This window comes from Panicum hallii, chromosome 7, assembly GCF_002211085.1.
Source record: "Panicum hallii strain FIL2 chromosome 7, PHallii_v3.1, whole genome shotgun sequence".
Lineage (NCBI taxonomy): Eukaryota > Viridiplantae > Streptophyta > Magnoliopsida > Poales > Poaceae > Panicum > Panicum hallii.
In genome coordinates, this window is record NC_038048.1 from 29,312,813 (window position 1) to 29,384,572 (window position 71,760).

A 71,760-nucleotide genomic window follows, 5' to 3' on the forward strand; every position below is an offset into this window, starting at 1 on the left:
GTCTCGACCAAGGCATAGAAATGCCTGAAGATGGTGGTGCAGGGGCGCACCCCCACGAACATCTCCATGAAGAGGGCGAAGACCGCCACGAGGAGGATGGAGTGGGGGTTGAGATGATGAAGCTGGAGGCCGAACTCCTCCAGGAGCAGGAGAAAGAAAGAGGAGATCGGAGGAACCAACCCGCACATGGCGTACGAGTTGAAGAGAATGAACTCTCCCGTGGCAAGGTCGTGGAGGGGGATTTTGCTGGCCCTAATCTTCTTAGCGTGTTCCGGTGCAATCCATCCCACAAGGTGGTGCACCAGGTCCAGCTGGGCCTGGCTCTAGAAGCGGCACGGAAAAGGAAGTGAAGACATAGTGATGAACGCAGCAATGGTGGGGGATGGATCGCAAGGGAGTAGGAAGGAGGAGGAAGCCGAGCGCAAGGAAACTGATTGCAAGGAGTGTGCGGAGACGAAGGGGCGCTACAGCATCTGTTGATGCCAAGAGCGAAAAGGTAGCCATTCCCTTCGGTGCCTACCTTTTATGTAAAAGCTGTTGCCCTCTCGAGCTCTGCGGCGACCGAGGAGAAGTCGAACGGTTGCCTGCACCAGGCCCCCTCCTCTTACACCCAATGACTGGTGGGCCTGGGCCCGCCAGTCAAAGGCGTGGCCGCTGGAGGAAAAGGGGAAAGGCGGAATCCGAACCGCCCGAGCCACGGGACGGACTCGAATAAGACAAGAATCTGAACCACCTGACGTGCGCGGCGCGGGCGGAGGACGGGCCCCTCGGGGATCCCGCTATGGGGGAAAGGACATCCATGCCCTCCCCCAGCGGGAACAAGCTATCCACCCGGTGCAATGCAGGGATCTGGCCCCACCTGCGGATTCGTCCCTCACCCGAGGTGGGCCCGGGGGCCTCTGTCGGTACATACGGACAGGGGTACCTCCTGCTAGGGTGTCCTGGCCCTTAGCGTCTCGCTATCCGTAATCTCCCCCTCGTCTTCTGGGTGACGTGGCATACGGCCCGGACCTGACAGCTGGGATCATGGTCTCCGGACCTTCCCCGTGCTCTTATAGGTCCGGGGCCTCCACGTGCCCATGAAGGCAGGGAGACTCTCGGGTGGCCCCCGCGGACCCGGACTCCCCAGGGAGGTCCGGGGCCGCCACGTGTGAAGGCCAGACCATCACAGGCCTGACCGCTCTGACCGGCCTCGGGGGCCCGGACCCCCCTCCCCCCGGGAAGTGGTCCGGTGTCGCCACATGCCACCCCCGCGGTGGGAGCGGAGCTGGCCCTGCCACGTGCCCGTGGCAGGAGGCCCTTCGCGGGTCTCCAGCCCACCTACCAACATTTAATGCGGTAGTTGGGCTACGCGCGCCCAAGTCAAAAAGTATGGCCTGCCACTTACACACGGGGCAGGTAGGCTGACACCACGGTAAGCCCGCCTGTTTCCAAGGCGGCGCGTCGTATCACCATATACTATGCGCGAGCGGCGTACAGTCCCATCACGGCGCCGCGCGCGGGCGTGATGATGGCTTGTAACAGGAGAGCCGAGGCGTGCACTACCACAGTGCACGCGGAGGCAACGGCGCAGCGGGTCAGCGCTGCTCCTTCGCCTGACAGGTTCTCACCCAACAGTGGCAGCACGGCATCACTGTTGGGTAACACTGACAGCGGTCACTGTGCAGACAAGGCTGCACACGGCCATATCCTGGCTGTAGATACGCACATCAACTTCTCGATCGAGAGGACTACGGAGAGGAGCTGGAGATGAAGATCTCCATATCTCTCATAGAACAGGGTCCTATAGGCCGGGCCCACCTGTCGGGGCCCCGCACAGTGTAAGCACCTCCCTTGGACTATAAAAGGGAGCGTGCACTCGTTAGAACACAGGTCCATACAGGCTCAGATAGGTTCATACAAACACAAGCTCAAGCTAAGTTGCATCCAGGCTTACACAATCAATACAACTCCCAAGTGGACATAGGGTGTTACGCTCCGGCAGCCCGAACCACTCTAAAATTCTTGTGTCTTTCCTGCGTTCACCCGCTAACCGATCAAGCACTCCTAAGTCTCCTCCAAACACATCCTTAACTAGGATTAGGCACGTGCATTCCGCCACCTGGCTGGAGATTTCCTCCGATAGATTTTATCATAATATTTTGTAATGAATACTTGTATAGGAAAATATGTTACAAGCTACCAAATGTATTTGAACAAATTGTATTGATACATGAGATATACAAATTGATCGAGTTATTATACTACCACTATTCCTAAATAAAATAACGTCTACTTTAGGTTGTCTAAACCTCGATTGTCGGTGTTTCACCGGCTGCCCACCGAAGGGTATACCCAAGGTGGTAAGTTTAGGTGAGGAGACGCTGAGATCAGAAACTTGAAGGTGCAAGGAACACAAGATTTAGACAGGTTCGGGCCGCGAGGTGCGTAATACCCTACGTCCTGTGTTGATGTTGTGTTTTGAATGGGTCCCTACCCCCCTTATATATCCAGGAGGTTAGGGTTACAAGAATCCTAGTCCAATACTAGATAAGGAATCATAACCGAATACAACTCGAGTAGATTCCTTTTGTACCGACTAGCTTTATCTCCTATTCATACGGATAAATAAGAGATAAATAAGAGATAAAACGGGCTTTATCTCTTAAGCCTGTTTAAACTACGTTATGTACACAGTCCCGTGGCCCCGGGTCTGACAAGCACCCGAGCTCTTCGTAGCTGAGTACTCTAGGCTTCTCGAGTACTTTTGAAGTAGTCTTCAGCTTCTCTTGAAGCTCCATCTTGAAGTTCTTCTTCGAGTACTTACTTGGCTGCATCGAAGCAATGAGGTGCTCATGCCCCGAATTATTTCTTTGGTATGGTGTGCGATTGAAAAATCACACTCCATATGGACTAACCCCCAAGCCTTAGATTGAATCGAAGAATCAGGCTGAGGGTCTCATTAGTCTTGAATCTTTCTTACTTACTTTTTCAAATAAATTTCAAAAAATAAGTAGTCGATGCCACGTATCCCGCAGCCCCCGAGCCTTGAATCCAAATCTCTCAGGTTTGGAAATAAGGATCCAAAAGTCGTGGCATGCAGTATAAAAATGTCCACATGGTAAATGACTGGTGTGATGGTACAAATGATAGAAGTTAGATCTGTGATTCAAAAAACCCCTTTTTCAGGACAATTAACCTTGAAAAAATGATTAATCAAATATTTTATCTAAATAATCCACCAAATGACCCCTCAACTTCCGAATATTCTCTGAAATGACTCTTCAACTTCAGAGCAGTAAAACTGTACCCAGCCGCTGGTTATTTAACCCCGCGGTAACTCCGAGTAAAATCTGTGCTTCCAATCTGCAATCCGCCAAGAACTTCCAAAATCCCCCAAATAGCGCCGCATCCCGCCTTCTCCCTCTAAAAGAACCCCAATCCACCCAAATCTCCCCGCCCCTTTCCCCGCAGCCCCCGAGTAACTCGTGGCGAGCAGATCTGGAAATGGCGCCCAAGAAATCTGAAAAGGATGGGAAGAAGAAAGAGGCGCGGCCGCCGTCTGGAGAGTGGACACACAGTAAGTGCTCCCTTAACGACCTCAATAAACTTGTTTCCGAGGGATTGCTTCAAGACAAGAATCTTGTCAACTGGCGCCCCTCCTTTCGCGAACCTTTCCCCATAGAAAATGTAGACGAAATCGTCATATTTTACCATTTTGCCGAACGGGGTCTAGCCCTCCCCTCTTGCTCTTTTTTCCGTGGCCTTCTTTACTACTACAGGCTTAAGAATCATCATCTCAACCCGAATTCCATTTGCCATATCGCAATCTTCATCCATTTCTGTGAAGCCTTCCTCGGAATCGAACCCCACTGGGATCTTTTTCGCTTCATTTTCCGAGTAAAACCACAACCCACCTCCAAAAATCCATCTGTTGTAGGGGGCGCCAGTATCCAACTTAGACAACAAGCCGACGACAAGTACCTTTCGTACAAATTCCCCTCCAACATTCCCGGGTGGAAAAATCATTGGTTCTACATCGAAAATCATGCCCCCCAACTCCTAGAAAAGTTAAATAAACCACCTATTGTTAGACTAGAGTGGAATATCGAACTTTCCAGGGGGGACATGGATCAAGTCGATGAGTTGCTAGACACCACAGCAGCTCATAAGGAAATGGGAGTGACCGACGCATCCGTGATGTTTTCCTTCTTCAAGCGCCGAGTCTAGCCAATCCAGCAACGCCATATACTTGGATTCGAGTACAAGGGCACTGAAGATCCATCTCGCATGGGCGCAGAGGAGCTGACGGACGAAGCTGCACTCACTCGGGTCAGGCGAGTGCTACTGGATGTGGATGCAGTTCCCTATATCCCGTAGCTGTTTGCTGCACAAAATCCTTCGAAGCCGGTAAGTGTTCGACTACTTTATGTTGAAAACAAATTCTGTTCTGCCACTGCTAACTGAAAATCTTCTGTAGGGGCACACAGAGTTGTACCGCAGCTACCCTCCGCAACCCGACATTTCTTGACCGGACCACCTTCTCCCCAGCGCCGCAGCCGCAGCAAAGAGGGCTTGAGTAGCCGAGGCTCTGCCCGGCAGTGAGTCCACTGAAGGCGGAAGCCCCCTGGAGGAAAGGGAAGCCAAGGGGGAGGCGAGAAGAGGCAACTCCCCTAGACCATCCGTGGAGTTGACCGATACTCTGCCTTCGGTCCCGTAGGGTTGCCGGGTTGTGCGCAAATGAAAAGCGTAAGAAGTCAAGTCCTCCAGGTATGAATATGCTGCCTTGTTGTCATACATCAATATTGTTGCACGCTGACGTTTTCCGTTTGCAGTCCACCCGCTTCTCCACCCGAGCCCGGGTGCCAAGAGATGGGAACGGATCCAGCAGCTTCGGCGACAGGATCGGTTACCATTCCCATGGCGGGCACCGCGCCACCAGCTGGTGTCACCCCGCCGCCAGCAACAAGTACCATGGTTGGGACACCACGGGCCATGAGGGTGAAGAAGGCTGTCATGAAGAGGTCTTCGCTGTAAGTGTACATCTTGTACTCTGCTTCATTAGGTCTGCAAGCGCCGTGAGGCACAAGCTGAAACCGGCCGTAGCTACCCTAGCCCCCGAGCCATCAGCCCTGGAGGAGCCCACGCCCACGGAGCCAGCCCCCGAGGCAGACACGACACTGCCCGACCTGCCACCCCCCGAGCCCCGAAAAGCCGAAGCCAGAGCTGGTGGTGAGGAACAAGTCGAGGCTCCTGACGCCGCTCCTACGGATGGCACAGGTAAGTGTCTAACTGCCCACGGCTGGCTGCTTAGACCCCAGGCATTATGTACTGAATGCCTCTTAACTTGCAGGTGCCTAGCAACCACCTTCTGAAGAAGTCGCAAGGACCTCAAGGAGTCCTGGAGATCTGCTGATGGTCGGGCCCGGGTACCAGAACATCATCACCACAGATCTGGTGGATGATCCCATGCTGACGGACAATAACATAAAAACCTTCAAGAAGGCCTACAAGGAGTTGTACGATTTTGCCATGGTAAGACGTGATTACTCTTCTGCTTGTATACGTTGTCAAGTTTCTTGTCTTAATCTCCCCCCTTTTATGCAGAATGTGATCACGCACTCACAAAAGAAGTCCGAGAAGTTGAAAGCAGTCCTGACTGGTCACCAGGAGCTTGCTGCCAAGGAAAAGCGCATATCCGAAGAGCTAACAAAGAATATCTATCTTCAGAGAGAGCTCGACAAGCTGAAACAAGAGCGGACACGAGAGACGTGGCTCCTCAAGAATGACCTCCGCAACCTCGAGAAGGCCCACTCCGAGCTCCAGGAGCAACTCAAAGAACAGAAGAAAGCGCACCAAGGTAGGCCCCTTTCTTCTCTCGAGTACTTTTCTCTTAACAATTTATCTTGTATTCTGAAAATACCTTCACCGCAGAGCTTAGGAAAATCTTAACATATAAAGAAGAGCTGCTTAGTGACGTGAAGAATATGCTGTATCACCGTACAGATGACATCGAGAGGCTGCAAAAGGTAGTCGCCGACACTGAAGAACAGTTCGCCGACTGCCTTCAGCAGATCAAGACACTGGGCGAGGAGAAGGAGCGGCGGCAAAAGGAGCTGGAAGACCTCAGGGGAGCCGCCAAGAAGCTTGTGGATATGGTGGATCCAACAGAAGAAGGCGAAGCAGGCGAGCGGCCTTTGCTGGAATGACTTCTCGGAGCGCCGCAAAAGGTTGACAAATTCCTCACAGAGGCCCCAGTCGCGTGTGTCAGCCACGCGCTCACCTTTGTAAAATCTTTTTGGCCAGAAGCACAACTAGAGATGTTCGTGCAGGGAGTGGCTGCGGAGTGCACTGAGTACCAATTCAACGAGTACCTCCAAGAAGCCCAACCTGTAGCAGAACAGATAGTGAAAAATGTACTGCAGGATTAGAATGTAAAGCAAGTACTCATTTTCCTTGTATATATTTTTATTTGATATCTCTACTTGTATGTTCCTTAGCTGAATTGTCACCCAGATTTGAAGGCGAAGTAGTAGACACTACCCCGGGTGCAACGACCTTGGAAGTAGTCGTAGTGGCTCCGAGTAGGAACCCATCCAACAAGTTAGACATATCCCGATCGAGCGGGTCTAACCAGTTAGGAAAGAACGCGAGCATCGCCGCGAGACTGCCCCCCGAGTGCATCGGCTCTGGGCATAGTCGAAATTGCTCCTCATATGAGCGCGTCCAACAAGTTAGGTATGAACCAATCGAACGGATCGAACTTGTTGGGAATGAACGCGAGCATCGCCGCGAGACTGCTGTGTTTATGGCAGAAAACGAAACTACCCCAAGTGCAACGACTCTGGATGTAGATGAAATAGCTCCTTATGCGAGCTTATTCAACAAGTTAGGTATAAACCAATTGAACGGATCGAATTTGTTGGGAAAAATGCGATCATCGTCGCAAGCGACCATTGAAGGTCACGGCAGAAGTCGATTCATATAAAGCATGAACGTGGCCGAAGCATCTGTCATAACTCATGATAAGAAGTTGATTTAACATGAACGTGGTTGTAGCCTCCGTCACAACTCCTGACAAGAAGTCAATTTAACATGAACGTGGTCGTAACCTCCATCACAACTCCTAGCAAGAAGTCAATTTAACATGAACGTGGCTGTAGCCTCCATCCGTTAACAGAAAAATTTACGTTCCGAATTTTGTGACACGTAGCCTCCAAATTGATTCGGAAGAAAAAGGCCGCCTAGGCGCCCGGAGAACAGCTATCCCCGCACGCTTCCTCATGGATAGAACTTGTGCAGGTTCTGAATGTTCCAAGAATTCGGGACATCTTGGCCCGCGGGGTATTGTAGTCGATACGAGCCTGGTCTTGTAACCTGCTTGACGACGAATGGACCTTCCCATCTTGAGTTAAGCTTGTGTAAGCCAGACTCGTCTTGGATGCGGCGGAGGACCAGATCACCTATATTGAACGATCGTTCCCTCACGTTGCGATCGTGATATCGCCGGATCCCCTGAGGATATCGAGCTGACTGAACAAGAGCGGTGCAGTGAGCTTTTTCGACAGAATTGAGCTCTAACTGCTTTGCCTTGTCCGCCTCGCCTTCATTGTACATTTCAACCCTTGGGGATTTCCACATGATGTCGACTGGCAAGATAGCTTTAGAACCATATACGAGGAAGAATGGTGTTTGTCCTATGGCTTTGGACGGCTGAGTCTGGAGCCCCCAGATGACATGTGGCAATTCGTGCATCCACTTTCCTCCTTTCTTGCTATTTTCATCATAGAGTCTTTTCTTGAGGCCATCAATTATCATACTGTTCGCCCTCTCGGATTGACCATTAGCCCTTGGGTGTGCAACAGAGACATATTTAATCTCGATGCACGCATTTTCACAGAACTCCTAGAACTGGTTGGCCGTGAAGTTTGATCCCAAGTCCGTGATGATGGTATTCGGGAAGCCAAAGCGATGCAAGATATCGGAGATGAAATCAACAACTCGATCTGGTGTGAGCTTGGCTATCGACTTGTACTCGATCCACTTGGTAAACTTGTCGATAGCCACCAACACATGGGTGAAGCCGCCTGGCGTCATTATGAAGGGGCCAATCATATCAAGGCTCCAGCAAGCAAAAGGCCAGGATGGTGGTATGGTGATGAGACTGTGGGCTGGGACGTGAGACTGCTTGCCGAAGAATTGGCAGTTTTGGCATCTCCGCACAAGATCCTCAGCATCGGACACTACGGTGGGCCACCAGAAACCAGCTCTGTATGCTTTCCCCACCAGCGTTCTTGAGGCTGCATGGTTGCTGCAAACACCCTCATGTATCTCCCGCAGTATGTTGTAGCCATCTTCTTTCGTGACGCACTTCATGAGAACGCCAGAACGTGCGCCACGCCGGTAAAGCTTGTTGTCGACTAGGACGAACCCCTTACTTCTGCGCATGACACGAGCTGCCTCTGCGCTCCTTGCGTCCATCCCCACCGGTAGCCTTTGATCCTGGATGAAATTGATATAAGCCTCTCTCCAGTCCTCACCAAGCATCATAACCTCCCGATCAGGTTGTTGAGGGCCCGCATCGATGGTTACCTGAGAAGAAGACTTGATGGATGGCTGCTTTAACTCCTGGACAAAGACTCCCGCTGGAACCTGTGCACGAGTAGACCCTAGCTTGGATAGTATATCTGCGCCAACATTATGCTCCCGTAACACATGATGAACCTCCAGACCGGAAAACTTGTTTTCCAGCTTGCGCACTTCTTATACATAAGCGTCCATCATCGTCTTGTTGCGGTCCCACTCTTTGTTGACTTGCTGAACCACAAGAAGTGAATCGCCGTATATGAGTAGTCGCTTGATGCCCAGTGATATCGCCAAACGTAGCCCGTGAAGCAAAGCTTCATACTGGGCTTCATTATTTGATACCTCCCAAAGGATCTGGAGAACGTACTTCAGTTGTTCGCCCTGTGGAGAAATAAACAGGACTCTAGCACCGCCGCCGTCGAGCTTAAGACACCCATCGAAGTATATGGTCCAATGCTCTAGCTTGTCAACTGGAGTTGGGATTTGATTCTCTCTCCACTCAGCCATAAAATTGACTAGAACTTGAGACTTGATTGCAGTGCTTGGCTTGAAGTCAATAGACAACGCCTCCAGTTCCACTGCCCACTTTGATATACGCCCCCTGGCATCTTGATTATGGAGAATATCCACCAACGGGAAATCCGTAATCACAGTGATCTTGTACTCTTCAAAGTAATGGCGCAATTTTCTTAATGTAATCAAAATTGCATATAAAAGTTTCTGAACTGCCGGGTATCGTACCTTGGTTTCGGAGAGTACCTCACTGACGAAATATACAGGCCTCTGCACTCCAAATGCATGGCCTTCCTCGCCTCGCTCGAGTACAATAACACTGCTAACAACATGAGTTGTTGCCGCAATGTAAAGTAGTAGATCTTCCCCCGGCAATGGTGCTGTAAGGACCGGAGGGGACTGAAGGTGGTGCTTCAGGTCCTGTAAGGCCCGCTCAGCCTTCTTCATCCATTGGAACTTGTCTTGGCGCTTCAGGAGCTTGAAGAAGGGTAGTCCTCTCTCCCCGAGCTGGGAGATGAACCTGTTCAGGGCTGCCATACAACCTGTTAGCTTCTACACATCTTTGATTGTGGCTGGAGCCCCCATTTCAGTGATGGTTGAAATCTTCACAGGGTTGGCTTCAATTCCCCGGTTGCTGACGATGAACCTGAGCAATTTCCTTGATGGTACTCCGAAGACGCATTTAGTTGGGTTGAGCTTCCACCGAAACCTGCATAGGCTGCTGAACATTTCTTCCAAGTCTGCAATGAGACCGTCGGGATTTCTGGTCTTGATGACCACGTCATCCACGTAGGCTTCAACGTTTTGATGCAGCTGATCGGCAAAGCACATTTGAATAGCATGCTGATAAGTTGCTCCTGCATTTTTCAAACCAAAAGACATAGTTTTGTAGGCGTAAGTTCCGAACGGGGTGATGAACGCCGACTTGATTTGATTCTCCTCCTTGAGCGCAATCTGGTGATATCCTGAATAACAATCAAGAAAACAAAAGAGGACACAACCCACCGTCGAGTCGATGACTTGATCAATGCGCGGTAGCCCGAAGTGATCTTTTGGGCAAAACTTGTTGAGATCGGTGTAGTCAACACATATTCTCCATTCATTATTCTTTTTCCTTACAAGGACGGGATTAGCTACCCACTCTGGATGAATCACTTCTTTAATGAAGCCAGCCGCGAGGAGTTTAGCTACTTCCCATTTAATTGCCTCACGCTTATCGTGCGCAAATCTTCAAAGGCGTTGCTTTTTGGGCATAGCTTGTGGGTGTACATTCACACTATGCTCGATTAGTTCCCTGGGCACCCCTGGCATATCGGCTGGTTTCCAAGCGAATATATCTCGGTTAGCCTGAAGGAAACTGACGAGCGCGAGTTCTTATTTCTCTTCCAAGCCCGCGCCGATGACGGCGGTCTTAGATGAGTCACCCTCCTGGAGCTGGATCGACTTGCAGGCCACGTCACCAGTCGACTGGATGCTCGACTTGCTGGCCTTTCTTGAAGGGATCTCCAGCCCAGCTTGGGAGAGCTGCTACGCGGCTGCGAGTACTTCTCCTGAAGCATCTGGCACACGCGTAGTCGAAGCATATTGGATCGCCTCCTGGTTGCAATCATATGACTTCTTCAAGTCGCCTCGGAGAGTGAGTACCCCACTTTGTCCTGGCATCTTAAGAAGCAGATAAACATAATGCAACACTGCCATAAATTTGGTGAGTACCAGACGACCCAGTATAGCATGATAAGAAGATTCGAAGTTAGCAACTTTGAATTTAATGAACTCAGTGCGGTAATTCTCCCTCGTGCCGAAAGTGACTGGAAGAACCACCGTGCCAAGTGGGTGCGCTGCATTACCTGGGACAATGCCGTAGAAAGGAGACTTGCTTGGAACCAGCATGTCTGTGAAGTCCAGACCCATTTTCTTCAAAGTGCTGGCGAAGATGAGGTTGAGACCACTCCCACCGTCGATGAGTACCTTGGTCCTTGGTAAGCTTGCCTTCTGCCACCACCGGGTCCAGAACCAAGGGGAACTTACCGGGCTCCGAAAAGCTTGTCCACTGATCGTCGCGGGAGAACGAGATGGGCACCTTCGACCAGCAGAGTGGTCGTGGTGCCGCCGGCTCGACGGACATGATCTCTCGGAGAAGCAGTTTTTGTTCCCGCCTGGAACCGAAGTCTCCATCCCCCCGAAGATGATGTTAACGGTCTTCGAAGCATCCTGGAACTTCGGGTTGCGCCCTTGGTCCCCTTGGTCGTCGTCTTCGGGTTCCTTGTCCATGGGCTTCTTGTCCTTCTTGCCACCGCCGGAATTACCAAAAGTCCTCCGGAGGTGGTAACAATCAATTGCCGCATGATTGGCACCTGGATGCCATGGGCATTTCTTCTGCAGAAGCTTCTCGAATTCCTCCTGCATTGTCGACTTCTTGCCTCGTGAGGGACGATCCACAGCCGCGATGAGATCATTTGTCTTGCGCTTTCAGGGTGGACCCGGATAGTCCCGCTGGCTCTTGTCGTTGCTGTTGTCATGAGGACGTCTCAGATTGCCATCTTGGCGCCTTGGGAACCGCTCCCGCATCTTCTCCTCCTGCTCAGACCAGTCGTGCATCATGTCACGCAACCCCGCAACAGTCTTCAGCCTGTTCCACCCGAAGTCTCTGTAGATGCCTGGATCGTTGATGCCGTTGTAGAAGCAGTCGATGATGTCCTCCTCCAAGATATTTGCGATGGTGGCGCGAACATCGAAGAAACGGCGTGTGTAGGATCGTAGGAGCTCGTTACGTTCCTGTTTACACTGAGCAAGATCGTGACAAGTACCTGCATAAGCGATCGTCCCCTGAAAGTTGTCGATGAAGACCTTCTTGAGCCGCTCCCAGGAGTCGATCAAGTTGTTGCTGAGGCTCTCCAACCACGTGAGCGGCGCGGGGTCCAAAGCTATCGGGAAGTAGACGACCTTGGTGATGTTGGAGCCCCCTACTACTTCAATAGCGGTGGAGTAGCAACGTAGCCATTGCTGAGGAGCTTACTTACCATCATACTTGGTGATGCCGATTGGCTTGAAGCCCTCAGGGTACTTGTAGCTGCTGAATCGTGCGGAGAAAGCTAGGAAATGGTCGCTGCAATCAGTAGCTTCCGTCTCGACTTCTTCGCGCACTTTGCGCCTGGAATCGATCACGGACCGTGCATCGCGGACTCCATTGATATGCTGGTGCAGGTCTTCTGGAGGAGGCTGATGATTGGCCTGTCACGGTTTACCACCTGGATGTGGCTGCTGCCTCCCGCCAGGAGCCTAACTCCCGCGAGCGTTGTTGTTGTTGCTACGCTGAGGTCGAGGACGGCCACTTGCTGTTCGGCTGTGAGCCTGGCTTCGGCTCTCGCCCACGCGCTCCTCCCTGAGGGTAGACGCTGGGTTTTGCTGATCAAGCTGAATCCAGGACCTCTGCGCGTAACGAAGTGCTTGACGCACGTTCGGATCGTTGCTGCGCTCGAGTATGGCCGTAACCCTAGCGATGTTGGCCACCGAAGTCCTGAAACCCTGCTCGCTTACGGCAGCGAATTCGGCGTCGAGCTCGCGATGCATGGATCGCATGCGCTCATTGACCCTCCTTCGGCGAGCTGCGCGAGCCCTGTTCCGGGTCCTCCGTGCCTCACGATCGGTGTCATTTTCGTCGCCGGCGTTAGCTGTGGCTTCATCCTCGGAGACCGCATCAAATTCATCGATGGGCAAGTCGCCATCGATCTCGCCTTCTTCTGCCATCAGTACCTAGCATGAGATGAGCTCCTCAGAGCTCTCGTCGACTAGTTCAGTCGACTCCTCCACCACGGTGGCTAACGGCCTACCCTCCTGAAAAGGCAAAGGTTCGAGGTGGGCCACAAGTCGATCCTCAGCCTCGAGTAGATCAGAAGATTTCATGCCCTTCCAATGCACGAAACGTCCCTCCGGGGTGGTGGAGATCTTCGGATCGTTGGCACCAAAATAACCCGAAGCCCCCCGACATGCGGTGGCTTCGGGCCCATCAAGTTGGAGCAGAGAGTCCAAGTCCTTCTCTAATGCGGAGAGGGACTCAGAGATGTCGGCCTCCTGGAGATTAGTGGCCAAATTGCGTAGACTGAGTCGTGATCGGCTACGCGAATCCTCAGATTGGAACAAGTCCAACCCAAGGAAAGTTGATGCAGCGCCGGATGAAGTCACGCCGGAAGCAGACTCCACCTCGATCCTTGCAGCGGATGCATGGATTGACAAGTCATCGAAATCATCAATGAACTTATCAAAGTCGCTGCGAGGATCCGCCGCGGGAGTTTTTGGCTTCATGTCGACGAGGAATAGACGAAAACTGCCCGCACCATCTGCGATGCAGATCCACGAGCAAAAAACAAACGTTGTACCCTGAGAAGGTACTGACCTGGTGAACTGGAAAGATGCCATCGAGTTCGCCGGTGGATCTTCGATGCGCTTCCCTACCTGGCGCGCCAGCTGTTGGTGTTTCACCGGCTGCCCACCGAAGGGTATACCCAAGGTGGTAAGTTTAGGTAAGGAGACGCCGAGATCAGGAACTCAAAGGTGTAAGGAACACAAGATTTAGACAGGTTCGGGCCGTGAGGTGCGTAATACCCTACGTCCTGTATGGTGGTTTGTATTCCCTTGGGTGTTGATGTTGTGTTTTGAATGGGTCCTTGCCCCCCTTATATATCCGGGAGGTCAGGGTTACAAGAATTCTAGTCCAATACTAGATAAGGAATCGTAATTGAATACAACTCGAATAGATTCCTTCTGTATCGACTAGCTTTATCTCCTATTCATACGGGATAAATAAAAGATAAATGAGATAAATAAGAGATAAAACGGGCTTTATCTCTTAAGCTTGTTTAAACTACGTTATGTACACAGTTCCGTAGCCTCGGGTCTGACATCGATAGAAACATATAGATAGAGACGTAAGGTTGGCGATTCATCATAAAAATCATTTAATTGTATTTATACACTTAAACTAAAATATATTTGCACATGTTATAAAGTATCATAAAAATGAGATTAGATTGAATATAACGCCTACAAGATAGCATTTGGAATAAGAGGGAGTAGAACTACTGCAAATTGTAGTTGACACGCTCAGTCTTAGGCATTAAAGTTTAGTTGTCATGCCTTAGTGCATAATTGCATTTCGAAAAAAATCAAACTAGTTATCGACTCTCCTCAATATTTTTCTTAGACCTCGTGATCATATAAGGCTAAGCTAGATTTTATGATTTATTATGAGACATAGTTTTCTGACATTCCTTTTAATGTTCAATGTATAGACTGAAAAATTGATAATTTTTTCCCTCATACTTTTCTTTATGTGGCACTTCATCTCTGATCAAGGCGAGATGATTAAATGTTCTATTTGTTATGCTATTTGTATATCCAATCTCCCTAAATTCAGTTTTCAGTTTTACAGAACATGACTTGTTTTTAGCCGACGTAATTGCGTTTTTACAATCTGCTCTTCTGATATGTGACATATCACGATGATACTACTACTCAGTTACTTAGAAGAATGCAGTTTCTTTCGGTTGAATTTTAAGCCTCCCGTTTATGATGCACTTTGCCATCTTGTTTCACCCCTAGCATAAAATTTCTCTGTTGTACTATACGTACTAATGCACTTCCCCTTGCTCCACCTTGCACCTTCCTCCGTCTTCCGTGGTGGCAAATGTATGGTTATAACTTGTATGTTTATTGGTCACTACGATTGGCACCACTATTTATTTGTCATAAGTGTTTTTTATATACTGTGGAACAGGATGCACATGAAAATCCCCTTTAATCTTTCCTATGTCTCGTTCTTTATGTGATCCAGATTTCAGGTGACAGTAGTACTCTCATTGTACAGGAACCTAGGGATGTAGATATGTACTTATTTATGTGATAAAGTGTCTGCTGACCAGTCTCGGAACCTAGGGAAGCTTTGCCTGCGCTGCGCGGTTGCGGCGCAAAAGCCCTGGACTAAACAAACCCTAGCGTTAAGATACCCAACCCCCCGGTTGATCTCGCCCCCACCTTTTCCCCTGCCTGCCTGGGCTGCCTCGCGCACGCACGCACGCACGCACGCGTCTCGCCTCCCGAAGTCTCCGCGAGGCAGAGGCCATCCCAGGAGGGCAGGCACGAGGACTCCCCCCCCCCACTCCCACCCCTACTCCACCCGCGCGCCGCCTTCGCAACAGCGGCGGCGAACGCCAGCCCGAGGAGCCCATAGCAAGCTCGAGGCTCCCCGCCCCGCGCCCTCCGGCGGCCGCACCGGCCGGCGGCGTTCGCGGTCGTCCCGCCAGCCAGCCACCCGCCCGCCACCGCAGCAGCCGCCGAGATGGATCTGCCGAGCCTGGTGGTCGTGCTGCGCGCGGCGCTCAGCCACGCGCCCGAGGAGCGCAAGGCTGCCGAGGCCAGCCTCGAGCAGGTGAGCCGCCCGCCCCGCCCCGGATCGCGCGCCACTCCCCCCCGCCCCATGTCTTGCCCGATGCTACTGTTTGATTTGACGTCCATCGGTCTTTCGCGCTCGTGTTGGGGCGTTATCTGGGGGGCTAGGATTGACTGCTGGATTGGATTGGGAGTGCGACTCGTCTGGATTTAGCTGTTGGACCCAGCTTAATTGAATGATCGTAGCATCACAACTTTTTATTTTCCGTCAGATTGCGTTGCCATGCCTTGGTGCGATCCATATCGAATTGGATTACTTCCAATCGATTAAGGCTTCTTCCGCTTGCTTCCAATCTGTATTAGTTGGATTCAGATGAGTCTACGCTTGATGGAATTGTTGCAAAATGCATGTGTGCTCATGCAAGTTTTTTTTGTCAGCAATTCAGCATTATTGCGCTGCCAGATCATGGAGCACCTCAAAAGTTGGTGGCCTAGCTGCCTGTTCAATAGAATAGACTGGTGTCTCAATGGAATAATGCACCAATTTCGTTTATACAAGTGGTACATAATGATATTAAATTAGTAATAACTGTTTCCTTGAACATTGCTGTGGTCGAGAGCTTCTGATTTGCACCTTTTCTGTTTAATGTCCTAGGATTTGCTGGTTGGGAGCTGATGAATGTATCCACTTTGTTTCTCTTAAATGAATAAACCAAATATGTGATGTCATCCTTCCCTTCTAGCTTTTTCATCTTCCCTGTTAGCTTTTTCTTTGCACATGCAAACAGAGGTAACCTTTTCTTAAAGATAGTTTCTGAGTAAAATTGGGTGCATCAATGAGCTATGCAATATAGTTGGATTTGTTAGATCCGTAGCACTGCATTATTCAAAAGAGTGTTCATTTAAACATTACGGCTTTCAAATGAACAATCTTATAAGAATAATTCAGTGTCTTGACTGTTTGTTTCTGAGAGTTGTGACTTGCTATACCTTGCTTTTATGAAATAGAGGCCTCTACCAGGTTATCTTCTTAACTTTGTATCGGAGCTTTAAGTTTGGTCATGTTTCTTTGTGATAAAATGCCTATACAGAGTCAGTATGACTTCTGAAGTTCATATATGTTCTTTAGTCCTGTTCTAGTGTTGGACACTATAATTTCTTATGCTAAAATCAGCAGGGTAATTAGTGTAGTATTAAATAGTAGTAATGGAGGGAGGATTCAATTGCATTGTCAAATTGATAAGGCGGTGACCCTTTGAATTTCCATGAGGATTCTTTAAGAAACCTAGGTTGGACTGCTGTCTAATTGATACTAGCCTCTCTGTATCGGTCTTATTTTTTTTGGAAAATCATGCTGGTGCCATGCTTTAGTTATCTTATTTCAAAATCTTGTATTAACATTTTACAATTCTTGCAGCTTCAGTACACTCCACAACATTTGGTGAGATTATTGCAAATCATTGTAGATGGAAACTGTGACATGGCCGTGAGACAGGTTGCAAGTATTCATTTCAAGAACTTTGTTGCAAAAAACTGGTCCCCTGTTGATCCTGGTATGTGAAGGTCAGTAGTTGCACACGATTTCTTATGTGTCTTGTTAACTTATACCCTTTTCTCTTTCTCTAGAAGAAAAGCAAAAAATACCTGAGACTGACAAATCCATGGTCCGTGAGAATATACTGGGCTTTGTCATGCAACTGCCTCCACTGCTAAGGTATACAACCTTCTCACAATTCGCATGGCCTTTTTCTTAGTGAACTTTTCATTGTGATCCTCTCTTAACCTTGTGACAAAGTAGTGTAAAACACTCTTGTGTATAGACAATCCAACAGGACTAAAGTTTGTGAACAAGATTCTATTTTTTTTGTGCCTATTACTTTGTAAATTTGTAATTATTCATCATCTGTTCAGGAGAACCGATGGTAACATATTTTAGAACTAGCAGAATTGTAAAAAACTCTAGTTAAAGAATATCGAGTGTGCCTTCTCAGAAGTCGGAACACATGGAACTATGGAAGGCAAGACGCAACTTATAATTCCAGTTATTGCTAGAGGGGTCTTCTAATTTTGCAACTTTTATTACGGCTTCAGTTTGTACATAGCCTGTACAAGCATCATATGAAGTGTTCCTTTAATTTGTAGTATGATAGGGTTGCTTTTGTGGTTCTAAGATCTATTCTGCATATGCTCACATCATTTTGATCCTAACAATATTATTAAATCACAGTGTGATATGTTTATCATGATTTTTTTTGCAATTCTGCATCCTTGACCTTTTTAAAGAGTTCTTTATGGATCATTTAGATATGTTTCATGGGTATATCTATAGAGCACAGCTTGGAGAAAGTATCAAGACCTTGATCGTCGTGGATTACCCTGAGCAGTGGCCTAACCTTCTACATTGGGTTACGCATAACCTAGAATCACAGGACCAAATTTTTGGAGCTTTGTATGTACTAAGGATTCTTGCCCGGAAATATGAGTAAGTATAAATATCATGCTTTTGCTTTTGCTTTTGTCTATGTGAATTTATCTTTCTTTGTCTTTTGTGAAGCACGCTGGTTTGTACTTGAAGCAATACTGTGACTCCTCATTCTTGATTTATGCAAAAGCAATGACATAAGCATTACTTTTTTGGGAAATGAAATTTGGATGTATGGTGAATGATATCCTAGCAGTGTGATATTCTGTCACACCCGATTTATAAAGAACATAAATCGAGCAATCATATATGCGCCAGGATCAAGTCATGCATATATACAACATAATCATCAAGATATCATAACACATATCACGAATAACAATAACATAAACCGTAAATGAAGTCTTTTATTACAACCGAATCAAGAATTGGTTCAAGAGTGCGGAAGCGTAAAACGAAGTACATGAAGAGTAGGGCGCCACAGGGACGTCGACTGGGAGACAAACGTCTAGAAGTCGTCGAAGCCGCTGACGTAGTCCTCCACGTTGCCGGGCACTGAGCAGCAGTCGAAGATATCCAAGATGGAGCAGAAGAGTAGAGAGGCAAGGGTGAGTACAAACTCGTACTCAACAATTATAACACAAACTATGAGGCTCTAAGGTTGGCTGACTCAACTGCATTAGCTTTTAGTTTTGGCAGAATTTTATTAAAACTATTTACTACAAGTGGATGAATTACCATAACCCGAATTACATAATAATTAATCAGGATTTATTAAAGCTACTGAGAAGCCAAACCAACCAACCAACCACTAATCAGACGGAGGATCTGGGCCGCTCATGACTGTGAGCACAGCTGATATATCAGTTTTACACTCTCGAGAGGTTGCACAACTTTACCCACAAGTCGTGAGCTACGCTAGTTGTTCATCACACTTCCTTAGGTGAGATGGCTAGCAAGCACACTACGAGACCGTTACAAAGGATCACGTTGGTAAGGTGTAACCGCTAAGGTTTCTGGATCAGCGACGATGGGGCCCACCTCCGGGGGTACAAGCACACAGCACAGACCAGGCCGGAGGAGCAGGGACCATTGAAGCCTACCACCCCTCTTGCTCACGCAGGTAAGTTACTCCCGAACCAAAATGACCTAATTAATAAGTCTAAGACCGTCCCATTCCAGTCTTGTGGTTGCGCGGTTGTCCCAGGTTGTCGCTCTATGAACCGGTCCTTATGGAGAGTGGCCAACCAAGCACTAAGCACCGTGCTGGCCCCCTAAACCATGTTTCTATTAAAAACATGTTTTAAGGAGACGTGGGCCACTCAAGCACATAGCACAGAGGGCCACTCTCAGAATTAAGTTGTATATAACCATTAATCAAATTAATTAAAAAGGACCATAATGTGTGAGAGCGCAGCACCTAGCACAACTAACCATAATGCAACCCAAGGTATATATATATATATATAAGGATAACGTGGCTAGGAAATCCTTATAGGCATACAGAATTAAAATGCAGTATGAAAAATGTATTTAAAAATGTATTTAAAAGTGATAGGAGGTTCATGTTATACTTGCCTTCCTCGAACTCTCCCGGCTGCTGCTCCAACTGCTCAGAAGAGGGCTCCTGGTACTCCGGTGGCTCGACGTCTACTCACGATCGCATTGTCATAACATGGTCCACACATACACACATGCACAAACAATAGTAAACTATAAGAAACAGTACACCAATACAAGAAAACAGCACACAAAACTAGTCTAAAGCTATTCTACGCGTTACAACGATCGCGAGAGCGCAAAAACCATCTAAAACGGAGCTAAGACGCGAAATCTAGGGTTAAAACAAGGTCCAGGGGCTTTTCTGTAAGAAAATAGGAAAACCAGGGGGTTCTGTGCAAAAACTAAGGGCCTAAACCTAATTAAACTATAGACACAGGGGCTAACTTGCTAAAACTCAAGGCTAGGATGGCGGGCACTAATTCCAGGAAGCTCAGGGGCCTAAAAGATAAAAATAGGACCTATCTGCAAATATTTCTGAACGGCACAGGAGTGCGGGTTGATTTCAGGAGAGTCCAGGGACTCTTTAGCAAAATGACCAGGCCGAACCGGTATCTTCGGATCTGGACGCTCGGATCTGGATCTGGCGGCGCTGATCTACCCCGGGCACGATCTAATCCTGCGGGTTGAACACGGATCGGGCGGCTAGGGTTCAAAGGGGCTACGGCCGGCGGCGGGAGTTGCCGGAGATGGGTTTTCCGCGGCGGCGCTCGGCGGAAACACGCCGGACTTGGCCTATCTTAGCCGTCCGGGCTCGGTTTTGAACGAGATCAGGCCTAGGAGCTAGAGCCCGGCACCGCGAACACATCTGGGCACTTGTGGTGGTGGATTTGGGCACGGCTAGGGCATAACGACGGTGAGGGCGGCTCGGCACGACGGCATCGCCGGCGTGCAGCATTCCGGGCGCTACGGGCTGCCAAAAACTATGAGATCCGGCGCAAAGGGACCAGGAGGAGAGAGTGAAGCTCACCGAGGGCTTGGGCTGGGACAGAACGCGAGGATGATGACCGGCAGCGAGGTTCTGCGGCGGAGGGGGGTCGGGTTCTCGCGGGCTGGCGGCTACAGACGGGCTCCGATGTTCTGGTCACCTTGGATCACTTCAGGGGTCGCTTGCGAAGGTGTACAGGGGGTTAAGATGGACCAAAGAACGCCGGCGGCGATGAAACAGGACGGCGGAGCGGCTCACCGGCGGCAGCTTCGTCGCAAATTCCCCTCGATGCAGAGACGTAGGGCCCAATTGCTAGGCTCGGGGAGCTTCTGGATGGCGGGGGGAAGCGGGCGCGGGGGTTGTGGTGGTCTGGGGCACGGCGGAGCGGCTTAACCACGGTGAGGCCGAGAATGCAGCGCGGCGGAGCGAGGGAACGGCGGCGCTAGGGTTTCGGGTGGCGGCGGGGTAAGGCAGAGGGTGTAGGGGAGGGTCTGCGAGGCCAATTAAGGGCGGGGGTCGAGGTCTCGGTGTGCGGGCCCAGGGGAGAGAAGCTCGCCGGGATTCTCGGGCGGCCGGTGTGCGGGGAGGAGGAAGGGGAGGGAGGTAAGGGAAGGCGCTGACGTACGGAACCAGGCGACCAGAGAGAGAGAGCGCTCGGGCTTGGGGCTGGCGGCTGGGCCGAGCGTGGCTGCTGGGCCGCGCGTGGAAGAGAAAAGAGGAGAGGGGAGAGGGGAGCTCAGCTCGGGCTGGGGGGGAACTGGGCCGGGCGCGGCCCACGCGGGGAGGGGAGAGGAGAAAAGAGGCCGGAGAGAGAAGGGAGAAGGGTTGGGTTGGGCTGGCTGGGCTCTCTTCCCTCTTTCTTCTTCTTTCCTTTTTCTTTTCTATACTCAAATTATTCAAACAAAACTATTTGAATTCAAATAAATTCGAATTCAAACCCTATAAACTCAACACAAGGAAAACAATGCTCCAGCATGAATGCACAAATATGTTGACCTTATAATAAATTTTATTTTCTTGTGTTATAAAATTACTTTAAATGCAAGATAAATTAGAGAAAGCCCTGGAAATTTTATTTAAGCCTAAATAAATTCATTAAAAAATTAGGAAAATTACATTAGGGTGTTACATGTTTGCAGCTTGTCTTTTGTTTGCCTGCATTACTACACCATCTTATTTGCCCTATCATGGTTTAGGTTCAAGTCAGAGGAAGAAAGAATACCTTTGTACCAAGTTGTTGAAGAATCTTTCCCTCGTTTGCTGAATATCTTCAGCAAACTTGTCCAGATTCCAAATCCTCCAATTGAAGTAGCTGACTTGATCAAGCTGATATGCAAAATATTCTGGTCTTCAATTTATGTATGTTCTTGGCCCTTATAGGTTAGTTGTACTTTCCATTTTTTATTAATTACTTGTTTCTTATCCTGTCATGTACTTTATGCAGCTAGAAATTCCTAAACAACTCTTTGATCCAAATTTCTTCAATGCTTGGATGGTTTTGTTCTTGAATTTGTTGGAGAGGCCAGTTCCAGTGGAAGGGCAACCATCAGACCCTGATGCTAGAAAATCTTGGGGGTGGTGGAAAGTCAAGAAATGGATTGCCCATATCTTAAACCGTCTATATACTCGGTCAGTATTCAATAGAAATGTTGTTAGGTTAGGTGATATGTAATTTTTACTTACTGTCTGTTTTTATAACAGGTTTGCTGATTTGAAGATTCAGAAACCCGAGAGCAAAGCTTTTGCTCAAATGTTTCAAAAGAACTATGCTGGAAAAATTTTGGGATGCCACTTACAGTTGCTCAATGCTATCCGTACAGGCGGCTATCTACCCGATAGAGTTATCAATCTTATTCTTCAATATCTCACCAACAGGTTCGTGTGAAGAAAAGGCCCACATCAGCATGTTGTTCTTGAAAGTAATTTTGCTGGTTTTGTATTGTTCTCCTTGCCACTGTCCTTTTGGTTTCTTGTTTTCTGTAAATGTCTGTCTCACAGAAATCTGCTGTATGTTCAGGTCTGTATTTGTTAGGCAATTTAGCAAGCCACTTGCTCGATTAGCTTTCCAATGTCACAAATTCTGACCCACCATTGATACCAATAAGTGTTTTTCTTGACTTCTAGTTCCCTAGTGTGCTGTATATGGATTTGTTGCACAAATAGCTTATGTGCAAATATTTGCTCTCCACCAAGGGCAAGATAGGAATTTGGCCCTCTCCCTACCTTTAGGGTCAGGAGCAAGGGGTGGAAGCTCATTTCTACTGCCTTATTCTCTCATTCTTTATCCACCAGCCTTGGGAAGCCTGTCTCCTTCCCATGATAATTAGTTCCGTGATTTTTGAAATTTATGGCAGCTGTGTATAAATAATGGGATATGTTGTTTCTTGCAGTGTTACAAAGAACAGCATGTATCAACTGATGCAGCCACAAATGGACATCATTATGTTTGAGATAATATTTCCACTATTGTGCTTCAATGACAATGACCAAATGTTGTGGGATGAAGATCCTCATGAATATGTCCGGAAAGGCTATGGTGACTTCTATTATCTCCCAAGCAGTCTTTGTTCTGCATGTCAGTTCCACTTTCAGTTTTTTTTATTAACCTAAAATGCTGCTTCATTTATTTTGTGTACAGATATTATTGAAGATTTGTATAGTCCTCGAACAGCTGCCATGGACTTTGTGAATGAACTTGTAAGAAAACGGGGAAAGGGCAACCTACAAAAGTTTATACATTTTATTGTGGGAATATTTATAAGGTATGACTTAGTCATTGTTGTCATGCATACTGTGTCCATAGGCCATCTTATCTAATTCAAGATAACATTTGCAGGTATGATGAGGCATCTATTGAATTGAAGCCATATCGCCAAAAAGATGGTGCCCTTCTTGCAATTGGGACGTTATGTGATAGGTTGAAGCAAACTGATCCATATAAGGGTGAGCTGGAGCGGATGTTGGTTCAGCATGTATTTCCAGAGTTCAGCAGTCATGTTGGACACTTGCGAGCAAAGGTAGTGCCCTCAACCTAGCTAGCAGTTCCACCATTTTTCTTTCCTATAGCTACTGGAGTTTTAAAGCGGGGCGATAATGTAAAGAGAGGTAGAGGTAGACCTAGACTAACTTGGGACGAGACGGTTAAGAGAGACCTTAAGGAGTGGAATATCGCTAAGGAATTAGCTATGGATAGGAGTGCTTGGAGATTAGCAATTAACGTACCTGAACCGTGACCTTTGTTACTTTTTATTTAACCCCTAACTCTTCCTTTGGCTTGTGCCCTTTTTGTGTTTCTTATTCTTGTTTTCTGTGGGTTTCATCTCTAGCCTACCCCAACTTGCTTGGGACAAAAGGCTAAGTTGTTGTTGTTGTTGTTGTATAGCTACTGGAGGTTGGAGCACTTTTTAGATAATGACTAATTTTCTTGAAGCATCTTCACTTCATTGATGAATGATGCAACCCATTCATATTTTTCAACTTTAATGCTCCTTATTTATCCGGGAAATTCGTTGGCGCTCCTAGTAAAAAATTATACCACTTCAGGTTAAAATATGAAAACAATTTGCAAAAACATACTGCCGTGAAGTTATCTTTTCTTTTCCTCAGAATATGCAGGGGAGCTGTTTACCATTTCATTAATGAAGAAGAGGGAAACTGTACTGGGCTTTAGCTGAAGCCTTACAAAACACTACAACTTACATGCCACTGACTTTAGGAAACAACTTGACCAGGGAAACAGACTAAGGAAAACAACCACATAGCCTATTCCCAGGAACAGACACTAGAGCTACTTGGCTCCAGTGGCACACCATAAGGTGCTTCTTCGTTGACTGCCCACATGACCTTGTTCACATCCAGAGAGGTAGCATCATAGACACTCATTATGATGCTTCCACACCTCCCATGAAACAAGGATGATCAGCGAGTTAAGTTGCTTTGTTGTATATCCACTGCAAAAGCATCTGATGTCACAAATTTGTTGTGACATTTGTTTTTGACAAATCTAAATGGTTTTAAACATATTGTCAATTTTGAGAAAGGCTTGCTTCATGCGTACCAAGCGATGCTTACCTTGGATGAGAGTTTGTCCTTGGATATTAAGTATTGGTAGTTGCATTTACATGATTTTCTGGATAATTGTCCTAGCTCTTAGGTAGGAGCTTAGGATTAGCCTGTTGCAATTAGAAATTGCTGTGTTTTTCTAGCACCCTAGACCAATTTTGTTAATGTTCTTAGAATGAAAGATATGACAATTGGAATATGCCAACTTTTGCTCAAGTTTGGGATTAAGCAGAATCCTGTATTGTTGCGCACTGTAACCTTTTCTTATAAAAAAAAAACTTCAGTTACTTTGTCGTCACATGGCCTTTTTATTCAAGTACATCCTCTTTACTTTATCAGTCCATTCCTGCTTTGTAGTTTTAGTCCTGTGTGCTTGCATGTGTTTCTTATTACCTTTTTCTATACTTCTATTCTATTTTGATTATTTAATACTTGTTTTCCTTTTGGTATACTTCTTATGGTCTCAAACTGATATACTGTATGAGTATTAGGCAGCATGGGTTGCTGGACAGTATGCACACATCAAGTTCGCAGACCAGAACAACTTTCGCAAAGCTATGCACTGTGTTATAGCTGGTATGCGTGATGCTGAACTTCCTGTCCGAGTTGATTCAGTCTTTGCCCTCCGTTCTTTCGTTGAAGCATGCACAGGCAAGATTTATTTGAATTCATAGTTCCATAGTCAATTCTTGATTTAGTGCTTTAGTTCATTAACCAAAATTAGTTTTTGTTCTGCAGATCTGGATGAGATCCGGCCGATACTTCCTCAACTTCTTGATGGTATTCACTGAAACCACTTTTCTCAAACTCGTTTCTGATGGTGGGTTTAATAGTTTGCTTGTTTATGTTGCAGAGTTTTTTAAGCTTATGAGCGAAGTTGAGAACGAGGACCTTGTCTTCACCCTTGAGACAATTGTCGACAGATTTGGTGAAGAAATGGCACCATATGCACTTGGCTTATGCCAGAGTTTGGTGCGTAGCATAAACTTTATTTTCTTTTTTTTTCTAATTCCCTCTATGTAATATATGGTTATGTGTATGTTTCAAAAAAAAAAATGGTTATGTGTATTCCATATAACTTCATGCTTACTATTTTGATAGGCCGCTGCATTCTGGAGATGCATGGCTAGTTCAGAAGCTGATGAGGAAGCCGAGGATACTGGTGCTTTAGCTGCTGTTGGTTGCTTACGTGCCATAAGCACCATCCTTGAGTCCATTAGCAGTCTTCCTCATCTTTATATCCAAATAGAACCCACCCTGTTGCCTATATTGCGCAAGATGTTGACTTCAGATGGTCAAGGTACCTTAAGGATCAAAGTTACGGGGATATTTACACTTGAGATCATATATATTGTTTAATTTTTACTGTTTGCAAATACATTTAGATTTAGGCATTGTTATTTAGAGTGATAGATCTTTGAAGATGCTGGATGCTTGTAGGGAAGTTCTAATTAGTTTCTGCCCCCTTACATAGGGGGATGTATGGCAGAACCAATTATCTTATGTTAATAGGAGATAAAATATTTATGTTAATATCAGTTTTCATTGAATCAATTTGGATCTTTGTCCTCCATGTTCCCCTCATGCGCTCGAGTTTATATGACAGATGTCTATGAAGAAGTTCTGGAAATACTCTCCTATATGACGTTTTACTCGCCATCAATTTCATTGGACATGTGGAGCTTGTGGCCATTGATAATGGAGGCTCTTAATGATTGGGCCATCGATTTCTTCGAGAGTAAGTCTACTTTTGAATGACAAGCTGTTAAGTTAGGCACGTTTTAAAAATTTGCTTTTGATCATGCATATTTCTGGTTCTGTTGTAAGGCCTCCTATTTTACTGTTGTCTTTGTTTACTTGTCTGTGCATATGCTTGTGATTGAAAAATTGTTCATTGGTTAGAAGTAATATCTGAGCCAATTACTTATTATTGACCTTTATCGACCGTTTTGCCATTTTTGTTCATGTTTGCAAATTCATTTTGTGTTATGCTGTATCTTTGCCCATTGTCATTTGACTATTTGCACCGATATATTTTGCCAACAGTGCAAATAGTCAAATGGCTTTGGCCCTGAGAACCCTCACTTGAAAATTGAAATGTTCATCAATTTGTTTAGTGTTCTATTTTTTCGCTCGATATCAACAGCAGATTGCATACCCAATGTCCTACATATTATCTGTAAGAGTAAATTGAGTATGTTCCTGAAAATTTGGTTGAGACTATATTATTTCTACACTTTGCATATTCAAGCTAGCAGAGATAGCATTAGATATTGAATGGAAATTTTGTCGAGATATTTTTGGGCAACTGAAACTATCTTGAACAATGAGATTAAGACAAAAGTTGCCAGCAAATTGTAAATGATTAAACTGTAGTTATGATGGACAAGTCCATTGTGGTAATTTACAATCCTTATGCCCAGTTTATTTGCACAAAGATACTTTTGTTTGATATATAACATCATTTGTCAGTGGTAAAGTATGTATTGTTTATTTGATGGGATGCCTGTCTACACCTGTTAAGGTAGTATATTTGTTTGTAGCAGAAGGGCTTGTACTGAGCAATAGATTGCAAAAGCCCCCCTAGAACGAGTCTAGGTTTTGATTTCCTCCCTTCTCAATTGGAATTTTCATGTAAAGGCAATTTGAATGAGAATATATTTTCAGGACACCTGAATATTGTGTTGCCATGTAACTAACATCCTACTGGATTTTTAAATGATGGCTGAGAACTTGAGAGTTCAACTTTTGCACTATTTTTGGCATCTTTTCACTGCTCAACTCATATGTTCTTGTTGATTTGCAGATATTCTTGTCCCATTAGACAACTACGTTTCCCGGGGCACTGAACATTTTCTTACATGCAAAGATCCTGACTACCAACATAGCTTGTGGAAAGCACTATCATCTGTGAGTTTGCTTTAGATTCACTAATTAAAATACACACGTTTATAAAATTTCAAGTGCCTTTGGTTCTTATGGTTGAATATCTATACTTTTTAGATTATGACAGATCAAAACATGGAAGATTCTGATATTATACCTGCACCGAAGCTCATTGAAGTGTTTTTCCAAAACTGCAAAGGCCAAGTAGATCATTGGGTTGAGCCGTATCTCAGGCTTACAATTGATCGGTTGCGTCGAACAGAGAAGCCATATCTGAAAAGTCTCCTTTTACAAGTGGTAAGAAACACAACTCTTGGCCTTCTCCATTTGTTCTAAGCATGCTAATCCTAGTCAGTCATCATGCCTGATTGTTGCAAAGCTACTGGCACTTTCTTCTTATTGCTTTCTTTCAATTTTTTTAAATTTTCAGTATCATTTGCTTTATTGCTGTGCACATAGGTAGATTATTGTAGACAGTTGCTATGGTAGCACTTCTGTTTTCCATGTTGCCAAATCAGCACTCAAAATTCTTTGTCACCTCCATTATGGCCCATATATCAAACAAAATTTCAAGGTCACCTAATAGCTTAGTTTTTTCTCGGTTAGGTTCATTCTGAACTCTGCCTCTATCTTATCTATGCTTGCTTCTTGGGTTGTTATAAATGTATTTTCTGAGGATGCGTTCACTTCCTTGTTTGACCCCCTGAAGGCATGAAGAGACCTTTTCTACCCCTTGAAACCAACACCTCCAAATTCACACTTTGCTTAAGATTCAAGGAGCTTTGTCTCCCTACAAGCTCCGGAGCCTTGTCCTGCTACAAGGTACATAGATACTATGTACAAAGACATAGGAACCCAAATATAATAGGACAGTGGAACTGGCAGTATTGATAACTGCAGAATAAACAAGTGCTATGAGAGGAACAGCCCCTAGATCTTTTTTGTGCCCATCACATATTTCTTGCAGCACCAACACCAACACCAACAAAGCGTTTTAGTTCCAGGCAAGTTGGAGTTGGCTGGAGATGAAACCCTACATGATCCACAAACAAATAGGAAAAGAAGGGGAAAATTATCAGTTGTTTTAGGAAATTTAAGCTAAATGTATTTTTCATACATATGATACAACCAAGCTCTTCAGATTTAGGTGGTGTTCAATTGACATCTTACCTCGGTGATATTTTTGGTTAAAGTTTTCCCCCTAGCTTGTGTTTGAAGTTATCAATAGTCTTCTAACACTATGTACTGTATTCTGTTCTATGTCAATGCTATATTCACTATGTACCAGGACATATGACTTTCCAATTGACAAGGGTCTTCTTTTGTAACTATAAATCTGAGATGGTTATGATTACAGTGCAATATCTTAGGTTGCAGTAAGCAATATATGTCTATGAATTCCAGTATCATCAGTGGACAGATCTTGTCTTCTGTTTTGCATGAGAGAATTCATGTCCTATCCGAATTCATGTATGTTGTAACAGTCTATCATGCAGCTCACCCTGTTTAACATCTACATACACCTAATATTGTCCATGTCAAATTGCAGATAGCTAACACGCTGTACTACAATCCTTCACTAGCACTTCAAAAGTTGCATACACTTGGAGTTGCAACAGAAATTTTCAATCTTTGGTTTGTAATGTTACAGCAAGTCAAAAGGAGTGGCCAGCGAGCTAACTTCAAGAGGTAAGTTTTCCATCTCATGTAATGTTTGCAAGGTTATGCCTTCTGTATCTATATTCCAGACTCAAAATTGGTTCTTTTCTTCTTTTTGCAGAGAGTATGCTAAGAAAGTCTGCTGCTTAGGATTGACTTCACTTATTGGCCTTCCAGCTAGTCACATTCCAGGTGAAGCTCTAGAGAGGATTTTCAAATCAACGCTAGAGCTGCTTGTGGCTTACAAGGATCAAGTTGCAGGTGCGGTTTACTCTTGTTTATTGTAATGATTGCGAACACTTCATAATGTAATATGTGCATCTAACACTTCAAGCAGCAGGCTCAATTAATCAGCTTCCAGTAGAGTTTTGATCCCCTTGCTAATCACAGAATGTTTTTTTTGCCAATGTTTTTTTCCCCACCCTTATTTGACATTTTGCTGGGGCTTTTGCTGGGAGCCTGGACTTTATGGAACCATCGGAATAGATGTGTGTTTGATGGGGCTTCTCCGAACCTAGCTAGAGCCCTTTTGCTCGCTGGGGAAGAGTTACAGTTTTGGGGTTTGGCCGGGGCTAGAGGATGTTGGTCACGGTCGTCTTGTTGTAATTTTCAGGCATGTCTGTTTGTTTTGCTGGCTGGGTGGGTGTGTTGTAAGGGTTCTTACCCCTTTATTTTCTTCTTAATATAATGATACGCAGCTCTCCTGCATATTTGAGAAATTCTTTTTACCTTTTTCTGTGATATCTTAGTAAAGTGTGTCCATTTTAAATCCTTCTGTTGAATCTTGATGTTTTGCATTAATAAGCAGAATCTAAGAGGCAAAATGAAGCTGCCGCTGAAGATTTGGATGGCTTTGATGCTGATGAAGAGGATGAGGAAGTTGAGTCTGACAAGGAGATGGGTCTTGATGATGAAGATGGTGATGGAGCTAATACTTTCAATCCTCAGAGTTTTGCGGAGGTTTGTACCATGATCTTGACATATGGATTGTATTTGCAGTATATTTTGGTATCATGCTCTCCTTTTTACTTGAGGTTAACATTCTCCAAAAGAAAATAATCATGTGTAAAGAGCCAATAAAAAAAATTAGAATCGTACTTCATTTTTATTGATGGAAACATCTAGAATTACAGTAGGAATGCTGACCTTTGAATGAACTGCAGTATACATTTTGTTAGCATATTTGACTAATATTGAGAAGTTACAGGTGACAAGTAGATTAGTATGAATCTGAGTAGAATATAATTCTCTAAGCAGAATTTTCAGTAGTAAGAACCTGAAAGGCTTTATAGAGAATATGTGAAAATTATTATTTTGGATATTCCTTATTATTTAGTTGCCTCCTGTGCATATTGTTTATGCTTTCCATAATTCAGGTGAGAGGTTTCCATCGAGAAGATTCAGAAGATGATTCTGATGATGAATTTAGTGATGATGAAGAACTACAGACACCAATAGATGAGGTGGACCCATTTATCTTCTTTGTCGAAACCATCCAGGGTAAGGGTCATTTTATGTACGAGTTCATTCTTATGGAAACATTCCTGTTTCCCAAGTTACCTGACAAGGTTGTGATCCCTTGGTGCAGCTTTGCAAGCATCCGATCCAGCTAGGTTCCAGAACCTTATGCAGACTATGGATTTCCACTACCAGGCCCTTGCTAGTGGTGTAGCTCAGCATGCGGAGGAACGAAAAACTGAAATTGCAAAAGAGAAGTTGGAGAAGGCAAATGCACAGTGATTACTTGTAGCATGGTCGGGTCATGTCTTCAGTTTTGCCGATGCCTGGGACTGGCAAGGGGCCAGTATCCTGTGATCTGGTGATTGCAGGTGAGGGTTTTTTTGCTGCCTTGGCCTACCTGCTTTTGGGAGGCCAGTTTTGAGGCACACTATTCTATGGAGAGAAGTGGATGGCAATCATAGCAAGAGTTTGCCGGAGTTCGTTTCTTGAGTGGGTCATTGGTGGTTGCATATGTGAACGATTGTGTTGACGCTGTTTTGGGTCATTGAGTCGTGTCACCATTTTGTTGATGAGCCCTTTGGTGGATGATACCATGAACGCACCCCAAGGTTGCCGCCTGTAGTTTTGGGAGTCCGGTGTAGAGTGTATATGATTTGGGCAATTGTTGGCCGGCTATAAGTACGATGGTTCATATATGGTTTCCGTTTTGGAGGACATTGAATCGAAATTTTGGCTGTCGTTCTGTTAACGTTGCTTGAGCTTGCCTATAGGGCTGTAATTAAAATGAAAATCAAAGTAAAAGCTGATACTGCAGCTGGTGAACCAGACTTTGGTAATATGATTACAGTTTTCAGCTGGTGAATCAGCTTGTTCACTGCCACTACGAAATGCCAGTGTTCATTTTGAAATCTCTGCATGTTAATATGACATGAAGTTGAAGATACTGTTACCATTTGTGTATACCCAACAAGGGTAATCCGACGGATGCTCGGTGCTCAATCTGTGTGCGGTAGGATTTTTGTTGGGCTGGTGTTCCCAACCCCAATCCGATCCGAGCTCTCCTCGTCCCTCCTCTTCTCTACCTAAGCCAGTGCCCATGCAGCACAGCTCGATCGGGGATGAGGCGAGAGGGGGCCGGGGGGAGGGGGGTGGGGTGGTGCTGCCGGACCGGTTGCTGCCGGGGAGGCGAGGGCACAAGGTGTGCCATCAAAGAGAGATAGCCACAGTGACCAACAAATAGCAGCAGCCCCTAGCAGGATTAGCGGTTTCAAGTCTTTCCCAATACACCGGAGCTAAATACCGAACAAGTGAGACACACTACGAGGATGAAGAAGGTCTAAAGCCGCTTGTATGATAGACCAAACTGCACGAGCAAAGTGGCATTTAAAGAAGAAGCGTTTGATTGTTGAGTAAAATATACCACCGGACCTTAAATTTGACACTGGGTGTCATCTAGATCCCAAACTTTCAAATACACATTAAAATCCTTAAACTTACTAATCATATCACGTGAGGTCCAAATCATATTTGCTTAAGCTAAATCGAAAGTTATATATAATTTATTCAAATAGAAAAATATATAAACGCAAAAAATTATAACAAATTTACTTGTAGGAATATGTTCAAAGAGAAAAAAGATCTGTATAAAAAATTGCAGGAAAATGAAAATCATATGTTAAAATTTGTAAAACCTAACTAGAAAATAAAAAATAATAAATTTTGGAGGAAATATTGGAAAAAATATTTGCACATAAAGTTTTGAGACAAAATTTTGGAGAAAATTTTGAAAACATAAGAATTAAGTGTAGAAATTCAGAAATAGAATTTGAATCCACATGTACGCTCCACATTAGCATAAATACTTTCGCTTTGTAACTTAAACATGGTAATTTGAACTTCACGTGATGCAGTTAGAAAGTGTGTGGATCTTAATGTGCATTTTGAAAGTTTGGGGAACTAGATGACACTACGAGCTGAGTTCGAGGATCAGCGGTGCATTTTACTCTTGATTGTTTCATCCTTGTGAAAAAACAGCATCTCTTGCTACCTTGCCAGCTGCGCTTCGCTAGATTATCTTTTATCAAAACTACCCCTCTATATAAATACCATAAGAAAATCTTATCTGTTAAAGGGGGCCCCAGATCAGCTTGTTCAATTGTTATCCTGGACGGACCCCAAAGTTATCACCTCTAGATCTGATGTAGAGTTACAGATGATTTTGTGCAAAATATGATGCTTCACATGTATGTGCACCTTTTATATTGAATCAAAAATTTGGTGGTTGTCCTGTTAAAGGCCCAAGTTTGTCTGTTAATCTAGAACGAACTATAGTGTTCTTAAACAAAAAACACACACAAATGCAAAAAGTTGTGCTGTCGCTAGTCATCAACCAAAGGTGTTACTTTAGCCTCGTTGCGACCATACACAAAGGGTTCATCTATCGTCCTCATGCTCGTGGTCAATTTGTGTACGAGTAGGATTCGAGAAACTCTTGCTAAAGTGAGTGGGAATTGTTGACTAGTAACGGTGGCCGTATCTGTATAGCCACTATATCTTCAGGAGCATGATTGAGAACCATGATGAGGCGGATCCCATTTGTGGTCATCTATGCCCGGTGCCTAGATCCTTGAACTTGCTCCTTATGGTTCATGTACTTGCAAATGCCTGGTGAATGGGTGATTGCCTAGGTTGTGCTAGGTTAGGTTTGGCATGTGCAGACTAGAGCGGAGACGGGGTCAAAAATCTACGGCGCTGCAGTGGGCGCCCCAACAGGCCGCGCCGTCTCGGCACCTGTGCGCAGGCGATTCCAGATTCAGAAAGCAGGGCGGCTGGCGCGGCCGGCCATTTTGGACGGCTGGAGTTGCAGGGGAAGAGTCTTTGCCGAAAACGGGATGGGATGGGCTATGCTAACAGTCTAGTGTAGCTAGCTAAACGCTACAGCAAGTGCTGTATATATTCCATCTCTGGAGCATGCGAGTGATGGCATCTCGTGTCGTCGGCTTGCTGATGCGTGCGGCCGCCTGCTATATAAAGCCAGGGAGGGATCCGAGCAGTTCAATACAAGCCAGCAAGCAGCAGCAGCAGCAGCAGCTAGCAGTGTTTCTCTCCCAGTGTATAGTACATGTGTGTGGTGAGAAAGAGATCGTCAAGGCTAACGGAAGAAGAGAGAGAGTACAGCTTTGGGTTCTTAATAAAGGTCACATACAGTAGTACTTGTTGATGAGTGACTATATATAAGATCTTTTCCGACCAAGGCTGTACCCTCTCTCTTCGTCTCTTAGCATCTTGATGACTTGATGCATGGGCATCCGTGCTTTATTCGTCATCTGGCTGTCAGACTCAGATCGACCATACTACTGCTCATCCACCTCCTTTATCTCCGGTGCCAAATTTAGACGCTCACACTATCCACCCTGCCTCACAAGTTTCTATGTTGCCAGGTCGTTTATTCATTCTAATCTTTGACACCCTCGTTGGCACTGCTCGCTAGCTAGTCACTACTGGTCCCCCACTATAGAAACGGGTGGTACCTCTATTCCTGCACTCGCGCCGTTCTCCCATCGCTTAGAGTTTTTAATTTTCAGCCAAAGTTTTCTTTACATCGTCAATGAGAAGTTTCAAGTTGAACACGCATCAAACTCACTTGCAACTTGAAAATTTCCGAGCATGAAGCTTTTGATTATTTTTTCAAAATTAAGGCAAAGATGTTCCACTTGTGTACAAGTAGAATAAAAGATTTCAGTATTGAAAATTGCCACGCATTTCAAATTCTATAAATTAAATTAGAATAGGCCAGAATACTTCTTTTTTAACTGGAAGATCTTTTACAGCACATAATACCACCGCTTTACCACCGCTTAGTGGTATATAGTATAGAGAAGATCTAACTCTTCATTAATAAGGGTAATTTAGTAACTAACAACCTCACCCAATTTCGTGGCCGTTCGATCGTGGCCGACCAGACCGTCCATAAGCAGCCAGGGAGGCACCTGAATGTTTGCAAAAAAGCTCTCGCTCTCTTTATTTATAGAATTCAACCCGGGGTCCAGGGGCGTCCCCAACTCTCTCGTTTTTCTTACGTAAAACCATCTGATGTTCAAAATATTTTAACAGAAAAAGAGAATAATCAAGATTGACGAGCCGTCTTGTGCTGGAGCTTGTCGACAAGCGCGCCGGCGTCCCCGCCGCGTCTCCCCGCCGAGCCTCACCGCTGCCAGGCTCTCCCACGCGCTCGCGACATCGCCGCCGCGCCTCCCCGCTGACTACTCGCATGCCCTCGCTGCGGCTAGGCTCCCCGTCTCTCCGCCACGCCGTCGATGAAGATCCGCGCCGGGAGGCGCCGCTCCGGCATCCCCACCGCGCCTCCCCGACGACGTCCCACCCACCCTCACCGCCCGTCGGGCTCCCCGGCTCTCCGCCGTGCCGCCGACGAAGATCCGTGCCGGGAGGCGCAGCGGGGACGCATCACGCCGGGATTCGAGTTCTGTTGCTAAATTTGAGTGCGCATGCAGCTTCATGCTGTGGTCGCCTCGATTTTTATTTCGTCCTTTTTTCTAGAGGGCTATATTTTTCCATCTGAAAAAACGGCGTTATTAAAGAATAAACTGGTTGGCCCCTACTGAACCAGTGAACCCCAATCATCGTAAACCACCGTTCTAATTTCTGCTTTCAGGCTGTACGTTTTTTTCATGCAAAGAGGGCAACGGCGCACTTGATTAGTTTTCCGAAATAAAAATAGTAGTAATTGCAGTGTGACTTGTGACAGTGAGTAGACACGAAGCATCCTGTGAGATTTTTTTCCCTCGCTGATGATGAGAGGAGAGGACAGAGGGAAACCTGAAGCCCAGAGCCAGAGTCCTTTTTCCTTCTCTATTGAGCTCCCGGAACCTGAGCGTTTCCTTTCCGTTTCGGGCGGGCAAGCGTGCGAGACGAGTTCGGTATGGTTACTCTGATACGATCAGGGGCCCCGCCTCACGGCGCGTGCGCGGCCGCTGCCCTTCTCGGGCTCCGGCGGGACACGCGGCTGGCCGGGGGCAAGCAGCTACGCGTTGCTGTAAAACAACCGGAGTCTGAGTATAGAATAAAAGGGGAAAGAAGTTCTATTGCTACTCCGGTTGCTCGTGGACTCTTACCAAAACTGTAGGATTAGTTCGGAGTATATATATGAGGAAAGATTTTATTATAAATAATCTATATTTAGAGAATAAAGAATAGTTCCTCGTACTTGTGTCTTCTACTCTGTTCTATGCTTGTCGTGAGAGGCGAGAGGGAGAGAATCCAACCGCACTCAAATTGCTTTTCAATCTATTATCTGATTGGCCAGGAAGGCAAGCATCTACCCGAGGTCACTGCATGTGGTCATGTATGTGTTACTTGAACTATTAAAGGTAAATCGGCCTGGAAGGCTATCCCAGCTGTCCCCTATCATCATTAACCAAGAAGGTAATCACATACATGTGTATCTAATCTGTACACAAGTTGAATTATATAAGCAAGAAGCTCAAAGGACTACACATTGATCTGTAGTTATTATATTTGGTAATGCTTAGAGCCTGACGTTCGACGGAGTTAAAAAGTCGGACGCTGCTCCTCCAGTACGCCAACGCTAGCCAGCTTCGTTCTACGTGTGGCACATAAACTCATATCTTTCTCACCGCAACATTTATTTTTCTACCCCCACTGTCCTCTTTCTTCTCCAATCCTGCTCCACCGCTTTTTCCTTCTCGTAGCTGGCCGCACGGCATGAGCGTGAGCAACGGCGCGGCAGGAGTGGGGTGTGGCTGCGTGCAGCAAAGCCGCAGGGGCGGCGCATGCACGCATGGCACCATGGCGGGGTGGCGCGAGCGCACGATGCACAGCTACATATCCGAGTATCAGCATCAGCACGAAACTCGCGGTTAGTAGCGCAATGGAATCCCAATCCCCGCTTTTATTTGTAAAGTCTCCACTCCCCGGTGATCGAAGCCTAAAGATCTATAAACCACCTCATGTTTGACTAGCCAATTAGATAACCAATCCTGCTGCATTGTCTTGATCTCTCCCCTAAGATAAGTCACTAGAATTATTAATAAGACCGTCCTTATATATTAGGTAGGAATATTTAGATTGCTGCCTTTTATGTGCTTTATTACTTCTGTTCCACAGCATAAAAAGCCATACAAAACTTAAAATCTTTTTCGGAGATATTCATTTTCTTGAAGAGGCGGATAAGATATCAGGTGGCAGTTTGATACCACCAGAAAAAGAAAAAAAAGATTCTAAGGAATCAAAAAAAAAAGGAAAAATTGGGTTTATGTTCAATGAAAAAAATTCTCAAAAGCAAGGAAAAGTATTTTGTTTTAAAAAATTTTCAAAAGCAAGGAAAAGTATTTTGTTTCGGTTTGACCTGCAGTTGCATATCAAATGGATGAAGGGAGAAATTTAGCAACACTTTTCCCGCAGGATCTCCTGCAAGAAGAGGATAATCTCCAACTTTGCAAGAAGAGGATAATCTCCAACTTTGACTTGTCAGGCTTCCACCGTGGGTTGACCAAAATGAGGATCCCAAATGGCATGAGCAATAGGTCTTACGTGTAAAGGATCCTGTATCCATGATTCAAAATTTCCTTACCAAGCTACATGAAACAAATTTCTGGACATCCATAGAAAGATTATTGCTAACTGTCCAAAGTGAGAAGCAAAAATGTTCTGATAAAGACGTTCCTCAATAATATCATCATGACTTTCGAAATCACGTGTGGTAGCAATACCAAACCAAATACGACGAGTAGTGGGGTCCTGAGCTAAGCCTTGGCTAAACCTGGGTTCTCAAAAATTCGAGATAGATCTAATTAGACTTTTTTAATTTTTTACGAATTTTATGTTTTTTCCCACTATGGCATTTTTTTCACGATGAAATATAGAGCGGACTAGTTATAAAAAGAAAATCCTATTTAGGATTTGAACCTACGACATCGGGTTTTGGAGACTCGCGTTCTACCAAACTGAACTAAGGTTTTTCGCCGGTACCGGCTGAGCAGTACTAAAATGACATGCATTTAGTACCGGATCCAATGCCCGATACTAAATGCCTGTTATCACCATAATTTGGTTGGGCCAGAAGGTGGGCCGCGAGCAAGATGGGCTCAAAAGATAATTGTAGTAGGCTTGCGAATCGGCCCTTGCGCGGGCAGTTTAAGGCTAGGTTGGCCATGTATCTAGATAGATGTGTGCGTTTAAGTTAGTTGAGTTAGAGATAGCCAGGATTCGTGTCGTAGTCGATTAGGATTGGTTAGGAGAGGAAAGTCTCCGGACTATAAATATGTACCCTATGTCACGAATGAGGAATCAATCAACCACAAACAACTCTCGGTGCACCGCCACCCCTGTTCTAGGGTTTTTCTCGGGTAAGTGCAGTGCAACCCCGATCACGCTTCGCGTGGTCGGGACGGCATTGTTCCTGCCTATTTACCTTTGTGTTTCTCGTACGGAAGCATTTTTGATGGCGAGTAACACTAGTTATCTTAGCGTTTACAGAGTGGCATCGGCTCTTTCATGTTGTATTCATACATCGTTTGTTACCTATGAACGTTTAGCTATCTTTGTACCCAATCTTGAGTGCGAGGGCAGCACCTTGCTCTGTTTCGATTAGTAGATCCAATCTGTTATGGTTAGTCTTTGTTTATTGAAGATTTAGCTTAATATCCGCATGATTAGGCCCTTCAAACGGGTTGAATGTTCCGGCAGTACGCTTGGTGCTTTTTATCAATCTAAAGAGGGATTGTTCCGGGAATTGGCTCTTTGTTGGTTTTTAGGCCTCTGTTTAGGTTGCTATTCTGTTATCTTTCGTACTTGTTAGGCTTAGCTACGCGTAGGACGTTCCGGTCATGTAGTGAGAGTTTAATCATCGTAGATTGGATTAGCTTGTTGGTTACAGAGCGAGTTTATTTTATCATCGGATATGTGCTCTCTGTTTAAATACTTAGATCTGATCTGATACTGGAATACAATCGGCTCTTTACAGCCGATATCGGGAATCACCCGATGAGCTGATTACGGTTCGGACTAATGTTTACACGTGTCTATGCATGCAGGAAACTAACTGAAATCACTTCTACACCTTCCTAAGAGATCAGACAGTAGACCAGATCAGTGCGCACTCGGCCCCAGGAGCGCAGACAGTAGACCAGATCAGTGCCACCCTAAGAGATCAATTTGGCATTCTACCAAAGAGGAGGGCGATCGGCTATACTAAGCCGTATCCCAGTGACTATGATCTAATTCCCCTGCCGCCCAAGTATCAGCTCACTGAGTTCACCAAGTTCAGTGGAGCGGAGGGATCTAGCTCCATCTAGCACGTGAGCTGATATTTGGCACAATTAGGAATGATCTCGGTGTCGGATTCCTTGTGAGTAAGGTTCTCCTCGCAGTCTCTCACAGGGCCAGCCTTTGGATGGTACACATCATTAGGCCCTGATTCAATCCGCACCTGGAAGCAGCTGGAGGAGCAGTTTCATATTCAATACCACTCGGAAGCTGCAGAGGTAGGGATTGCCGACTTGGCACAAGTACGGCAGAAGCGTGGGGAAACCATGGCAGAATATATCCAACGCTTCAGAGAGGTCAAGAACCGATGCTACTCGACCCATATTTCAGAGAAGGAGGCGGTCGAGTTGGCATCCTTGGGACTGCTAAAGCCGACCAAGGATCTGGCTTTCCTATTGGAGTTCAATTCTTTAGCGCACTTGGTGCAAAAGTTAACAACATATGAACAGCGCCACCCAGAACTATACTAGGACAGGTTCAAGCGTCAAGTAACATTGATCGATACAGAAAACGCTGAGGATTCTGGGGATGACCAAGAAGTAGCAGTTGCAAAATGGACTCGGGGGGCAAATCCCGTGTCCTGTAAGTGGGTGAAATAGCAGTGACCTGCAAAAGGTTTTGACTTCGACATGAGCAAAGTTGAATAGATATTTGATCTGTTATTGAAGGAGAAGCAGTTGAAGTTACCTGAAGGCTGCAAGCTTCCTACTGCACAAGAGCTGCAAGGGAGATCATATTGCAAGTGGCATCATTCTTTCACTCATAACACTAGCGACTGCAAGAAACTGCGTCAGCAGATCCAATCGGCTATCAAGCAAGGCCGATTGATCTTAGGTCAAACTGCCATGAAGGTCGATACCCAGCCTTTCCCAAGTGTTAATATGGTGGAGGGTTATGACCGGTCTGCGAGGTGACAATTAGATCGGATATGAGCTGATTTCGCACTCCTAAGAGATCAGTGCCATCCTAAGAGATCAGACAGTAGACTAGATCAGTGCCATCCTGGGGCCAATCGGATATGAGCTGATTTCGCACTCGGCATTAATATGGCAGGGCCTGCGTTATGTCGCCACACTAGGAATGAAGAGGCCAATCCATGCGATCAGCCCCAAAAAGGTGTAACACCCTAATGTAATTTTCCCAAATTTTGAGGAATTTATTTGGGCTTAAATAAAATTTCCAGGGTTTTCTCTAATGTATCTTGCATTTAAAGTAATTTTATAACGCAAGTAATTGAAATTTACTATAGGATCAACTTGTTTGTGCATTCATGCTGGAGCATTGTTTTATTTGTGTTTGAATTCAAATAGATTTGTTTGAATGGTTAGAGTATAGAAAAAGAAAAGGAAAGGAGAAGGAAGAAGAGAAAGCAGCCCAAACCCCCTCCTAGCCAGCCCAGCTCTCCCTTTCCCCTCCCTCTTCCCGCATGGGCCACGCCGGCCCACTCTCCTTTCTCCCTCGGGCTTCCTTACCTCTTTTCTTTCTCTCCCTGAGGCCCAGCGCACCCTCTCTCTTCTTCCCCCCCGCGTGGGCCGTGCCCTGGCCTAGTCCCCCCCTCAGCCCGCGCCCTCTCTTTTCTCTCACTGGCCGCCCGACCCCACATGTCGGCGCCTCCCCTTTCTCCATCCTCCCAGCGCCCGATTTCCCCTCCTCTGTTTCCTCCTTTCGCCGGCCGGCAGCTCGGCCACTGCCCGTGGCCCCATCCCGCCGCACCCCTGGGCTCCCTCCCACGCGCTCGCAAGGCCCCACTGGCCAAGCACCCGGGCCTTCTCTCCCTTCTAGAAGCTCGCCCGCACTTGGGTTAGGCCGAGCCGCAACGACCCGCGGGAAGCGCGGCATCCGTTGCCGGGCGATCCGCACGCCAAGGCCGCTCCACCCCTTTTTCTTAGCCGCGTCCGCCCTCTCGTGCTCTCACCCAGCCGCCACTGCCCATCCCAGCTTTTCCCGTGCCCTTGCGCTTGCCGGATTTGGGCCCGAACCGTCGTCGCCGGTGAGCCGCCTCCGCGCAATTGCCGGCCACCAGTACCTCTCAGGCCGTGCTGACCTCTCCATCTCCTTCACAAGACCTCCACGCGTCGGTTTCCGTTGAACAGGAGCCCGGATACCCTCGGCGGCCGCTGCTTCCACGAACCCCGATCGCCTCCGCCGCGGATCGTCGTCGTCCTCCTCCTTCCGTTGCAGCTCTGGCCACTGCAAACCCCTGGTGAGCGTCGCATCAACCTCCCGAAGCTTATGCGCTAGATGTCTAAGCCCAGGACCCTTCCTAACCCCCGGAACGCGCGCGCGCCGGCGAGCTCTGCTGACCCGAGCCGCCCATGCCGTGGCGCGAGCTGTACCAACCCCCGCAGACTTGCGCCAACTGCCCAGATGGATTGCCTGCGCCGCCAGCATCCTCCAGGGCTTGACCTCGTTCCAAATGGAGCCCGGACGGTCACGTTTGCCCAGTGCCGGTGAAGCGCCGCCGTGGGAGCCGAGCTCCGACGACCCAGCGCCGCCACCCCGCGTCCCTTTGTCCCGGGCCGTCCGATCCGCTGCTAACGCCTAGGATTAGATTGGGAACCCGTTGATCTGGACCGTGTGATCGAGATCCGAGAGTCTGAGTTCGCGCGTACCGGTTCGCCCCTGCGGTTAAATCTGAGCTGTCCGTCTTCGATCCAGCGCACCACATTAGATCCAAGGGGAGTGAGAGTCAGGAGCGTGAGATCGGGATCCGACGGGTGAGAGACGCGCGTACCGCTTCGCTGGTAGGATCTAATCTGGGCCGTAGATGTTAGATCCGGCGGCCCAGGTTAAAGCGTACCGCTTCGGCCTGGCGTTCTTGCTAAAGAGCCCCGGTCTTTTAGAGAAATCAACCCGCAGTACTCTTTAGTTCAAAAGTATTTACGGTTAGGTCCTGTTTTATTCGTTTAGGCCCCTGAGCTCTTTGGAAATTAAACCGCCATCCAAGCCCTGGGTTTTCACGTGCTAGCCCCTGTGTCTACCCTTTAATTGCGTTTAGATCCCTGGTTTTTGTCCAGAACCCCCCTGTGGCCCAGTTTTTCTCGCAGATAGGTCCCTGGATCTTGTTTCAAGCGTAGATTTCGCGTCTTAGCTCCGTTTTAGGTGTTCTTTATGTCCACGCGATCGTTGTAACGCGTAGAATAGTTCTAGGTCAGTTTTGTGTGCTGTTCTATTGTATTGGTGTACTGTTTTCTTATAGTTTGCTATGGTTGTGTATGCGTGTATGTGTGGACTATGCTTGATGATCGTGAGTAGACGCGGAGCCTTTGGACGAGTACCAGGAGCAGCCATCTTCTGAAGCTTTTGAGCAGCAGCAGGAGAACTTTGAGGAAGGCAAGTATAACATGAACCTCCTATCACCTTTAATTACAATTTCATACTGCATTTTAATTTTGTATGCCTATAAGGATTTCCTAGCCACCTTTATCCTTATATATATATCCTTGGGTTGCATTGTGGTTAGTTTTTCTAGCATATGTCGGTCCTTTTTAATTAATTTGATTAATGGATCTATGCAACTTAATTCTGAGAGTGGCCCTCTGTGCTGTGTGCTTAAGTGGCTCACGTCTCCTTAAAAGATGTTTTTGATAGAAACATGGTTTAGGGGGCCAGCACGGTGCTTAGTGCTTGGTTGACCACTCTCCATAAGGACCGGTTCATAGAGCGACAACCTGGGATAACCGCACAACCACAAGACTGGAATGGGACGGTCTTGACTTACTAATGAGGTCGTGTTGGTTCGGGCGTAACTTACCTGCGTGGGCAAGAGGGGTGGTAAGCTTCAATGGTCCCTGCTCCTCCGGCTTGGTCTGTGCTGTGTGTCTTGTACCCCCGGAGGTGGGCCCCATCGTTGCTGATCCAGAATCCTTAGCGGTTACACCTTACCAACGTGATCCTTTGTAACGGTCTCGTAGTGTGCTTGCTAGCCATCTCACCTAAGGAAGTGTGATGAATAACTAGCGTAGCTCACGACTTGTGGGTAAAGTTGTGCAACCTCTCGAGAGTGTAAAACTGATATATCAGCTGTGCTCACAGTCATGAGCGACCCAGATCCTCCTTTTGATTAGTGGTGTTATCAACCTTTGATTAGGGAGATTCCCCGGGTGGTTTTGGTTTGGATGGTTCTCAGTAGTTCTTAATTAATATTGATTAATTTCTTATGCAATTTGGGTTTATAGCAATTCGTCCACTTATAGTAAATAGTTTTAATAAAATTTTCCAAGATTAAAAGCTAATGCAGTTGAGTCAGCTAACCCTAGAGCCTTATATTCGTGTTATACTTGTTGAGTACAAGTTGTGTACTCACACTTGCCTCTTCCTCTCTTCTGTTCTCTTTGGGACATCTTCGACTGCTGCTCAGTACCAGGCGATGTGGAGGACTACATCAGCGGACTCGACGATTTCTAGGCGTTGTCTCCCAGTTGACATCCCTGTGGCGCCCCACTCTTCATCTATTTATTTTATGCTTCCGCATTCCTTGAACTGATTCTTGATTCAGTTGTAATAAAAATATTCATTTTATAATTTATACGTTTTTATTCGTGACATGTGTTGTGATATCTTGATAATCTGTTGTATATATGCGTGACTTGATCCTGACGCATATATGATTGCTCGATTTATGTTCTTATAAATCGGGTGTGACAGATTGGTATCAGAGCTGTGTTGACTGTAGGACGAAGCCTAGATAGAACTGGTCGAGTTTAGGACTTCTTTTCACTTGCTCTGCTTCCACAAAATCCAAACATTCATTTTTGCTTCTATTCCTTGAGTCTTAAGTCCTTGATTTGCTACCTCTCTCCTGTCCTTTCTGAGAAATAGCTCGAGTTTTCCGTAGATGTTGGCCTGATTGTCTAACCCTCTAAGCTATAAGTTTAAGCTATCCCAATGAAAATACGCTAGAACGAGTGTGTTAGTCGAGTAGTGTGATAAACTCGACTAAGTTGTGAACATTGGATGTTTGTTATTGTGCAAATGTGTGATTTGGATTTTTGGTTGATTGCATAGGTTAGAAGTAAAATTCCTTATGCAAATCGATCTTTAACGCAAACTTAAATTGAGTAATAAAATTTAGATAGATCGTGGGGGGTAAAACTGTACATTCCTTTCTCTCTATTTTATCCTGTCAGAGTTTTCCTTCCCAAAGTTATACCCTATCTATCTCTTATAAATTTCGCTATGCTGCAAACAGATGGTGAACACCAGGAGCACCGGCACCGGTTCTGGCCAGCAGGGGCAGAACAACCAGAGCACTGACCAGCCGCTGCCGATGCCTCCACCTCTGACTCCAGAGCAGTTCTTCCAGCTTCAGATGCAGATGATGGCCACCCTGAACAACACCGTTCAGACGCTGCAGCAGATCCACGCTCAGCCGCCACCGCCCCCACCGCAGCAGCCCCGCGACAGGCGCGCGGATTTCCTGAGGGGTCATCCGCCAACGTTCGCTCATGCGGCTGATCCACTTCAGGCTGACGACTGGCTTCGTCAGGTGGAGCGCCAGTTGGATGTCGCTCAGTGTGACGACAGGGAGCGAGTCCTGTACGCAGCAGGGCAGCTGCGAGGCTCAGCTCTCGATTGGTGGGAGTCCTACCCAGCTCGGGACCGCGACGTTCTCACCTGGGTCCAGTTCCGGGAGCGGTTTAGGCACCACCACATCCCTGCTGGTGTGATGAAGATGAAGCACAAGGAGTTCCTTGCGCTTAAGCAGGTAAAATTCGAGTAAAGTCCTTTCGCAATTTCTTTTTGAGCTCAAACCCACCCTTGATATAAGAAATGCCGAGTAAATTTCCATTTTCTTTCCGGTGGTTATCATTTCAGGGAGCTATGACAGTGACTGAGTACCGTGACCGCTTCCTCCAGCTCGCACGCTACGCCCCCACCGAGGTCGCCCATGATGGCGATAAGCAGGAGCGCTTCAGGGAGGGACTGGATGACCACCTGGAGTATGCGCTTATGAACCACCGCTTCGACAACTTCAACCAGCTGGTTGACGCTGCCCTCAACACCGAGCGCAAGCGTCGGGAGATTGAGGACAAGAAGAGGAAGATGGCTCCTGCTGCGTCGGGTAGCAACACTCGGCCACGATACCAGTACCCGCAGCAGCAGCAGCAGCAGCACAAGAGGTAGGTCCAGCAGTACCAGCAGCGTCAGCAGCAGTACCAGCCTCATCCTTAGCAGCAGCAGCAGGCGGGACCGGGCCCGAGGCTTCCAGCGCCTCCGGCACGCTCTGCTCCACCAGCTCCGCGGCAGGGAGTGCCTACTCCTCCTGCCGGGCAGCAGGCTCCAGCGTTCCCACGGGCGTGCTATCACTGCGGCGAGCCGGGGCACTATGCCAACGTCTGTCCCCGGAAGGCGCAGGCAGGACAGCAGGGGCGTGCAGCACCGCCCAAGGCCCCAGCTCAGGGCAGGGTGAACCACGTGACGGCCGAGTCAGCGGCCGAGGCTCCCAACGTGGTGATTGGTACGTTCATGGTCAACACCTATCCTGCTACAGTGCTTTTTGATACTGGTGCTACGCATTCTTTCATCACCCAGTCTTTTGTTGAGCATCATGGTATTCATACTAGCACATTAAAGAGTGGCATGTTAGTATCTTCACCAGGAGGGCAGTTGAGGTCTCATGTCATCTGTCCCAGAGTCAGTGTTGTCATAAGGGGGGTAGAGTTTAGTGCTAATCTGATGGTGCTAGACACCAAGGGTATTGATGTGATCCTCGGGATGGAGACTCTTGCTAAGTGGGGAGTCCGGATAGATTGTGCTCAGAGGACGGTTCTTCTGTCAGCACCGGATGGTCAGGAGGTTACTGTTGGTGCCACAGAGCCTTCTGGATTTCTTCATCAGATGGAGGCTAGACCCACGGATGGTATTCGCGTGGTGTCTGAATTCCCGGACGTCTTTCCGGATGATTTGCCAGGTATGCCGCCTGATCGTGACGTTGAGTTTTCTATTGATCTCTTGCCTGGCACAGCTCCTATTGCTAAGCAGCCCTATCGTATGGCTCCCGTTGAACATGAGGAAGTTAAGAAGACTGTCGACGAGTTGCTAGCTAAGGGTTATATCCGTCGCAGTTTCTCTCCTTGGGCTTTGCCTGTATTGCTTGTAGAGAAGAAGGATGGCGCGAAGAGAATGTGCGTCGATTATCGGGATCTGAATGCAGTCACTATCAAGAACAAGCATCCATTGCCTCGCATCGAGGATCTTTTTGATCAGCTTCAGGGTGCTTGTGTATTCTCGAAGATTGATCTGCGTTCTGGGTATCATCAGCTGAAGATTCGTCCTGAGGATATCCAGAAGACGGCATTCACTTGCAAGTATGGGCTATATGAGTATACGGTCATGTCCTTTGGCTTGACCAATGCTCCGGCTTTCTTCATGCATCTGATGAACAAGGTTTTCATGGATTATCTGGACACCTTTGTGGTGATATTCATTGATGATATCCTGATATATTCCAAGTCAGAAGCAGAGCATGAGAAGCATCTGAGGCTTGCGTTGCAGAGGCTCAGAGAGCACAAGCTGTATGCCAAGCTCAGCAAGTGCGAATTCTGGATTGACGAGGTCCCATTCCTCGGTCATTTCATCTCCAAGGGAGGTATTGCTGTGGACCCCGGAAAGGTGAAGGATGTGCTTGACTGGGTGGTACCGCAGACGGTGAAGGAAGTCCGCTCTTTTCTGGGCTTAGCAGGTTATTATCGGAGGTTCATTGAGAATGTCTCCAAGATTGCGAAGCCTTTGACTTCCTTTCTAGAGAAGGGTGTGGATTTCTCTTGGACTGATGAGCGTCAGAAGGCCTTCGAGAAGCTGAAGAAGATATTGACTACGGCGCCAGTCCTTACTCTGCCAGACCAGAGCAAGAGGTTCACGGCGTATTGTGATGCTTCGAGGGATGGTCTTGGTTGCGTCCTGATGCAGGAGGGCAGAGTTATCGCTTATGCCTCGCGACAGTTGCGCCGGCACGAGCTGAATTATCCCACTCATGATCTGGAGCTAGCCGCAGTTGTGCATGCTCTGAAGATATGGAGGCATTACTTGTTTGGGCAGAGGTGTGATATTTACACCGATCACAAGAGCCTCAAGTATATTTTCACGCAGAGTGAGCTGAACATGCGGCAGAGAAGATGGCTAGAATTGGTCAAGGATTATGACCTGGAGATTCACTATCATCCGGGCAAGGCCAATGTTGTAGCAGATGCTCTGAGCAGGAAGAGCTATGTTAACATGGCCGTGGCTTTTCAGATGCCTCAGGAGTTATGCGAGGAGTTTGAGCAGTTGAGTCTGGGTTTCTTGCATCACACCTCGGGTACATCATTCGAGGCAGAACCCACTCTAGAGGCCGAGATCAGGCAGCATCAGAAAGATGATAAGAAGCTGCAGGAGATCCGTGAACTGCTCAAGATTGGCAAAGCACCTCATTTCAGGGAGGATGATCAGGGTACCTTGTGGTACAAGGGTCGGATATGTGTGCCGGATGTAGGAGATCTCAGGAAGCTGATCCTGAGTGAGGCTCATGATACGGCATATTCCATTCACCCAGGCAGCACGAAGATGTATTATGATCTCAAGGAACAATTCTGGTGGTATGGAATGAAGCGTTCCGTTGCGGAGTACGTGGCTATTTGTGACACTTGTCAGCGTGTTAAGGCAGAGAATCAGATACCAGCAGGTCTATTGCAGCCGTTGAAGATTCCAGAGTGGAAATGGGAGGAGATCACTATGGACTTCATCGTTGGCTTGCCTCGAACTCAGAAAGGGTACAACTCCATATGTGTAGTGGTGGATCGGTTGACGAAGGTTGCCCACTTCATTCCGGTGAACACTACTTACTCCGGCGCGAAACTCGCAGAGTTGTACATCTCCAGGATTGTCTGTCTGCATGGTGTTCCGAAGAAGATCATATCTGACCGAGGATCTCAGTTCACTTCGCGGTTCTGGGAGCAGTTGCATGATTCATTGGATACGAAACTGTGCTTCAGTACTGCATATCATCCTCAGACAGATGGGCAGACAGAAAGAACCAACCAAGTGTTGGAGGATATGCTTCGAGCCTGTGCTATTCAGTATGGTACCAGCTGGGATAAATGCCTACCGTATGCAGAGTTCTCCTATAATAACAGTTATCAGGCTAGTCTGAAGAAGTCTCCTTTCGAGGCCCTATATGGTCGGAAGTGCAGGACTCCGCTGTATTGGGATCAGATTGGTGAGAGGCAGGTGTTTGGTCCGGAGATTGTTGAAGAGGCAGAACAGCTGGTACAGCAGGTGCGCGAGAACCTAAGAGTCGCTCAGACTCGTCAGAAGAGCTATGCGGACGTTCGTCGTCGGGATTTGACCTTTGCAGTGGGTGATCATGTGTACCTGAAGGTCTCGCCGATGAGAGGAATCCGCTGGTTTAATGTGAGAGGGAAGCTAGCCCCTCGATACATTGGTCTGTTCAAGGTGTTGGAACGGAAGGGTGAGGTGGCATATCGTTTGGAGTTGCCTCCCAACCTCTCAGGGGTGCACGATGTGTTTCACGTGTCTCAGCTGAAGAAGTGCTTGAGGGTGCCAGAAGAGCAAGCACCGATAGAAGGGTTAGATGTGCAGGAGGATCTGACCTACATCGAGCATCCGGTAAAGATTCTCGAGACGTCTGAGAGAGTTACCAGAAATAAGAAGATCAAGATGTGCTGTGTTCAGTGGAGTCATCACACGGAGGATGAGGCTACTTGGGAGCGAGAAGATGAGCTGAAGAAGACATATCCCGATCTCTTTGCTAGCTAGCCTATCCGAATCTCGGGACGAGATTCCTGTAAGGGGGGTAGGTTTGTAACACCCTAATGTAATTTTCCCAAATTTTGAGGAATTTATTTGGGCTTAAATAAAATTTCCAGGGTTTTCTCTAATGTATCTTGTATTTAAAGTAATTTTATAACGCAAGTAATTGAAATTTACTATAGGATCAACTTGTTTGTGCATTCATGCTGGAGCATTGTTTTATTTGTGTTTGAATTCAAATAGATTTGTTTGAATGGTTAGAGTATAGAAAAAGAAAAGGAAAGGAGAAGGAAGAAGAGAAAGCAGCCCAAACCCCCTCCTAGCCAGCCCAGCTCTCCCTTTCCCCTCCCTCTTCCCGCATGGGCCACGCCGGCCCACTCTCCTTTCTCCCTCGGGCTTCCTTACCTCTTTTCTTTCTCTCCCTGAGGCCCAGCGCACCCTCTCTCTTCTTCCCCCCGCGTGGGCCGTGCCCTGGCCCAGTCCCCCCCTCAGCCCGCGCCCTCTCTTTTCTCTCACTGGCCGCCCGACCCCACATGTCGGCGCCTCCCCTTTCTCCATCCTCCCAGCGCCCGATTTCCCCTCCTCTGTTTCCTCCTTCGCCGGCCGGCAGCTCGGCCACTACCCGTGGCCCCGCCCCGCCGCACCCCTAGGCTCCCTCCCACGCGCTCGCAAGGCCCCACTGGCCAAGCACCCGGGCCTTCTCTCCCTTCTAGAAGCTCGCCCGCTCTTGGGTTAGGCCGAGCCGCAACGACCCGTGGGAAGCGCGGCATCCGTTGCCGGGCGATCCGCACGCCAAGGCCGCTCCACCCCTTTTTCTTAGCCGCGTCCGCCCTCTCGTGCTCTCACTCAGCCGCCACTGCCCATCCCAGCTTTTCCCGTGCCCTTGCGCTCGCCGGATTTGGGCCCGAACCGTCGTCGCCGGTGAGCCGCCTCCGCGCAATTGCCGGCCACCAGTACCTCTCAGGCCGTGCTGACCTCTCCATCTCCTTCACAAGACCTCCACGCGTCGGTTTCCGTTGAACAGGAGCCCGGATACCCTCGGCGGCCGCTGCTTCCACGAACCCCGATCGCCTCCGCCGCGGATCGTCGTCGTCCTCCTCCTTCCGCTGTAGCTCTGGCCACTGCAAACCCCTGGTGAGCGTCGCATCAACCTCCCGAAGCTTATGCGCTAGATGTCTAAGCCCAGGACCCTTCCTAACCCCCGGAACGCGCGCGCACCTGCGAGCTCTGCTGACCCGAGCCGCCCATGCCGTGGCGTGAGCTGTACCAACCCCCGCAGACTTGCGCCAACTGCCCAGATGGATTGCCCGCGCCGCCAGAATCCTCCAGGGCTTGACCTCGTTCCAAATGGAGCCCGGACGGTCACGTTTGCCCAGCGCCGGCGAAGCGCCGCCGCGGGAGCCGAGCTCCGGCGACCCAGCGCCGCCACCCCGCGTCCCTTTGTCCCGGGCCATCCGATCCGCTGCTAACGCCTAGGATTAGATTGGGAACCCGTTGATCTGGACCGTGTGATTGAGATCTGAGAGTCTGAGTTCGCGCGTACCGGTTCGCCCCTGCGGTTAAATCTGAGCTGTCCGTCTTCGATCCAGCGCACCGCATTAGATCCAAGGGGAGTGAGAGTCAGGAGCGTCAGATCGGGATCCGACGGGTGAGAGACGCGCGTACCGCTTTGCTGGTAGGATCTAATCTGGGCCGTAGATGTTAGATCCGGCGGCCCAGGTTAAAGCGTACCGCTTCGGCCTGGCGTTCTTGCTAAAGAGCCCCTATCTTTTAGAGAAATCAACCCGCAGTACTCTTTAGTTCAAAAGTAATTACGGTTAAGTCCTGTTTTATTCGTTTAAGCCCCTGAGCTCTTTGGAAATCAAACCGCCGTCCAAGCCCTAGGTTTTCACGTGCTAGCCCCTGTGTCTACCCTTTAATTGCGTTTAGATCCCTGGTTTTTGTCCAGAACCCCCCTGTGGCCCAGTTTTTCTCGCAGATAGGTCCCTGGATCTTGTTTCAAGCATAGATTTCGCGTCTTAGCTCCGTTTTAGGTGTTCTTTATGTCCACGCGGTCGTTGTAATGTGTAGAATAGTTCTAGGCCAGTTTTGTGTGCTGTTCTATTGTATTGGTGTACTGTTTTCTTATAGTTTGCTATGGTTGTGTATGTGTGTATGTGTGGACTATGCTTGATGATCGTGAGTAGACGCGGAGCCTTTGGACGAGTACCAGGAGCAGCCATCTTCTGAAGCTTTTGAGCAGCAGCAGGAGAACTTTGAGGAAGGCAAGTATAACATGAACCTCCTATCACCTTTAATTAAAATTTCATACTGCATTTTAATTTTGTATGCCTATAAGGATTTCCTATCCACCTTTATCCTTATATATATATATATATATATATATCCTTGGGTTGCATTGTGGTTAGTTTTGCTAGGTGCTGCGCTCTCACACATATGTCGGTCCTTTTTAATTAATTTGATTAATGGATCTATGCAACTTAATTCTGAGAGTGGCCCTCTGTGCTGTGTGCTTGAGTGGCTCACGTCTTCTTAAAAGATGTTTTTGATAGAAACATGGTTTAGGGGGCCAGCACGGTGCTTAGTGCTTGGTTGGCCACTCTCCATAAGGACCGGTTCATAGAGCGACAACCTAGGATAACCGCGCAACCACAAGACTGGAATGGGACGGTCTTGACTTACTAATTAGGTCGTGTTGGTTCAGGAGTAACTTACCTGCGTGGGCAAGAGGGGTGGTAAGCTTCAATGGTCCCTGCTCCTCCGGCTTGGTCTGTGCTGTGTGTCTTGTACCCCCGGAGGTGGGCCCCATCGTCGCTGATCCAGAATCCTTACCGGTTACACCTTACCAACGTGATCCTTTGTAACGGTCTCGTAGTGTGCTTGCTATCCATCTCACCTAAGGAAGTGTGATGAATAACTAGCGTAGCTCACGACTTGTGGGTAAAGTTGTGCAACCTCTCGAGAGTGTAAAACTGATATATCAGCTGTGCTCACAGTCATGAGCGACCCAGATCCTCCTTTTGATTAGTGGGGTTATTAACCTTTGATTAGGGAGATTCCCCGGGTGGTTTTGGTTTGGATGGTTCTCAGTAGTTCTTAATTAATATTGATTAATTTCTTATGCAATTTGGGTTTATGGCAATTCATCCACTTATAGTAAATAGTTTTAATAAAATTTGCCAAGATTAAAAGCTAATGCAGTTGAGTCAGCTAACGCTAGAGCCTCATACTCGTGTTATACTTGTTGAGTACAAGTTGTGTACTCACACTTGCCTCTTCCTCTCTTCTGTTCTCTTTGGGACATCTTCGACTGCTGCTCAGTACCAGGCGACGTGGAGGACTACATCAGCGGACTCGACGATTTCTAGGCGTTGTCTCCCAGTTGACGTCCCTGTGGCGCCCCACTCTTCATGTATTTATTTTACGCTTCCGCATTCCTTGAACTGATTCTTGATTCAGTTGTAATAAAAATATTCATTTTATAATTTATATGTTTTTATTCGTGACATGTGTTGTGATATCTTGATAATCTGTTGTATATATGTGTGACTTGATCCTGGCGCATATATGATTGCTCGATTTATGTTCTTATAAATCGGGTGTGACAAAAGGGGAAAAAGGATATATCGCAGAAAAACAAATAAGGCATGTCAGGAATCAGTGGCCAGTTTCTGCCGATCTCCTCAAAAAATATGAGTATCAGTACCAGCAACATCTCCAGTGCGAGTCGGAGGAGGAAGAGTATGAACGCCGTACTGGGAAAATTTGAAGAAGCGGGAAGACACGTGATCATTGGCATTGCCTGTTCTTCAAGTATTACTGGGACTTTGGCATGAGCCGATTGCCTACTACTAAGGATTGCCTGGAGTGCAGATCCTGAAAGCGTGATGTAGAAGGGGTCTCGGTTTTCCGACGTTTGGGACCTGTGCCGCCCCTGCAGGAGCAGATTCATCCACCACGCAGAAGGGTGTACTTTGAAGAGGAGGAGGATAAGTATCATCGGCTGCGCTGGTGCCCTGATGGACTTAACCGTTCCCAAAAACGCAGGGTACAGTGGCTGCGCAGCCTATAGGAAGCTGAGGCCCGATATCTTGAGACACTAAGGAAGGCACGCCGGGATTTAGCGGACAAAGTCCATTACACCCAGAAAAGGCAGTCGCGCCCTGCCAAGAAGGAGTGGCATCCAAAACCAACAAGAGCTAATGCGAAGACATCGGCTGATGCACATATGGTGTTTGTACTCCCCGTGGAGTTCCACGCTCGAGGCCGTGAAGAATTACCGGTAGCCCAGCTTAACTTGGGGCCGCGGCCAGTTATATTTGAGAAGCCCCGAGCAAAGAACTACAAGCATTTGAAGGCTTTGTATCTCAAGGGTTACATAAATGGGGTGAGGCTGGTCTTATCCACTGGCCTTACAGAGTAGACAAAACACAAAGGTCGAGCTGCTCTGACGCACTCGGCAAGGCCGATCCCCGCGATCGGCCCCAAAAAATAAAATGTAAACTTGTGATGGCAAGTGTTTTACATGATCATAGGAGTTGCAAGGAGGCCCGCTCTGGCAGCCGGCCATATATCAATTGTAAAATATCAAATATCAATGAAAATTATAGAGCACCCGATCTTAGTGATCAGTCGGAGCTCCTCTTATCATCTTCTCTGTCCATCTGCAGCGTTGACTTAATAGATGATGGAAAGTTGGGATACGAGTTTACATCAGCTGACGAGCTCGAAGAGGTTGACATCAATCTGGGGATAAGTCACGACCAACATTTATCAGCAAAAAGTTAAGCCTGTGTCTACGAGAGCCGATGATAGCTTTGCTGAAGGAGTATACAGATTGCTTCGCCTGGGATTACACGGAGATGCCTGGGTTGGACAGGAGCATAGTCGAGCATCGGCTTCCTCTCAAGAAGGGATTTCAGCCGTTTCAGCAGCGAGCGTGACAAATGAAGGCCAATTTTCTTGTGGAAGTCAAGAAGGAGGTGGAAAAAATGCTAGAAGCAGGATTCATCAGGCCGTGCAGATATGCTGAGTGGATTTCAAGCGTCGTACTTGTGCAAAAGAAAGATGGCCGATGGTGAGTCTGCGTGGACTTCAGAGACCTCAACAGAGCTACTCCGAAGGACGAGTACTCGATGCCTGTTGCGGAAACATTGATCAACGCAGTTGCTGGTCACAAAATTTTGAGTTTCATGGACGGCAACGCCGGGTATAACCAGATTTTCATGGCTCCGGAAGATATAAACAAGACCGCATTCAAAGTGCCTGGGGCAGTGGGCCTGTTCGAGTATGTGGTCATGACTTTCGGGTTGAAGAATGCTGGCGCTACGTATCAGCGTGCCATGAACTACATCTTTCACGATCTGATCGGCAAGTTGGTCCAAACATATATTGACAACGTCGTGGTGAAATCAGCGTCGGTTGAAGGACACTTCGGAGACTTGCAGCACATTCTGGAATGAACCTGAAGGTTCGGGCTTAGGATGAATCCGAAGAAATGCGCTTTCGGTGTATCGGCCAGTCAGTTTGTGGGTTTCTTGGTTCATGAAAGGGGGATCGAAATCGGCCTAAAAAGTGAAGAAGCTGTAAAAACAATGGTGCCGCCTACTACAAAGAAGGAGCTCCAGCAGCTCATTGGTAAAATTAATTTTGTCAGAAGGTTTATTTATTTCCAATCTCTCCGGGCGGATTGAGCCTTTCATGGAGTTGGTAAAAATTAAAGCCAATGATGAGTTTCACTGGGGGGCAGAGCAACAACGGGCATTTGAAGAGATTAAGGAATATTTGTCAAAACCACCCGTGTTAGTTCCACCCCAACAGGACAAGCCATTCTATGTTTACTTATCAGTAGGCGACACCTCCATCGCTTCAGTGGTAATACAAGTGCATGACGGCAAAGAAAGGGTTGTGTTCTACCTCAGCGGAAGGATGCTGGATGCAGAGACTAGATACCCTGACATTGAAAAGTTATGCCTTTGTCTATTCTTCAGCTGCACAAAGCTTCGTCATATCTTACTATCAGCCGAGACGATTGTCATCTGCAAATTGGATGTTATTAAGCACATGCTATCGGCTCCTGTGTTGAAAGGCTAACTTGGAAAGTGGATGTTTGCATTATCAAAGTTCAATATCCAATACCAACCCGCGAAGGCAGTCAAAGGGCAGGCGCTGGTGGAACTCATTGCAGAAAGGATTAATACTGACATAGCAGCACTCTCCGTACGCGCATGGGCCATGAACTTCGACGGATCGGCTTGTGGAGATGGATGTGGCATAGGTATCCTGCTTGTGTCGCCTCGGGGGGCAACGTATTCTTTTTCAATCAGATTACCTACCGCTTGCACCAATAATCTGGCAGAATATGAGGCGGTGCGCAAGGGTATGGAGTTGCTTCTTAAGGCTTGAGCTGAAGCAGTGGAAATTTTTAGGGATTCAAAATTGGTGATCTCTCAACTCACAGAGGAGTACAAGTGTGAAAGCGAGTTGCTCTTCCCATTATGGGTACAATATCAAGAGCTGATGGCCCAATTTAGGTACATAAATTTCTATTGGATACCTAGGACACAAAATTCAGAGGCCAATGATCTAGCACAGATGTCTTCGGGATACAAGGCTGTGGCGGACAGAGCCGATCTTTAGGTACACCTACTGGACCAAGGAGATTGGAGAGCCGATATCTTCAATTACTTGCAAGATTTGGCTCGGGGGGCACCCAAGAGGATACGGTACAAGGCCATGAAGTACGTCCTGATAGGGGATGACATGTTCTACAGGACTTTAGAAGGTTTGTTGCTCAAATGCTTGGGGCCGATTGAATCCAATCGACTCTTACACGAAGTCCACGAAGGCACCTGTGGGACTCACCAATTGGCTCATAAGATGAAGTGGCTGATTAGGTGATCGGGGTATTACTGGCCCACCATGCTTGAAGATTGCTTCAAATATTATAAAGAATGTCAAGTATGTCAGAGGTTTGGGAAGATTCAGATGGTACCAGCGTCAGTAATGAACCCTATCGTCAAACCATGGCCGTTCAGAGGCTAGGGTATGGACATGATCGGCAAAATTAATCCTCCATCCAGCAAAGGCCACCAGTTTATTTTGGCCATCATAGATTATTTTACCAAGTGGGTGGAGGCAGTTCCCATGAAGTCGGTAGCATCTAAGGATGTCATTAATTTTGTTAAAGAGCATGTTATTCACAGGTTCGGGATTCCTTTGACCATTACAACAGATGGAGGTTCGGTCTTCATTTTAGAGGAGTTCAAGAAGTTCGCTACTGACATGGGCATCAAGCTGATTAAGTCATCTCCATATTATGCCCAAGCGAATGGACAAGCTGAAGCGTCCAATCAGAGCCTTATCAAGTTGATCAAGAGAAAGATCGATGAGCATCCTAGGCGTTGGCATGAGGTCTTATAAGAGGCATTGTGGGTATACCGTATTTCATGCCATGGAGCAACAAAAATTTCTCCTTATCACCTAGTGTATGGATAGGAGGCTGTATTACCATGGGAGATTACGGCCGGCTCGAGGCGCATAGAGTTTCAAAATAACTTAACAGCTGAAGAGTATGCTGCTCTGATGAACGACAATATCGAGGATCTCACGGAGCTCAGACTTTGGTCACTTGAGAAGATCAAAGAAAATAATGCCAAAGTAGCCCACGCGTACAATAAGAAAGTCAAGCCAAAAGAATTCCAAGTTGGAGATCTGGTTTGGGAAGCGGTGCTACCATTGGGGACTAAAGATGCAGCGTATGGCAAATGGTCTCCAAACTGGCACGAGCCTTATAGGGTTGACCAAGTCCTATCAGGGAACGCATATATGCTTGAGGAGTTAGATGGTGTCAAGTTCCCGGTGGCGGTCAACATCTCAAGAAGTACTTCCTAAGTATGTGGGATGACGAGCAATAAAGCCGATGCTACGCATCAGGCTATGAACCAATACGACCTGATGACCCGTACAGGTGAAGGCCGACGCTACGCGTTAGGATATGAGCCGACAGGACCTGATGACCCGTACAGGTGAAAGCCGATGTTACACATCAGGCTGGACATAAGGAGAGAGGGCCGATACGTGCAGTCAGCCCACACATATATAAAAAAAAGAAGTACTCTGTACCCAACGCACTGAGTTGGTCGAACAGCCGATGTACAACCATCGACTTTAGAATCTTAATTCGGATACATGCAGGTTTATCTTACAAGGGATGATTACAAGGAAGTCTACCGAAGGAACTCATCAATGGCGGCGATGGCCTCAAGGCGGACGTGACCAGCTTTTGCAATCATGGCTTCATCATCCTTGTCTTCTCCCGACACCACCTGCCTACTCAAAGCGCTCGGCTCTGCGAGTTCTATCTTCAGTTGGGCGGTCAAGTCTTCTGCTTCTCATTTGGAGCTGGCAAATGAGGCTCTTCTCTTCCTGGATGCGCTGCTCGGTTGCCCGGACCTTAGCCTTGAGGTCCTCTAACTTCTTCTCCAGAAGATGAAGCCTTTGAGAGTGCGCAGATGTAATATCTACCAAAGGAAAATCCGTAATCACAGTGATCTTATACTTGTCGAAATAATGGCGCAACTTTCTTGAGGCAATCAGAATTGCATATAAATGTTTCTGAACTGCCGGGTGCCGTACCTTGGATTCGGAGAGTACCTCGCTAACGAAATATACAGGCCTCTGCACTCCAAATGCATGGCCTTCCTCGCCTCGCTCGACTACAATAGCACCGCTGACAACATGAGTTGTTGCCGCGATGTAGAGTAGTAGATCTTCCCCCCGCAGTGGTGCTGTAAGGACCGACGGAGACTGAAGGTGATGTTTCAGATCTTGCAGGACCCGCTCGGCCTCCTCCGTCCATTGGAACTTATCTTAACATTTCAGGAGCTTGAAGAAGGGTAGTCCTCTCTCCCCGAGTCGGGAGATGAACCTGTTCAGGGCTGCCATGCATCCTGTCAGCTTCTGCACATCTTTGATTGTGGCCGGAGCCTCCATATTAGTGATGGCCGTGATCTTCACAGGATTGTCCTCAATTCCCCGGTTGCTGATGATAAACCCGAGCAATTTCCCTAACGGTACTCCAAAAACGCATTTGGTTGGGTTGAGCTTCCACCGAAATCTGTGCAAGCTGCTGAACGTTTCTTCCAAGTCTGCAATCAAGTCGTCAGAATTCCTGGTCTTGATGACCATGTCATCCACGTAGGCTTCAACGTTCCGATGCAGCTGATCAGCAAAGCACATCTCGATTGCGCGCTGATAGGTAGCTCCCGCATTTTTCAACCCGAAGGATATAGTTTTGTAAGCATATGTCCCGTACAGGGTGATGAATGCGGTCTTGATTTGATCTTCCTCCTTGAGCGCAATCTGGCGATAACCTGAATAACAATCAAGGAAACAGAGAAGCACACATCTCGCCGTCGAGTTGATGACTTGATCAATACGCGGTAGCCCGAAGTGATCCTTCGGGCAATGCTTGTTGAGATCGGTGTAATCAACGCACATTCTCCATTCATTATTCTTTTTCTTTACAAGAACAGGATTAGCTACCCACTCTGGATGGATTACTTCTTTAATGAATCCAGCCACGAGGAGTTTAGCTATTTCCCGTTTAATTGCCTCACGCTTGTCGTGAGCAAACCTCCACAGGCGTTGCTTTTTGGGCATAGCATGTGGGTGTACATTCAGAATATGCTCGATCAGTTCCCTTGGCACCCCTGGCATGTCCGCTGGTTTCCACGCGAATATGTCTCGGTTAGCCCGAAGGAAACTGACGAGCGCGAGTTCCTATTTCTTGCCTAAGCCCACGCCAATGACGGCGGTCTTAGATGAGTCACCCTCCTAGAGTTGGATCGACTTGAGGGCCACGTCGTTAGTCGACTGGATGCTCGACTTGCTAGCCTTTCTCGAAGGGATCTCCAGCCTGGACTGAGAGAGCTACTGCGCAGCCACGAGTACTTCCCCTGAAGCATCTGGCACACGAGTAGTCAAAGCATACTGGATCGCCTCCTGATTGCAATCATATGACTTCTTCAAATCACCCCGGAGAGTGAGTACTCCACTTAGTCCTAGCATCTTGAGAAGCAGATAAACATAATGCGACACTGCCATGAATTTGGTGAGTGCCGGACAGCCCAGTATGGCATGATAAGAAGATTCAAAGTTAGCCACTTCGAATTTAATGAACTCGGTGCGGTAGTTCTCCCTCGTGGCGAAAGTGACTGGAAGAACCACTGTACCAAGTGGGTGCGCCGCGTTACCTGGTACAATGCTGTAGAAAGGGGACTTTCTCGGAACCAGCATCTCCGTGAAGTCCAGGCCCATCTTCCTCAGAGTGCTGGCGAAGATGAGGTTGAGACCACTCCCACCGTCGATGAGCATGTTGGTGAGCCTGACTTCTGCTACCACTGGATCTAAGACCAGGGGGAACTTACCGGGCTCCGAGAAGCTCGTCCACTGATCATCGTGGGAGAACGAGATGGGGACCTCCGACCAACGGAGTGGAAGTGGTACAGCCGGCTCGATGGACATGATCTCCCGGAGAAGCAGCTTCTGGTCCCGCCTGGAGCCAAAGTCTCCCTCGCCCCCGAAGATGATGTTGACGGTCTTCGAAGCATCCTGGAACTTCATGTTGCGCCCTTGATCCTCCTGGTCATCATCCTCGGGTTCCTGGTCTACTGGCTTCTTGTTCTTCTTGCCAGCACCAGAGTTGCTGAATATCCTCCAGAGATGGTAATAGTCGATGGCCGCGTGATTGGCACCTGGAAGCCATGGGCATTTCTTCTGTAGGAGCTTCTTGAACTCCTCCTGCGTCGTCGACTTCTTGCCGCGCGAAGGACGCTCGACGGCCGCGATGAGATCATCTGGCCTGCGTTTTTGGGGTGGACCCGAATAGTCCCGCTGGCTTTTGTCGTTGAGGTTGTCGTTTGGACGCCTCAAATTGCTATCTTTGCGCCGCGGGAACCACTCCCGCATCTTCTCCTCCTGTTCGGACCAGTCGTGCATCATATCACGAAGGCCCGCAACAATTTTTGGCCTGTTCCACCCGAAGTCTCTGTAGATGCCTGGGTCGGTGATGCCGTTGTAGAAGCAGTCGATAATGTTGTCCTCCGAGATGTTCAAGATGGTAGCGCAGACGTCGAAGAAGTGACATGTGTAGGACCGCAGGAGCTTGTTATGTTCCTGTTTACACTGAGCAAGATCATGACGAGTACCTGCACGAGTGATCGCCCCCTGGAAGTTGTCGATGAAGACCTTCTTGAGCCGCTCCCAAGAGTCGATCGAGTTGTTGCTGAGGCTCTCCAGCCACGTGAGCGGCGCAAGGTCCAAAGCCATTGGGAAGTAGACGACCTTGGTGATGTTGGAGCCCTCCCGCGTCTTCAATGGGCGTGGAGTAGCAACGTAGCCATTGCTGAGGAGCTTGCTTGCCATCGTACTTGGTGATGCCGATCGGCTTGAAGCCCTCAGGATACTTGTAGCTGCTGAACTGTGCGGAGAAAGCTGGGAAGTGGTCGCTGGAGTCAGTACCTTCGGTCTCGACTTCTTCGCGAACCTTGAGCCTGGAGTCGATCATGGAACGCGCATCACGACCTTTATTGATGTGCTGACGTAGGACTTCTGGAGGAGGCCGATGATTGGCCTGTCACAGGTTACCCCCTGGAAGTGGCTACTTCCTCCCGCCAGGGGCCTGGCTCCCGCGAGCGTTGTCGTTGTTGTGGCTGGGCTGAAGTCGAGGACGGCCGCCGGCCGTTCGGCTGTGAGCCTGGCTCCAGCTCTCGCCCACGCGCTCCTCCCTGATGGTAGACCCCGGGTTGTGCTGATCCAGCTGGATCTAGGCCCTCTGCGTGTAAAGAAGTGCTTGACGCACATTCGGATCGTTACTGCGCTCGAGTGGCTGTAACCCTGGCGATGTTGGCCACCGGAGTTCTGAAGCCCTGTTCGCTTACAGCGGCGAATTCAGGGTCGAGCTCGCGCTGCATAGATCACCTACGCTCGTTGACCCTCCTCTGCCGGATTGTGCGGGCTCTGTTCCTGGCCCTCCGTGCCTCATGATCGGCGTCATTTTCGGCGCCGATGTTGGCTGTGACCTCATCTTCAGATACATCATCAAATTCGGTGATGGGGAAATCACCATCGCCCTCACCTTCTTCCGCCATTAGCACCTGGCGAGAGATGAGCTCATCAGAGCTCACGTTGACTAGTTCAGTCGAGCCTTCTGCCACGGTGGCCAACAGCCTGCCCTCCTGGAAAGGCAAAGGCTCGAGGTGTGCCACAAGTCGATCATCGGCTTCGAGTAGATCAGAAAGGCTCATGCCCTTCCAATGCATGAAACGCTCCTCCGGGGTGGAGGTGATCATTAGACTGTTGGCACCACAACAACCCGAAGACCCCCGACATACGGTGGCTTCAAGCTTTTGGAGTAGAGAATCCAAGTCCTCCTCCAATATGGAAAGGGACTCGGAGGCGTTGGCCTCCTGAAGATCAGTGGCCAAATCGCGTTTGCCAAGTCGCGATCGGCTATGCGAGTCCTCAGATTGGAACAAGTCCAACCCAAGGAAAGTTGTTGCAGCGCCGGATGAAGTCGCGCTGGAAGCAGACTCCTCCTTGATCCTTATCGTGGACCCATGAATTGACAAACCATCGAGATCATCGACGAACTTGTCGAGGTTGCTTTGAGAGAATGCTGCGGGGGTTTTTGGCTTCATGTCAATGAGGAAACGATGGAAATCGCCCTCGCCATCTGCGATGCAGACCCATGAGCCAAAAACAAGAGTTGTACCATGAGAAGGTACTGACCTGGTGAACTGGAAAGATGCCATTGAGTTCACCGGAGGATCTTCGATGCGTTCCCTTACCTGGCACGCCAGCTGTCGGTGTTTTACCGGCTGCCCACCGAGGGGTATACCCAAGGTGGCAAGTTTTAGGTGAGGAGACGCCGAGATCAGGAACTCGAAGGTGCAAGGAACACAAGATTTAGACAGGTTCGGGCCACGAGGTGCGTAATACCCTATGTCCTGTATGGTGGTTTGTATTCCCTTGGGTGTTGATGTTGTTCCTCCTCTTTTGAGAGTGTCCCTGTCCCCCCTTATATATCCGGGAGGTCAGAGTTACAAAAATCCTAACCAACACCTGCCAAGGAATCGTACCAGAACATATCTCGAGTAGATTTCTTCTGTATCGGTTAGCTTTATCTCCTATTTAAACGGGATAAATAAGAGATAAACGAGATGAATAAGAGATAAGATGGACTTAATCTCTTAAATCTGTTTAAACTACGTTATGTACACAGTCCCATGGCCTCGGGTCTGACACCAGCAAATAGAAACAAGTGCTAGTAGTGGTGAACAAGTCGAAGCCACCAATGCCGCTCCTACGGAAGGCACAGGTAAATGTCTGACCTCCTGCAGCTAACGGCTTAGATCATAGGCTTCATTTATTGAATGCTTTCGAACTTGCAGGTGCTCTGCAGCCATCAACTGAAGAGGCTACGGGTACTTTTGGCGACCCTGCAACTCTATTGACGTCTAGGAGAGGATACAAGAACCTCATCACCCTCGATCTGTTGGATGATCCTCTCCTCTCGGCTAACAACATGAAGTATTTCCAGAAGATCTCCAAGGAGATGTACAAATTTACGCTGGTAAGGCATGACTGCTCTTCTGCCATTATGCTTTGTTGAGTTGTTTGTCTTCTCAGTCTTCCCCCTTATATAGGATGTGGCCAAACGCTCTCAAGAAAAATCCGAGAAGCTGAAGGCAGTCGAGATTGGCCTCCGGGAGCTCCAAGTGAAGGATCAACGCATCTCAGAAGAACTCCGAAAGAACATCTATCTTCAGAGAAAGCTCGACAAGCTGAAGCAGGAGCGGACACGAGAAACATGGCTTCTCAATAATGATCTCCATAATCTTGAGAAGTCCAACTCCGAGCTCCAAGAACAGCTTAAGGAGTAGAAAAAGGAGCACCAAGGCAAGTCCTTTCCTCGCTCGAGTACTTTCTCTTAGCAGTTTGTCTTGTGTTCTAAAAAACTGTCTTCACCGCAAAGCTTAGGAAACTCTTAGCATAGAAAGAAGAGTTACTTACTGATGTGAAGAATATGTTGTATCACCATACAGATGACGTCGAGAAGCTGCGGAAGGTGATCGGCGATACTGAACAACAGTTCGTCGACTGCCTTCAGCAGATCAAGATGCTGGGCGAAGAGAAGGAACAGTGCCAGAAGGAGCTGGAGGACCTAAGGGTGGCCGCCCAACACCTGGTTGAAATGGTGGACCCGTAGGAAGGCGGTGAAGCAGACGGACAATCCCTGCTGGAGCGACTCCGCGGAGCTCCGCAGAAAGTCCTCAGATTCATCGCCGAGGCCCACACCGCATGTGTTAGCCATGCCTTAGGTCTTGTGAAGTCATTTTGGCCTAAGGCTCGACTTGAGGTACTCGCACAGGGTGCGGCTGCGGACTGCTCCGAAGAGCAGTTCAGTGAGTACCTTCTAGAGGCCAGGCCTATAGCTGAAAAAATAGTAGAGAGTGTAATACAGGATTGAGATATTGTAAAGACAAGTACTCTTCTCCTTGTAATATATCTGTCAGTAATATCCATACTATCATTGCCTTATGATTTTTGGATTGCCATCCACATTCATAGGCTAAGTAGTAGACACTACCCTGGGTGTAACGACCCTGGAGTTAGTCGATATAGCTCCTCATGTGAGCCCGTCCAACAAGTTAGATAGAATCCGACCGAGCGGATCTAACCTATTAGGAAAAACGTGATCATCATCGCAACGACTGTCATGCTCATGGCAAGAAGTCGAAACTACCCCGAGTGCAATGACTCAGGGAGTAGTCGCCATAGCTCCTCGTGTGAGCCCATCCAACAAGTTAGATAGAATCCGATCAAGCGGATCTAACCTGTTAGGAAAAACGCGATCATCATCGCGATGACAGCTATGCTCATGGCAAGAAGTCGATTCATATAAAATATTAACGTGGCTATAGCCTCCGCATTTTAATAGAAAATTTACATTCCGGATTCTGTGGCACATAGCCTCCAAATTGAATCGGAAGAAAACCATCTTGGGGCTCGAAGAACAGCTATCACTGCGTGTCTTCTTATGGGTAAAACTTGCGTAGGTTCTGTACGTTCTAGGAAATTGGAACGTTGTGCCCCTCAGGGTATTGTAGTCGATAAGACCCCGGTCTTGTAATCTGCTTGACGATGAACGATCCTTCCCATCTCAAATTGAGCTTGTGTAAGCCGGACTCGTCTTGAATGTGGCGTAGGACCAAATCGCCTATATTGAATGACCATTCTCTGACGTTGCGGTCGTGATATCGTTGGATCCCCTGTAGGTATCGTGCTGACTGAACAAGAGCAGTGCAGCAAGCCTCTTCGACAGAGTCAAGCTCTAGCTGCCTTGCCTCGTCTGCCTCACCTTCATTGTATATTTCAACCCTTGGGGATTTCCATGTGATGTCCGCTGGTAAGATTGCTTCGGAACCGTAGACAAGAAAGAACGGTGTTTGTTCTGTGGCTTTGGACGGCTGAGCCCTGAGCCCCTAGACGACATGAGGCAACTCGTGTATCCACTTCCCACCTTTCTTGCTATTTTCATCATAGAGTCTTTTCTTGAGGCCCTCGATTATCATGCCGTTCGCCCTCTTGACTTGACCATTGGCCCTTGGGTGTGCAACGGAGACGTATTTGACATCGATGCATGCATTTTCACAGAACTCTCAGAACTGGTTAGCCGTGAAATTTGATCCCAGGTCCGTGATGATGGTGTTCGTGTGGCAGAACCGCTTGAATTATTCCGGCTCAAGTGCGTAGACCATCGCTGTACCGGCGACATGACCTCAACGCAGTTCAGACGGAACAACCCAATGGTCTGTCAGGTAATGTCCCTATAAAACCACTGGATTCCGGATCGATCAAGCATACCTCGCACGAAGGCGAGTCCAGAGATACAATCACCGTCATATTTTTACAACATAGGCACAAGTAGTTATTACAAACTAGGTTCTAATAGAGTACTGCAAACCTAACTAGAACAAATTTATACAGGCATTGTTTGAAAACTTCAAGTTTTAACGGACATTATTCAGAGTTGGCAGCAGAACGGAAACAACAACACGACTATACGTCGCAAAAGCAGGCACCATACTTAGCCAAAAGTATGGCATCATTCCGAAGGGTCATTGCCAGCCGGGGACGGATCCCATTCCACGGACCAGCTAGGCGGTAAAGTGCAAGGCCAAGGGGAACTAGCAACTAAGTCCTCGAATGACATACCTGAAAACCACATTACTAGTAAGACTGAGTATACTAATACTCAGCAAGGCTTACCCGTCAATTGGGTATACTCAGCCCATAACTAGACCATGAGAGGTTGAAAGGCTCTAGGTTTCTTTTGCTGAAAAACAACAAAGAGTATGTCCTTAATTCCATATTTTAGCTTTCAGATTCTAGTTCAATTAACTATTCTAAGTGAGCATCTATACTAGACAAGCAAGGTAGGTATTAAAGCATACATCAATATTATTCCATCAACTGTTGCTCTTGTTACTCTATGTGGCAGAAGTATCAAGCAGTCTCAATCACCGCGAGAAACGGACGATTCCTGAATCGAATTTCATAACCTTGCAAGGGATCCTAACTCACACGCTCGGAAACTTTCCTTTCCGGGCAACCATTCCCCTCATATTCCGGGTCGTGGATTAGCGCCACCAAAAGCGACTGCAGGACCATACGCACATCCAATGTGCAGGACGTACGTCTACAGCGCGATTGTATGATCGTACTCCTATCTGCTATGCAAAACATACTCCCACACGTTGGTGCATGTGAACATAAACCAAAATTCAAGTGGTGGGGGATATGTCCACTTGCCGGGCCAATCAGGTACTAGGCTCACCGCGTACCATATTTACGGTATATGGCTAGTACTTTCAAACGCTTGACCACCACTACCACACACTGTGGCCTTATCAAATTGATCAACACAGACGGGGTACCATTCCAAACCATGATACTTCACATAACCCCATCCGTGATCCTTATAGTGTTTGCAGAAAAGTAAACAATCAACTCCTATATCGCACGAGTGATAGGAAATCACTCGACTTCTGCCGGTCCTATTAGCAGAGCATTTACTCGATAAGGACTCGGAAACATTACATAGGTTCCTAGGTTTCATGCAACTAGAATTTCATAACAACTCCTAAAACTTAATGGATATATAACAATATAAGTGCATAATTTAAAATACTGGGTTATGCACCGGGGCTTGCCTTCACTGGTGAGGCTGGGGTCAGTGATGTCAATATCTTCTGAACCTTGGTTCGGGGCTTCGGAAAGATCCTCGGCGATGTCCACTTGAGCTTCAGAAATACCCTCGTCGGGTTCCAGGATTAGCTCGTAGGTACCGTCGGCGAGTGTCGTCAAATCTACATGATATGCAATGATTTGAAGCAAATGGTTATTATTTTAATATTTTGTTTTCACGATAAAGTTGCAATCCAACAAGAATACAGTCAATATATCACTTCAAGACTTAACTAATTTGTACAAACAACAAAAAGATTTGAAAAAAAATAAACTTAAGTAGAGCTTCTGGTGTAGAAACTTTGTTTAAAACGGCTATTTGGTGAAGATTACTACAGAGCCGATCGGATCTACTTCATAGCATGTTTTCAGATAGTTTGTCTAGCCAATTGGGGTGTGCATCGGCTTGCCTTAGCCGATCTGCGCATCAGTGTAACTAGTCGATCTGTGCATTAGCATAGTCCGATCTGTGCATCAGTGTAACTAGTCGATCGATGTGTATCTTACAAACATGTATCCGATTGATTCTTTGTATTTTATAGAAAAGACCCTAGAAAGAAACAGAGGCTTGCAAATGGGTCCCTAATCGACTTGAACAGAAGAAGTCGAGCAGCGGCGATCTAAAATCCGGCGAGGAGGCTTACCGGCGGTGAGGGGAAGGTGGGAAAAAAGGTTCAGGAGCTCACGGCGGACTTGGGGGTGGCTGGAATCGTAGAAGGGAAGCTCGGAGACGGCGGTTCGACTAAGGACAGAGCCGGCGCGGCGAGGTTCCGAGGACGGCGGCGGTGTTCCACGGACCGGAGTGCAGGAAGGCGAAGGGGAATTGGTCAGGGAGCTTCGGCGTGGAGATGTGGTGCTGATGGTGCTCTTGGCAAGGGAGGAGAAAGGGTGGAACTTCGGTTCGACTAGAAACAGGACGGCGGCGGGGAGTGAGATTGCCGGCGCGGTGTTCTGGGCTGCGCACATGCAGGAGGAGGAAGAAGAGCGGGTCAGGAAGGGGCAGTGAGATGTGGTGGTGCTGGTGGAGCACAAAATTGGAGAGGAGGAGCGGCGGAGATGGCTGACGGCGGTGGATAGAGGAGCTCCGGCGAAGTAGTCGAGCGGAGAAGAGAACAGGAATGCGGGTGCGCCCGAAGGAAATGAAGAAGGGAGAAGTTCACTGGGCGCGTTCCAAAGCTAAAAAGAGGCGCGCGGGCGGGCGGCAAGCAGCTGCTGGCAGTCGACAGCGCGCGTGGCAGCTCGGGCGGGCAGCGGCGCGACGCGTCCGCGCGAGGAGGAGCCAGCGGGGTTGGGCGAGCAGTGGGCGGGCGAGCTGGGGGGCCAGGTGGCGTAGGAAGAGCACCGAGGAGATAGTTGGCAGCCGAGGGAAAATGCCAGCAATGGGCGGTGCTGCAGAGAAACAGAGAGGGGGAAGCATGAGGAAGAAGACGAGGACCTGTTCGTAAACTTTGCAAAAGTTCAAGGAGTTCACTGTAAAGTAAAATTTTCTTCCAAACTATAGCTCTAATGAAATATGCCCATAATCAGAAGTGTAGAGCTTAAAAATATCTACCACTTTGCTTTAGGGTCCAACTTCAAAAGAGTTAGAGTTATGAAATTATTTTTAAAAGCCAACAAATCATTCAATTTCAAATAAATCCAAAATGAATTTTACCTTTTCAATGAAACCTTGGAGTATTTACACTTCTTACAGTGGTTAAGGAGTACAAACTTATGTTTGCAAATTAACCCTTCATACATTTTTGAAATTAACTCCCATTTACACAATTTACAAAAAGAACCCTAATTTTTCCAATATTACAGAAATACCCTTTAACGTGTATTTAAGTTTTTTTAAAGGCATTCATCAAAATAAACACAAACTTCACACTAACAAACACAACTTCATACTAGAAATTAGTGTGCCTGGCTCCTAAGTACCTGAAATGTTATAGTTCGGGAAGCCGAAGCGATGCAAGATGTCGGAGATGAAATCAACGACTCTATCTGGCGTGAGCTTGGTTATCGGCTTGTACTCAATCCACTTGGTACACTTGTCGATTGCCACCAATACGTGGGCGAAACCACCTGGCGCCATTGTGAATGGCCCAATCATATCAAGGCTCCAGCAGGCAAACGACCAGGATGGCGGTATGGTGATAAGATTGTGGGCTGGGACGTGAGATTGCTTGCCAAAGAATTGGCAGTTCTGGCATCTCTGTGCCAGGTCTTTAGCGTCTGACACTGCGGTGGGCCACCAAAAATCAGCTCTGTAAGCTTTCCCAACTAGCGTTCTTGAAGCTGCATGGTTGCCGCATACGCCCTCATGTATCTCCCGCAGTATGTCATAGCCGTCTTCTCCCGTGACACACTTCATGAGTACGCCTGATCGTGCGCCATGCTGGTACGGTTTATTGTCGACTAGGACGAGACCTTTGCTTCTGTGCATGACACGAGCTGCCGCTGTGCTTTTTGCGTCCATCCCAGCTGGTAGTCTTTGGTCCCGGATGAAGTCAATGTAAGTTTCTCTCCAGTCCTCTCCGAGCATCATAACCTCCCGATCGGGCTTCAGAAGGCCAATATCAGTGGTTATCTAAGGTGAGGGCTTGATAGATGGCTGCTTCAGCTCCTGGACAAAAACTCCCGCTGGAACTTGTGCACGGGTGGATCCTAGCTTAGATAGTATATCTGCACCAACATTGTGTTCCCGTATCACGTGATGAACCTCCAGTCTGGAAAATTTATATTCCATCTTGCGCACTTCTTGTACATAGGCATCCATTGTCTCCTTGTTGCAGTCCCACTCTTTATTGACTTGCTGAACGACCAGAAGTGAATTGCCGTATACAAGTATTCGCTTGATGCCTAGTGATATCGCCAAACGCAGCCCGTGAAGCAAGGCTTCATACTCGGCTTCGTTGTAGGATACCTCCCAAAGGATCTGGAGGACATACTTCAATTGTTCGCCTTTCGGGAAGATAAATAGGACTCTAGCACCTCCACCATCGAGCTTAAGAGATCCATCGAAATACATGGTCCAATGCTCTGGCTTGTCACCTGGAGTTGGAATTTGGTTCTCTCTCCACTCGGCCATAACATCGACTAGAGCTTGAGACTTGATTGCAGTGCGTGGCTTGAAGTCGATAGACAGAGCCCCCAATTCCACTGCCCACTTTGATATACGTCCCGTGGCATCCTGATTGTGTAGAATATCCACCAACGGAAAATCCGTAATCACAGTGATATTATACTCGTCAAAATAATAGCGCAGCTTTCGTGATGTGATTGATATTGAATATAGAAGTTTCTGAACTGCCGGGTATCGTACCTTAGATTCGGAGAGTACCTCACTTACTAAGTACACGGGCCTCTGCACTCCAAACGCATGGCCCTCCTCACTGCACTCGACTACAATGGCACTACTGACGACATGAGTTGTCGCCGCAATATAGAGTAGTAGGTCTTCTCCCAGCAGTGGTGCTGTAAGGACCGAGGGTGACTGTAGGTGTTGTTTCAGATCCTGCAGGGCCCACTCGGCCTCTTCCGTCCACTGGAACTTGACTTGGCGTTTGAGGAGTTTGAAGAAGGGTAGTCCTCTCTCCCCGAGTCGGGAGATGAACCTGTTCAGGGCTGCCATACATCCTGTTAGCTTCCGCACATCCTTGATTGTGGCCGGAGCCTCCATATCAGTGATGGCCATGATTTTCATAGGATTGGCTTCAATTCCCCGGTTGCTGACAATGAACCCGAGCAATTTCCCTGACGGTACTCCGAAAACGCACTTTGCTGGGTTGAGCTTCCATCGGAACCTTTTGTAAGCTATTGAATGTTTCTTCCAAGTCTGCGATCAAGTCCTCGGGATTCCTGGTCTTGATGACCACATCATCCACATAGGCCTCAACATTCTGATGTAGCTGATTAGTGAACCACATTTGAATTACGCGTTGGTAGGTTGCACCTGCGTTTTTCAACCCGAAGGACATGGTTTTGTAGGCATATGTCCCGAACGGGGTGATAAATGCGGTCCTTATTTGATCTTCCTCCTTGAGCGCGATCTGGTGGTACCCCGAATAGCAGTCAAGGAAGCAGAGGAGTACACAACCCGCCGTCAAGTCGACGACCTGATCGATGCGCGGTAGCCCGAAGTGGTCCTTTGGGCAATGCTTATTGAGATCGGTGTAGTCAACACACATTCTCCATTCATTGTTCTTTTTCTTTATAAGGACAGGATTAGCTACCCGCTCTGGATGGATTACTTCTTTAATGAAGCCAACCACGAGGAGTTTAGCTATTTCCCTTTTGATTGCCTCGCATTTGTCTTGAGCAAACCTGCGAAGGCGTTGCTTTTTGGGCACCGCTTGTGCGTGTACATTTAGACTATGCTCGATCAGTTCCCTGGGCACCCCTGGCATATCCGCTGGTTTCCACACGAATATGTCTCGGTTAGCCTGAAGGAAACTGACGAGCGCAATTTCCTATTTCTCATCTAAGCCTGCGCCGATGATAGCGGTCTTAGATGAGTCACCCTCCTGGAGCTGGATCGTCTTGAGGGCCACGTCACCGGTCGACTGGATGCTCAACTTGCTGGCCTTCCTTGTTGGGATTTCCAGCCCAGCTTGGGAGAGTTGTTGCGCGGCCACGAGTACTTCTCCTAAAGCATCTGGCACACGCGTAGTCGAAGCGTATTGGATGGCCTCCTGGTTGTAGTCATACGACTTCTTCAAGTCACCTCGGAGAGTGAGTACCCCACTTCGTCCTAGCATCTTGAGAAGTAAATAAACATAATGCAGCACTGCCATGAATTTGGCCAGTGTCGGCCTGCCTAGTATGGCATGATATGAAGATTCGAAGTTGGCAACTTCGAATTTGATGAACTCAGTACAGTAGTTCTCCCTCATGCCGAAGGTGACTGGAAGGACCACCGTGCCAAGTGGATGCGCTGCGTTGCCTGGGACAATGCCGTAGAAGGGAGACTTGCTTGGGACAAGCATGTCCGTTAAATCCAAACCCATCTTTCTCAACGTGCTGGCGAAGATGAGGTTAAGACCGCTTCTACCATCGATGAGTATTCTGGTGAGCTTGACCTCTGCCACCACCGAGTCCAGAAACAGGGGGAATTTGCTGGGCTCCGAAAAGCTGGTCCATTGATCGTCTTGTGAGAATGAGATGGGGACGTACGACCACCGGAGTGGTCGCGGTACCGCTGGCTCGACGGACATGATTTCTCAGAGAAGTTCAGTGGCCGAATTGCGTAGACCCAGTCGTGATCGGCTACGCAAGTCCTCGGATTGTAACGAGTCCGATTCGAGCGTGGTTGTTGCAGCGCGGGGTGAAGTCGCGTTGAAAATGGACTCCTCCTCGATCTTCCTAGTAGAGCCATGGGTTGAAAAGTTGTCGAGATTATCGACGAACTCGTCAAGCTCGCTATGAAAACTCGTTGCGAGAGTTTTCGGCTCATAACATCGATGGTGAACTGACGAAAATCACCCGCGCCATCTGTGATGCAGACCCACGAGCCGAAAACGAACGTCGTGCCCTGGGGGGCACGGCACTGGTGAACTTGAGCGATGCCATCAATTTCGCCGGTGTATCTTCGATGCGCACCCCTACCTGGGGCGCCAGCTGTCGATGTTTTACCGCCTGCCCACCGAGGGGTATACCCGACGTGGTAAGTTTTAGGTAGGGTGACGCCGAGATCAAGAACTCGAAGGTGCAAGCAACACAAGGTTTAGACAGGTTCGGGCCACGATGTGCGTAATACCCTACGTCCTGTTTGGTGGTTTGTATTGCCTTGTGTGTTGATGTTGTTTTCAGGGGGTCCCTGCCCGCCCTTATATATCCGGGAGGATAGGGTTACATGAATTCTAGTCCGACACTAGCTTAGGAATCGTACTCGAGTACAACTTGAATAACTTCCTTTTGTATCAACTAGTCCTACTTCGTATGCGAGTAGAATACAACACAAATAAGGTAT

The 71,760-nt window shown here is 47.6% G+C and overlaps 1 protein-coding gene across 3 annotated transcripts; it reads left to right on the plus strand.

Moving 5' to 3' along the window:
- The first annotated feature begins 15,127 nt into the window (after positions 1-15,127).
- Positions 15,128-31,302, plus strand: LOC112899421 (importin beta-like SAD2). 3 transcript variants are annotated; one of them, XM_025967880.1, is made up of 22 exons: positions 15,128-15,502; positions 16,880-17,015; positions 17,089-17,176; positions 17,792-17,944; positions 21,569-21,731; positions 21,817-22,001; positions 22,074-22,247; positions 22,763-22,908; positions 23,011-23,134; positions 23,209-23,389; positions 24,926-25,085; positions 25,173-25,214; positions 25,288-25,406; positions 25,536-25,734; positions 26,041-26,172; positions 27,241-27,344; positions 27,438-27,617; positions 28,870-29,009; positions 29,101-29,240; positions 29,788-29,939; positions 30,356-30,479; positions 30,568-31,302. In XM_025967880.1, the coding sequence occupies exons 1-22, from the start codon at positions 15,413-15,415 to the stop codon at positions 30,717-30,719; spliced, it is 3,084 nt and encodes a 1,027-aa protein (XP_025823665.1). In that variant the 5' UTR covers positions 15,128-15,412; the 3' UTR covers positions 30,720-31,302. The 3 variants fall into 3 exon arrangements, with proteins under 3 accessions (XP_025823665.1, XP_025823666.1, XP_025823667.1); XM_025967881.1 differs by having other exon boundaries at positions 17,092-17,176; XM_025967882.1 differs by lacking the exon at positions 15,128-15,502 and having other exon boundaries at positions 17,001-17,015; positions 17,767-17,944.
- Positions 31,303-71,760: the final 40,458 nt, after the last annotated feature.

Coding starts and splice junctions, on each gene's coding strand:
- LOC112899421 (XM_025967880.1), top strand. CDS start 15,413: ATGGATCTGCCGAGCCTGGTGGTCGTGCTGCGCGCGGCGCTCAGCCAC. Junction 22,909..23,010: donor ATATGTCCGGAAAGGCTATG/GTGACTTCTATT, acceptor TTTTGTGTACAG/ATATTATTGAAGATTTGTAT. Junction 25,407..25,535: donor TTGGCTTATGCCAGAGTTTG/GTGCGTAGCATA, acceptor CTATTTTGATAG/GCCGCTGCATTCTGGAGATG.